Below are 72089 nucleotides of genomic sequence, written 5' to 3'. Positions count from 1 at the left end.
ATGCGAAAAATTTGATATTTTGAGGTGCTCCAGAATGTTTGGGCGAAACTGAATGAGAGCGCCACCTATTTTAGGTGCCCCGCCACTGCATGTCATTAATCTTTATGAAAATTCATACACATGATCTACATGCTAGGGCGAACAAAAAATCCTCTTAATGTCATGGTAAAATGTTGACAGGAAGGCGGCCATTTTAGGTCAAAGTAAATATTTTGCCGTTTTAGCACCTCGCATTTTAACGAACTCGTCCTAGAGCTTTTATCCCACTGAGCCACAAATTGCTGAGGATGTTCAGGAGGCATGTGTGATTAAATGTTGTGTTATTTCTTCTAATAGGAGACTTAGTTTACGAGGGGCGGGGCCTCAAAGTTTGATGTCTCGCCATGAAAAATTAAACGGATATAACTCCCACATAAAGCAACATTTCTGCACCAAATTTGCTAGATATGATGGCAGTCCCCTCCTACAGAGTTCTATATGTCAATATTTTGATTATGAAATAGCCACGCCCCCTGGAGGTCAAAAGTGTTGTTTTTTGCTCACACACCCATAACTCTGGCTTGGTGGACACCACATGGCCCAAATTCACTCTGGCATCACAAAACATGTTGGTGAAGAGATCTTATAAAGGACGTTGCTCTACGCTGCACGGCGTGCCCGTGACGCCATGGCGAAGTTCCATGCGGCGGCGTGACATCATAAATCACTATAAAATTGTCAATTTTGATCTGATCACCCTAAAACTTATAGGGATTAATAAGGGATCAGTCCTGAACAGATTACTGTGACCATTGCTGGTGTAGACCTAAACTCCGCCCACTTACAACAGGAAGTGTTTTTTTGCACGTTTGAGGGTCATGCTTCTAAGCAAATGGTCCAAAACACTTGAGCCTCCTCCAAAACATGTCAAACCCTTTCATGATGCCACAATAAAAACCTCAAGTTGCTACGCTAAACGGGACATGGCGAATGGCGGTCCAACGCCATGAAACAGGAAGTACCTGTGACCAAGCCATGGAACCTTGGACCGCAACCATACTTGCCATGACTGATGACAGTAAGGCCCTGAACTAAGCCCCATTGAAACATAATGGAATACATGGAGCATGTCTCCATAGCGCCCCCTACAAAATTTCAATCAATCAGCCCCGCCCACTACATGGACCGACATGGATAAAATTCAGCACAGTTGGAGAACCTTCCAGTACCTTCAAAAAAGTCTCTTGGACATATGGGCTAAATTCAACAGGAAGTCGGCCATTTTGAAAAAGGTGCCATTTTTGGGGTCATTTCTTTGCCATGCATTTTAAACAACTCCTCCTAGGGATATTGTCCAACTGACACCCAACTTGCACAGGATGCTCAGGAGGCATGTGTGATTTAAAGTTGTGTTATTTCTTCTAATAGAAGATTTAGTTTAGGAGGGGCGGGCCCTCAAAGTTTGATGTCTTATTAACAAAGACTTATTGCTAAACCTCCCACATAAAACAACATATCAGCACAGGAATCGCCACATTTGATGCCAGTCCCATGATGAACAAAATCTACAATGCAATAATGGGACTATGAATTAGCCCCACCCCTTGGCAACAACAAGTGTCTGATATCGTGAACCAGGAAGTACCTGTAACAAAGCCATGAAACCTTTGATCTTCACCATACTTGCCATGCCTTATGACAGTAAAGTCCTTAATAGAGTAAAATTACAATATAGTGGAGAAGATAGTAAATGGCTCCATAGCGCCCCCTACAATATTTTAATTAATTAGCCCCGCCCACTACATTGACTGACATGGTTATGATTCGGGAAACTTGTAGACACTCCCAGTACCTTCAAAAAAGTCTCTTGGACATATGGGCTAAATCAAACAGGGAGTCGGCCATTTTGAAAAAGGTGCCATTTTTGGGGTCAGTTCTGTCATTTTCTTTGCCATGCATTTTGAGGAACTTCTCGTAAGAATTTTGTCCAACTTTAACCCAAATGAGTCAGGATGCTCAAGAGGCATGTGTGATTAGAAGTTGTGCTATTTCTTTTAATAGGGGATATCGTTTAGGAGAGGCGGGGCAGCAAAGCAGATGTGATGCAACAAAAAGAAAAACTGACATAAATCCCCCAAAAAACAACCAACCTGCACCAAATTTGCTACAGATGATGCCAGTCATATCCTTCACATTTGTGCATGTCAATAATTAGATGATAAGTTAGCCCCGCCCCTTGGTGACAGGAAGTGACCCTTCATAAAACCTAAATGGTCTGAAGTGCAGTCTGGCTGCACTTTAGGTTGAGAGAGGCATGGGAAGGATGTTGCCAGGGGAGGCGGTGGCATGATGCCGAGCGGCGCCATGGTGCGAGGGCCTATATCACCGCCTGCGGTTTTAATTATTAGGCCCGAGCACCTTGGCGGTGCGAAGGCCTATTGTAATTGCAGCGTTTATTATTATTATTATTATTATTATTATTATTATTATTATTATTATTATTCTCCTAATAAATGAATTGCTTTTTTGGAGGCCTGAACATGCTCAAAAACTCACCAAATTTTGCGTACCCCCCCAAGGGAATGCGAAAAATTTGATATTTTGAGGTGCTCCAGAATGTTTGGGCGAAACTGAAGGAGAGCGCCACCTATTTTAGGTGCCCCGCCACTGCATGTCATTAATCTTTATGAAAATTCATACACATGATCTACATGCTAGGGCGAACAAAAAATCCTCTTAATGTCATGGTGAAATGTCGACAGGAAGGCGGCCATTTTAGGTCAAAGTCAATATTTTGGCGTTTTAGCACCTCGCATTTTAACGAACTCGTCCTAGAGCTTTTATCCCACTGAGCCACAAATTGCTCAGGATGTTCAGGAGGCATGTGTGATTAAATGTTGTGTTATTTCTTCTAATAGGAGACTTAGTTTACGAGGGGCGGGGCCTCAAAGTTTGATGTCTCGCCAGGAAAAATTTAACGGATATAACTCCCACATAAAGCAACATTTCTGCACCAAATTTGCTAGATATGATGGCAGTCCCCTCCTACAGAGTTCTATATGTCAATATTTTGATTATGAAATAGCCACGCCCCCTGGAGGTCAAAAGTGTTGTGTTTTGCTCACACACCCATAACTCTGGCTTGGTGGACACCACATGGCCCAAAATCACTCAGGCATCACAAAACATGTTGGTGAAGAGATCTTATAAAGGACGTTGCTCTACGCTGCACGGCGTGCCCGTGACGCCATGGCGAAATTCCATGCGGCGGCGTGACATCATAAATCACTATAAAATTGTCAATTTTCATCTGATCACCCTAAAACTTATAGGGATTAATAAGGGATCAGTCCTGAACAGATTACTGTGACCATTGCTGGTGTAGACCTAAACTCCGCCCACTTACAACAGGAAGTGTTTTTTTGCACGTTTGAGGGTCATGCTTCTAAGCAAATGGTCCAAAACACTTGAGCCTCCTCCAAAACATGTCAAACCCTTTCATGATGCCACAATAAAAACCTCAAGTCGCTACGCTAAACGGGACATGGCGAATGGCGGTCCAACGCCATGAAACAGGAAGTACCTGTGACCAAGCCATGGAACCTTGGACCGCAACCATACTTGCCATGACTGATGACAGTAAGGCCCTGAACTAAGCCCCATTGAAACATAATGGAATACATGGAGCATGTCTCTATAGCGCCCCCTACAAAATTTCAATCAATCAGCCCCGCCCACTACATGGACCGACATGGATAAAATTCAGCACAGTTGGAGAACCTTCCAGTACCTTCAAAAACGTCTCTTGGACATATGGGCTAAATTCAACAGGAAGTCGGCCATTTTGAAAAAGGCGCCATTTTTGGGGTCATTTCTTTGCCATGCATTTTAAACAACTCCTCCTAGGGATATTGTCCAACTGACACCCAACTTGCACAGGATGCTCAGGAGGCATGTGTGATTTAAAGTTGTGTTATTTCTTCTAATAGAAGATTTAGTTTAGGAGGGGCGGGCCCTCAAAGTTTGATGTCTTATTAACAAAGACTTATTGCTAAACCTCCCACATAAAACAACATATCAGCACAGGAATCGCCACATTTGATGCCAGTCCCATGATGAACAAAATCTACAATGCAATAATGGGACTATGAATTAGCCCCACCCCTTGGCAACAACAAGTGTCTGATATTGTGAACCAGGAAGTACCTGTAACAAAGCCATGAAACCTTTGATCTTCACCATACTTGCCATGACTTATGACAGTAAAGTCCTTAATAGAGTAAAATTACAATATAGTGGAGAAGATAGTAAATGGCTCCATAGCGCCCCCTACAATATTTTAATTAATTAGCCCCGCCCACTACATTGACTGACATGGTTATGATTCGGGAAACTTGTAGACGCTCCCAGTACCTTCAAAAAAGTCTCTTGGACATATGGGCTAAATCAAACAGGGAGTTGGCCATTTTGAAAAAGGTGCCATTTTTGGGGTCATTTCTGTCATTTTCTTTGCCATGCATTTTGAGGAACTTCTCCTAAGAATTTTGTCCAACTTTAACCCAAATGAGTCAGGATGCTCAAGAGGCATGTGTGATTAGAAGTTGTGCTATTTCTTTTAATAGGGGATATCGTTTAGGAGAGGCGGGGCAGCAAAGCAGATGTGATGCAACAAAAAGAAAAACTGACATAAATCCCCCAAAAAACAACCAACCTGCACCAAATTTGCTACAGATGATGCCAGTCATATCCTTCACATTTGTGCATGTCAATAATTAGATGATAAGTTAGCCCCGCCCCTTGGTGACAGGAAGTGACCCTTCATAAAACCTAAATGGTCTGAAGTGCAGTCTGGCTGCACTTTAGGTTGAGAGAGGCATGGGAAGGATGTTGCCAGGGGAGGCGGTGGCATGATGCCGAGCGGCGCCATGGTGCGAGGGCCTATATCACCGCTTGCGGTTTTAATTATTATTATTATTATTATTTTTATTCGGACACTTCGCGTGCTTTTTTGGAGGCCTGAACGTGCTCGAAAACTCACCAAATTTTGCGTACCCCCCTAAGGGAATGCGAAAAATTTGATATTTTGAGGTGCTCCAGAATGTTTGGGCGAAACTGAATGAGAGCGCCACCTATTTTAGGTGCCCCGCCACTGCATGTCGTTAATCTTTATGAAAATTCATACACATGATCTACATGCTAGGGCGAACAAAAAATCCTCTTAATGTCATGGTGAAATGTCGACAGGAAGGCGGCCATTTTAGGTCAAAGTCAATATTTTGGCGTTTTAGCACCTCGCATTTTAACGAACTCGTCCTAGAGCTTTTATCCCACTGAGCCACATATTGCTCAGGATGTTCAGGAGGCATGTGTGATTAAATGTTGTGTTATTTCTTCTAATAGGAGACTTAGTTTACGAGGGGCGGGGCCTCAAAGTTTGATGTCTCGCCATGAAAAATTAAACGGATATAACTCCCACATAAAGCAACATTTCTGCACCAAATTTGCTAGATATGGTGGCAGTCCCCTCCTACAGAGTTCTATATGTCAATATTTTGATTATGAAATAGCCACGCCCCCTGGAGGTCAAAAGTGTTGTTTTTTGCTCACACACCCATAACTCTGGCTTGGTGGACACCACATGGCCCAAATTCACTCAGGCATCACAAAACATGTTGGTGAAGAGATCTGATAAAGGACGTTGCTCTACGCTGCACGGCGTGCCCATGACGCCATGGCGAAGTTCCATGCGGCGGCGTGACATCATAAATCACTATAAAATTGTCAATTTTGATCTGATCACCCTAAAACTTATAGGGATTAATAAGGGATCAGTCCTGAACAGATTAATGTGACCATTGCTGGTGTAGACCTAAGCCCCGCCCACTTACAACAGGAAGTGGTTTTTTCCACGTTTGAGGGTCATGCTTCTAAGCAAATGGTCCAAAACACTTGAGCCTCCTCCAAAACATGTCAAACCCTTTCATGATCCCACAATAAAAACCTCAAGTCGCTACGCTAAACGGGACATGGCGAATGGCGGTCCAACGCCATGAAACAGGAAGTACCTGTGACCAAGCCATGGAACCTTGGACCGCCATCAAACTTGCCATGACTGATGACAGTAAGGCCCTGAACTAAGCCCCATTGAAACATTATGGAATAAATGGAGCATGTCTCCATAGCGCCCCCTACAAAATTTCAATCAATCAGCCCCGCCCACTACATGGACCGACATGAATAAAATTCAGCACAGTTGGAGAACCTTCCAGTACCTTCAAAAAAGTCTCTTGGACATATGGGCTAAATTAAACAGGAAGTCGGCCATGTTGAAAAATGTGCCATTTTTGGGGTCATTTCTTTGCCATGCATTTTAAACAACTCCTCCTAGGGATATTGTCCAACTGACACCCAACTTGCACAGGATGCTCAGGAGGCATGTGTGATGTAAAGTTGTGTTATTTCTTCTAATAGAAGATTTAGTTTAGGAGGGGCGGGCCCTCAAAGTTTGATGTCTCATTAACAAAGACTTATTACTAAAACTCCCACATAAAACAACATATCAGCACAGGAATCGACACATTTGATGCCAGTCCCATGATGAACAAAATCTACAATGCAATAATATGACTATGAATTAGCCCCACCCCTTGGCAACAACAAGTGTCTGATATCGTGAACCAGGAAGTACCTGTAACAAAGCCATGAAAACTTTGATCTTCACCATACTTGCCATGACTTATGACAGTAAAGTCCTTAATAGAGTAAAATTAAAATATAGTGGAGAAGATAGTAAATGGCTCTATAGCGCCCCCTCCAATATTTCAATCAATCAGCCCCGCCCACTATATTGACTGACATGGATCAAATTCAGCAGACTTGTAGACCCTCCCAGTACCTTCAAAAAAGTCTCTTGGACATATGGGCTAAATCCAACAGGAAGTCGGCCATTTTGAAAAGGGTGCCATTTTTGGGGTCATTTCTGTCATTTTCTTTGCCATGCATTTTGAGGAACTTCTCCTAAGAATTTTGTCCAACTTTAACCCAAATGAGTCAGGATGCTCAAGAGACATGTGTGATTAAAAGTTGTGCTATTTCTTTTAATAGGGGATATCGTTTAGGAGAGGCGGGGCAGCAAAGCAGATGTGATGCAATGAAAAGGAAAACTGACATAACTCCCACAAAAAACAACCAACCTGCACCAAATTTGCTACAGATGATGCCAGTAATATCCTTCACATTTGTGCATGTCAATAATTAGATGATAAGTTAGCCCCGCCCCTTGGTGACAGGAAGTGACCCATCATAAGGCCTTAATGGCCTGAAGTGCAGTCTGGCTGCACTTTAGATTGAGAGAGGCATGGGAAGGATGTTGCCAGGGGAGGCGGTGGCATTATGCCGAGCGGCGCCATGGTGCGAGGGCCTATATCACCGCTTGCGGTTTTAATTATTATTATTATTATTATTATTATTCTCCTAATAAATGAATTGCTTTTTTGGAGGCCTGAACATGCTCAAAAACTCACCAAATTTTGCGTACCCCCCCAAGGGAATGCGAAAAATTTGATATTTTGAGGTGCTCCAGAATGTTTGGGTGAAACTGAATGAGAGCGCCACCTATTTTAGGTGCCCCGCCACTGCATGTCGTTAATCTTTATGAAAATTCATACACATGATCTACATGCTAGGGCGAACAAAAAATCCTCTTAATGTCATGGTGAAATGTCGACAGGAAGGCGGCCATTTTAGGTCAAAGTCAATATTTTGGCGTTTTAGCACCTCGCATTTTAACGAACTCGTCCTAGGGCTTTTATCCCACTGAGCCACAAATTGCTCAGGATGTTCAGGAGGCATGTGTGATTAAATGTTGTGTTATTTCTTCTAATAGGAGACTTAGTTTACGAGGGGCGGGGCCTCAAAGTTTGATGTCTCGCCATGAAAAATTAAACGGATATAACTCCCACATAAAGCAACATTTCTGCACCAAATTTGCTAGATATGATGGCAGTCCCCTCCTACAGAGTTCTATATGTCAATATTTTGATTATGAAATAGCCACGCCCCCTGGAGGTCAAAAGTGTTGTTTTTTGCTCACACACCCATAACTCTGGCTTGGTGGACACCACATGGCCCAAATTCACTCAGGCATCACAAAACATGTTGGTGAAGAGATCTGGTAAAGGACATTGCTCTACGCTGCACGGCGTGCCCGTGACACCATGGCAAAGTTCCATGCGGCGGCGTGACATCATAAATCACTATAAAATTGTCAATTTTGATCTGATCACCCTAAAACTTATAGGGATTAATAAGGGATCAGTCCTGAACAGATTAATGTGACCATTGCTGGTGTAGACCTAAGCCCCGCCCACTTACAACAGGAAGTGGTTTTTTCCACGTTTGAGGGTCATGCTTCTAAGCAAATGATCCCAAACACTTGAGACTCCTCCAAAACATGTCAAACCCTTTCATGATGCCACAATAAAAACCTCAAGTCGCTACGCTAAACGGGACATGGCGAATGGCGGTCCAACGCCATGAAACAGGAAGTACCTGTGACCAAGCCATGGAACCTTGGACCGCCACCATACTTGCCATGACCGATGACAGTAAGGCCCTGAACTAAGCCCCATTGAAACATTATGGAATAAATGGAGCATGTCTCCATAGCGCCCCCTACAAAATTTCAATCAATCAGCCCCGCCCACTACATGGACCGACATGGATAAAATTCAGCACAGTTGGAGAACCTGCCAGTACCTTCAAAAAAGTCTCTTGGACATATGGGCTAAATCCAACAGGAAGTCGGCCATTTTGAAAAAGGCGCCATTTTTGGGGTCATTTCTTTGCCATGCATTTTAAACAACTCCTCCTAGGGATATTGTCCAACTGACACCCAACTTGCACAGGATGCTCAGGAGGCATGTGTGATTTAAAGTTGTGTTATTTCTTCTAATAGAAGATTTAGTTTAGGAGGGGCGGGCCCTCAAAGTTTTATGTCTCATTAACAAAGACTTATTGCCAAAACTCCCATATAAAACAACATATCAGCACAGGAATCGACACATTTGATGCCAGTCCCATGATAAACAAAATCTACAATGCAATGATATGACTCTGAACTAGCTCCACCCCTTGGCAACAACAAGTGTCTGATACCGTGAACAAGGAAGTACCTGTAACAAAGCCATGAAACCTTTGATCTTCACCATACTTGCCATGAGTCATGACAGTTATGTCCTTAATAGAGTAAAATTACAATATAGTGGAAAAGATAGTAAATGGCTCAATAGCGCCCCCTCCAATATTTCAATCAATCAGCCCCGCCCACTACATTGATCGACATGGATCAAATTCAGCACACTTGTAGCCCCTTCCCGTACCTTCAAAAAAGTCTCTTGGACATATGGGCTAAATCAAACAGGAAGTCGGCCATGTTGAAAAAGGTGCCATTTTTGGGGTCATTTCTGTCATTTTCTTTGCCATGCATTTTGAGAAGGTCCTCCAAAGAATTTTCTCCAACTGTAACCCAAATGAGTCAGGATGCTCAAGCTGCATATCTGATTAAAAGTTGTGTTATTTCTTTTAATAGGGGATATCGTTTAGGAGAGGCGGGGCAGCGAAGCAGATGTGATGCAATGAAAAGGAAAACTGACATAACTCCCACAAAAAACAACCAACCATATTTATAGACATGTATGTACAGATGAACATGCAGGTCCATCTGAAGGAATTATTAATTATGTGAATCATTTTTATATGTGTTTTATTGTTTAGAAGCAGACTGATTGCTCTTTGATTTATAGACATTTGTTCAGATTCTTGGATAGAGTGGTATTGGATCAGCTCTGTTGATGGATTGATTAAAACATCCAGTGCGGCTAATACTTACAACAATAAGTTACTGAAAACTATATTTATGTAAATGATGTTAACAGTTTTTAACAAATGTCACAGGCATGTTAATAAGCATAATGAATTAAAACTAAACTTGAAGCATTTATGTATTATTCCTCCCTGTTGCTCTTTTTCTGTACTGTGGGGGATTACATGAAAAAGAAAAAATCTGAGGCTTTGGTTCTGAGAATGAGCAGCTAATTCTTGTTTTGAATAAAGTAAAAATAATGTAACATCCATTTATGGAAAACTGGTGGGATTTTTTTTTTTCAATTTCATTAAACACTGTGGCATATTTGATCCACTTTTAGATTATTTTTTTCAATGTATTGAAGCCAGAGTATGTAAGATTTCAAAGCGATTCTTTCCAACACTAGGTGGCAAACGCCATGTAGTGAGCAAAACCACACAACTGCTACCTCTACAAACCACCACAGGGCGGAAGTAGTGAGCTAAACATGCTCCTCACCCCTCCCATCCTCTAAATACAGCGGAACCGTCACCGTCCACAAGACTCAAAGTTTATTTCCATCCAGTATTTCAGCTACACATGAACCGGTAAGTAACTGTTAAAACAACAGGCTCTTCGTCATGCTGAAAATGATACTCTCTTATGGTGTTTTTTTTGCAAAGTAGTACGTAAAAATGACAATATCGCGTATGGAATAAATGGTGGTACTAAGAAGAGGCTAAGCTACGTGCTAAGCTAGCTATAGTTGTTAGGCTAATTCTAACTTTATTAATATTTCTGCATATATTCAGCTGATGTTAGACTGAATCAGCCTAACACAGGCAGTCAGACACTGACATAATGCAGAATTTACATGTTTGAATGTTGTTACAGCGATGATCCGTGTACACACTTGTTTTCAGTGATGAATATGACATGTTAAGGTTGCCAGGAAGGCCGAGGCAGGGCTGGTGGACGGTCCGAGGACAAGTGGGTCAGTCTGAGGAAGACGACCTGCAGCTTCCAGAGATGTGACTGGCTAGCTGTAGTACAGGTAAAATGCAGTTTCATGTTCACTGTTTTGTCTCAAGATATTACTGATAAAAAACATTTATTACAGGAATTCCACAGTATTCCAATAACCAACAATGGTAAACGAGGCTGAAGTTAGCTTCCGATTCGCAATATGTGTAAAGGGCAATTCCACTGAATTTTTCGGAAACACCACATTAGACCAGGTCCTGACAAAAAACTACAACACTTGGACTCTTAAAACCTGGGTTAAAATATTCCACATACTATGCAGATTCAATAAAACATAGTGTCTGATTTGTGAAATCTTTATTCTATTTGTGAAAATGCAAATAAGGGTCATTTCATGACTTTTTTGGCATCTGGACCACATTACATCAGGTCCTGACAAAAAACTAAAACACTTAGACTCTTCAAATGTGGGCTAAAATATTCCACATACTATACCAGTTTTTTGTCAGTACCTGGTCTAATGTGGTGGTGTTTCCAAAAAATTCAGTGTAATTGCCCTTTACACATATTGCAGCCATAAGCTGCGGATCGGAAGCTAACTTCAGCCTCGTCAATGGTAACTGTTTTATGTATTATTTGTTGTTGTAACATAAATGTAATTTTATATTTGAGCTTGTTACCTACTGCTCTGTCTTCCATATGTTACTTGTTGCTTTGGCATCCAGACATTAGTTTTAGATATTACAGTAATATATTAACTTAGTCTCTGAACAAAGTTGGTAGACACAGACCTTCACTAAAAAATCTGATCTTTCACTTTTCACTTTGTTTTCCATCAGTTAGTAAAATGTGGCTCTATTTATCTAACCAATCTTTTGTATAATTTTGCAGAGACGTCTTGATGACATAAATGTGAAGGACCTAAGAAGACTCACATCCCAGCTCCTCAGAAGGAAACAAGGCTTGATTCCCAGTTGCTGTGTGGCTACTGAAGAGCAGTTTCCTGATCTGCACAGACACAACATTGGTTTTATTTTTGGTGTTTGATTCTTTTTTTTTTTTCTAGTAAACCACAATTTAATAGCATTTCTGTGGAATCTATTGTTTACATGTTCGTTGATTGTATTGTTTCTTACTTATAACTTTGTGTTACTAATTAAGTAATTTGAGCTACTTTGTACACTTTGAAGCGTTTTTAAAATAAAGAAATTTAAATGCTTTTCCCCATTTATTCAATACATTCAAGTCATCTAAATAACTGCAGTAGGATGTGATCATACAGGAACAAGATAAAAGTTTATTACAATTTATGACTGTAATAAATACAGATCTAACAGTGTATAAACACACCACAAATCCCACAGAGAAAAGTCTATGATCCACAAACAGAAGACACAACTATATACAAAAGATGTGAAGTTTAGATTCCACAATAGAAGGTCAATAATTCCTGTTCATGTTTTATGTGTTGCACCCTCGCTGCTGACTTCATACACATTTGTAAACTTTTTTGTTCATTACACTTATGGAAATAATTATAAGATGCAGTGGCCCAAATTCACCCAGGCATCACAAAACATGTCGGTGAAGAGATCTGGTAAAGGACGTTGCTCTACGCTGCACGGCGTGCCCGTGACGCCATGGCGAAGTTCCATGCGGCGGCGTGACATCATAAATCACTATAAAATTGTCAATTTTGATCTGATCACCCTAAAACTTATAGGGATTAATAAGGGATCAGTCCTGAACAGATTAATGTGACCATTGCTGGTCTAGACCTAAGCCCCGCCCACTTACAACAGGAAGTGGTTTTTTCCACGTTTGAGGGTCATGCTTCTAAGCAAATGGTCCCAAACACTTGAGCCTCCTCCAAAACATGTCAAACCCTTTCATGATGCCACAATAAAAACCTCAAGTCGCTACACTAAACGGGACATGGCGAATAGCGGTCCAACGCCATGAAACAGGAAGTACCTGTGACCAAGCCATGGAACCTTGGACCACCACCAAACTTGTCATGACTGATGACAGTAAGGCCCTGAACTAAGCCCCATTGAAACATTATGGAATAAATGGAGCATGTCTCCATAGCGCCCCCTACAAAATTTCAATCAATCAGCCCCGCCCACTACATTGACTGACATGGATATGATTCGGGAAACTTGTAGACCCTCCCAGTACCTTCAAAAAAGTCTCTTGGACATATGGGCTAAATCCAACAGGAAGTCGGCCATTTTGAAAAAGGTGACATATTTGGGGTAATTTCTGTCATTTTCTTTGCCATGCATTTTGAGCAACTCCTCCCAAGAATTTTATCCAACTTTAACCCAAATGAGTCAGGATGCTCAAGAGACATGTGTGATTAAAAGTTGTGCTATTTCTTATAATAGGGTATATCATTTAGAAGAGGCGGGGCAGCAAAGCAGATGTGATGCAATGAAAAGGAAAACTGACATAACTCCCACAAAAAACAACCAACCTGCACCAAATTTGCTGAAGATGATGCCAGTCATATCCTTCACATTTGTGCATGGCAATAAATAGATTATAAGTTAGCCCCGCCCCTTGGTGACAGGAATTGACTCTTCATAAGGCCTAAATGGCCTGAAGTGCAGTCTGGCTGCACTTCAGGTTGAGAGAGGCATGGGAAGGATGTTGGCAGGGGAGGCGGTGGCATTATGCCGAGCGGCGCCATGGTGCGAGGGCCTATATCACCGCTTGCGGTTTTAATTAGGCCCGAGCACCTTGGCGGTGCGAAGGCCTATTGTAATTGCAGCGTTTATTATTATTAGGCCCGAGCACCTTGGCGGTGCGAAGGCCTATTGTAATTGCAGCGTTTATTATTATTATTATTATTATTATTATTATTATTATTCTCCTAATAAATGAATTGCTTTTTTGGAGGCCTGAACATGCTCAAAAACTCACCAAATTTTGCGTACCCCCCCAAGGGAATGTGAAAAATTTGATATTTTGAGGTGCTCCAGAATGTTTGGGTGAAACTGAATGAGAGCGCCACCTATTTTAGGTGCCCCGCCAGTGCATGTCGTTAATCTTTATGAAAATTCATACACATGATCTACATGCTAGGGCAAACAAAAAATCCTCTTAATGTCATGGTGAAATGTCGACAGGAAGGCGGCCATTTTAGGTCAAAGTCAATATTTTGGCGTTTTAGCACCTCGCATTTTAACGAACTCGTCCTAGAGCTTTTATCCCACTGAGCCACAAATTGCTCAGGATGTTCAGGAGGCATGTGTGATTAAATGTTGTGTTATTTCTTCTAATAGGAGACTTAGTTTACGAGGGGCGGGGCCTCAAAGTTTGATGTCTCGCCAGGAAAAATTAAACGGATAAAACTCCCACATAAAGCAACATTTCTGCACCAAATTTGCTAGATATGATGGCAGTCCCCTCCTACAGAGTTCTATATGTCAATATTTTGATTATGAAATAGCCACGCCCCCTGGAGGTCAAAAGTGTTGTTTTTTGCTCACACACCCATAACTCTGGCTTGGTAGACACCACATGGCCCAAATTCACTCAGGCATCACAAAACATGTTGGTGAAGAGATCTGATAAAGGACGTTGCTCTACGCTGCACGGCGTGCCCGTGACACCATGGTGAAGTTCCATGCGGCGGCGTGACATCATAAATCACTATAAAATTGTCAATTTTGATCTGAGCACCCTAAAACTTATAGGGATTAATAAGGGATCAGTCCTGAACAGATTACTGTGACCATTGCTGGTGTAGACCTAAGCCCCGCCCACTTACAACAGGAAGTGGTTTTTTCCACGTTTGAGGGTCATGCTTCTAAGCAAATGGTCCCAAACACTTGAGACTCCTCCAAAACATGTCAAACCCTTTCATGAGGCCACAATAAAAACCTCAAGTTGCTACGCTAAACGGGACATGGCGAATGGCGGTCCAACGCCATGAAACAGGAAGTACCTGTGACCAAGCCATGGAACCTTGGACCGCCACCAAACGTGCCATGACTGATGACAGTAAGGCCCTGAACTAAGCCCCATTGAAACATTATGGAATAAATGGAGCATGTCTCCATAGCGCCCCCTACAAAATTTCAATCAATCAGCCCCGCCCACTACATGGACCGACATGGATAAAATTCAGCACAGTTGTAGAACCTTCCAGTACCTTCAAAAAAGTCTCTTGGACATATGGGCTAAATTCAACAGGAAGTCGGCCATTTTGAAAAAGGTGCCATTTTTGGGGTCATTTCTTTGCCATGCATTTTAAACAACTCCTCCTAGGGATATTGTCCAACTGACACCCAACTTGCACAGGATGCTCAGGAGGCATGTGTGATTTAAAGTTGTGTTATTTCTTCTAATAGAAGATTTAGTTTAGGAGGGGCGGGCCCTCAAAGTTTGATGTCTCATTAAGAAAGACTTATTGCTAAATCTCCCACATAAAACAACATATCAGCACAGGAATCGACACATTTGATGCCAGTCCCATGATGAACAAAATATACAATGCAATAATGGGACTATGAATTAGCCCCACCCCTTGGCAACAACAAGTGTCTGATATCATGAACCAGGAGGTACTTGTAACAAAGCCATGAAATTGTTGATCTTCACCATACTTGCCATGAGTCATGAAAGTTATGCCCTTAATAGAGTAAAATTAAAATATAGTGGATAAGATAGTAAATGGCTCCATAGCGCCCCCTACAATATTTTAATTAATCAGCCCCGCCCACTACATTGACTGACATGGATATGATTCGGGAAACTTGTAGACCCTTCCAGTACCTTCAAAAAAGTCTTTTGGACATATGGGCTAAATCAAACAGGAAGTCGGCCATTTTGAAAAAGGTGCCATTTTTGGGGTCATTTCTGTCATTTTCTTTGTCATGCATTTTGAGGAACTTCTCCTAAGAATTTTGTCCAACTTTAACCCAAATGAGTTAGGATGCTCCAGAGGCATGTGTGATTAAAAGTTGTGCTATTTCTTTTAATAGGGGATATCATTTAGGAGAGGCGGGGCAGCAAAGCAGATGTGATGCAATGAAAAGGAAAACTGACATAACTCCCACAAAAAACAACCAACCTGCACCAAATTTGCTACAGATGATGCCAGTCATATCCTTCACATTTCTGTATGCCAACAATTAGATGATAATTTAGCCCCACCCCTTGGTGACAGGAAGTGACCGTTCATAAGGCCTAAATTGTCACGGTGGCTGGAGGGAGGTGGACCCAAATGCAGGAGTCGGGGCGCCAGTCTACAGAACTCAGGTTTATTCGCAGGGCAGAGCAACAAAATGACAATTAACAGAATGACAATGAACCAACAAACACAACTGAAACCGAGGGGTATAAATACACAGAAAAACCAAACAAGAAACAGGTGAAGCAAATTAACTAAGTGAACGCAGGTGAACTCAATGACCAGGAAATCAATAAAGCTAAACAAACAAACAAGGGAACCAAACAGGAAATACTACCAAAATAAAACAGGAACCCAGAACCAAGGAAAAAGCAAACCACCACATCATAACAGTACCACATCATAACAGTACCCCCCCCTCAAGGGCCAGCCACCGGATGGCCCCAAAAACGTCCAGAGTCCCGAGACGGGCGGGAGGAGGGGGCCCGGAGGAGGGACCAGGGGAAAAAACAAAGTCCAGGGGCACAGGGCCGGGGAAAGAGTCCAAAGGGCCTAGCTCTGGAGGACGGCCGGGAGGCCGAGACGACGAAGGCAGGCCAGGCTCTGGAGGACGGCCGGGAGGCCGAGACGACGAAGGCAGGCCAGGCTCTGGAGGGCGGCCGGGAGGCCGAGACGACGAAGGCAGGCCTGGCTCTGGATCCCCCACGTTGGACACCGGAGGCAGAGGAGAAGGAGCTACCTCCTCCCCGGACACTGGAGACGGAGGAGAAGGAGCGACCTCCTCCCCGCACACTGGAGACGGGGGAGAAGGAGCGACCTCCTCGCCGCACACTGGAGACGGGGGAGAAGGAGCGACCTCCTCGCCGCACACTGGAGACGGGGGAGAAGGAGCGACCTCCTCGCCGCACACTGGAGACGGGGGAGAAGGAGCGACCTCCTCGCCGCACACTGGAGACGGGGGAGAAGGAGCGACCTCCTCGCCGCACACTGGAGACGGGGGAGAAGGAGCGACCTCCTCGCCGCACACTGGAGACGGGGGAGAAGGAGCGACCTCCTCGCCGCACACTGGAGACGGGGGAGAAGGAGCGACCTCCTCGCCGCACACTGGAGACGGGGGAGAAGGAGCGACCTCCTCGCCGCACACTGGAGACGGGGGAGAAGGAGCGACCTCCTCGCCGCACACTGGAGACGGGGGAGAAGGAGCGACCTCCTCGCCGCACACTGGAGACGGGGGAGAAAGAGCGACCTCCTCGCCGCACACTGGAGACGGGGGAGAAAGAGCGACCTCCTCGCCGCACACTGGAGACGGGGGAGAAGGAGCGACCTCCTCGCCGCACACTGGAGACGGGGGAGAAGGAGCGACCTCCTCGCCGCACACTGGAGACGGGGGAGAAGGAGCGACCTCCTCGCCGCACACTGGAGACGGGGGAGAAGGAGCGACCTCCTCGCCGCACACTGGAGACGGGGGAGAAGGAGCGACCTCCTCGCCGCACACTGGAGACGGGGGAGAAGGAGCGACCTCCTCGCCGGACACTGGAGACGGGGGAGAAGGAGCGACCTCCTCGCCGGACACTGGAGACGGAGGAGAAGGAGCGACCTCCTCGCCGGACACTGGAGACGGAGGAGAAGGAGCGACCTCCTCGCCGGACACTGGAGACGGAGGAGAAGGAGCGACCTCCTCGCCGGACACTGGAGACGGGGGAGAAGCGTCCCGACCTGGGACCCCCCCGCACACTGGAGACAGAGGAGGAGCGTCCCGACCCGGGACCCCCTCGGGAACATGGAGCAAGGGAGGAGCGTCCCGTCCTGGGACCCCCTCGGGAACATGGAGCAAGGGAGGAGCGTCCCGTCCTGGGACCCCCTCGGGAACATGGAGCAGGGGAGGAGCGTCCCGTCCTGGGACCCCCTCGGGAACATGGAGCAAGGAAGGTGGACGAGCTCTGGGCGCTGGCGTGGGAGCCTGCAGCGCCGGAGACGTGGATCCGGGCGCTGGCGTGGGAGCCTGCAGCGCCGGAGACGTGGATCCGGGCGCTGGCGTGGGAGCCTGCAGCGCCGGAGACGTGGATCCGGGCGCTGGCGTGGGAGCCTGCAGCGCCGGAGACGTGGACCCGGGCGCTGGCGTGGGAGCCTGCAGCGCCGGAGACGTGGACCCGGGCGCTGGCGTGGGAGCCTGCAGCGCCGGAGACGTGGACCCGGGCGCTGGCGTGGGAGCCTGCAGCGCCGGAGACGTGGACCCGGGCGCTGGCGTGGGAGCCAGCAGCGCCGGAGACGTGGACCTGGGCGCTGGCGTGGGCGGCGTAGACCGTGGACCAGGCGGGGACACTGGATACGTGGACCGTGGAGCTGGTGGCTTGATAGCCAGTCTGGTTCCCCAGAACCGCGACTGGACCTCAGTGTCGACTGGTTCCGGTTCTTCGTCCAGCCCCAGTAGCATTCCCACCAGTTCGTCACTCGTCATGCTCACTGGGGGTTTTTGCTTACGGCGCCTGGAGTGTCTCTTTCGTCGCGAGGTCCAGAGAGGGTCTGGGTCCAGAGGCTCGTAGGTCGGGAGGTGTTTGGCTGCCTCCCGACGAAGAAATTCAAAGAGAGTGATCATCTCCGCTGGGTCCTCGTTTGGTTGGTTCATTCTGTCACGGTGGCTGGAGGGAGGTGGACCCAAATGCAGGAGTCGGGGCGCCAGTCTACAGAACTCAGGTTTATTCTCAGGGCAGAGCAACAAAATGACAATTAACAGAATGACAATGAACCAACAAACACAACTGAAACCGAGGGGTATAAATACACAGAAAAACCAAACAAGAAACAGGTGAAGCAAATTAACTAAGTGAACGCAGGTGAACTCAATGACCAGGAAATCAATAAAGCTAAACAAACAAACAAGGGAACCAAACAGGAAATACTACCAAAATAAAACAGGAACCCAGAACCAAGGTAAAAGCAAACCACCACATCATAACAGTACCACATCATAACATAAATGGCCTGAAGTGCAGTCTGGCTGCACTTTAGGTTGAGAGAGGCATGGGAAGGATGTTGCCAGGGGAGGCGGTGGCATGATGCCGAGCGGCGCCATGGTGCGAGGGCCTATATCACCGCTTGCGGTTTTAATTATTATTATTATTTTTATTCGGACACTTCGCGTGCTTTTTTGGAGGCCTGAACGTGCTCGAAAACTCACCAAATTTTGCGTACCCCCCCAAGGGAATACGAAAAATTTGATATTTTGAGGTGCTCCAGAATGTTTGGGCGAAACTGAACGAGAGCGCCACCTATTTTAGGTGCCCCGCCACTGCATGTCATTAATCTTTATGAAAATTCATACACATGATCTACATGCTAGGGCGAACAAAAAATCCTCTTAATGTCATGGTGAAATGTCGACAGGAAGGTGGCCATTTTAGGTCAAAGTCAATATTTTGGCGTTTTAGCACCTCGCATTTTAACGAACTCGTCCTAGGGCTTTTATCCCACTGAGCCACAAATTGCTCAGGATGTTCAGGAGGCATGTGTGATTCAATGTTGTGTTATTTCTTCTAATAGGAGACTTAGTTTACGAGGGGCGGGGCCTCAAAGTTTGATGTCTCGCCATGAAAAATTAAACGGATATAACTCCCACATAAAGCAACATTTCTGCACCAAATTTGCTAGATATGATGGCAGTCCTCTCCTACAGAGTTCTATATGTCAATATTTTGATTATGAAATAGCCACGCCCCCTGGAGGTCAAAAGTGTTGTTTTTTGCTCACACACCCATAACTCTGGCTTGGTGGACACCACATGGCCCAAATTCACTCAGGCATCACAAAACATGTTGGTGAAGAGATCTGATAAAGGACGTTACTCTACGCTGCACGGCGTGCCCATGACGCCATGGCGAAGTTCCATGCGGCGGCGTGACATCATAAATCACTATAAAATTGTCAATTTTGATCTGATCACCCTAAAACTTATAGGGATTAATAAGGGATCAGTCCTGAACAGATTAATGTGACCATTGCTGGTGTAGACCTAAGCCCCGCCCACTTACAACAGGAAGTGGTTTTTTCCACGTTTGAGGGTCATGCTTCTAAGCAAATGGTCCAAAACACTTGAGCCTCCTCCAAAACATGTCAAACCCATTCATGATGCCACAATAAAAACCTCAAGTCGCTACACTAAACGGGACATGGCGAATGGCGGTCCAACGCCATGAAACAGGAAGTACCTGTGACCAAGCCGTGGAACCTTGGACCGCCATCAAACTTGCCATGACTGATGACAGTAAGGCCCTGAACTAAGCCCCATTGAAACATTATGGAATAAATGGAGCATGTCTCCATAGTGCCCCCTACAATATTTCAATCAATCAGCCCCGCCCACTACATTGATCGACATGGATAAAATTCAGCACAGTTGGAGAACCTGCCAGTACCTTCAAAAAAGTCTCTTGGACATATGGGCTAAATTCAACAGGAAGTCGGGCATTTTGAAAAAGGTGCCATTTTTGGGGTCATTTCTTTGCCATGCATTTTAAACAACTCCTCCTAGGGATATTGTCCAACTGACACCCAACTTGCACAGGATGCTCAGGAGGCATGTGTGATGTAAAGTTGTGTTATTTCTTCTAATAGAAGATTTAGTTTAGGAGGGGCGGGCCCTCAAAGTTTTATGTCTCATTAACAATGACTTATTGCTAAAACTCCCACATAAAACAACATATCAGCACAGGAATCGACACATTTGATGCCAGTCCCATGATGAACAAAATATACAATGCAATAATATGACTATGAATTAGCCCCACCCCTTGGCAACAACATGTGTCTGATATCATGAACCAGGAAGTACCTGTAACAAAGCCATGAAACCTTTGATCTTCACCATACTTGCCATGAGTCATGAAAGTTATGCCCTTAATAGAGTAAAATTAAAATATAGTGGAGAAGATAGTAAATGGCTCCATAGCGCCCCCTACAATATTTTAATTAATCAGCCCCGCCCACTACATTGACTGACATGGATATGATTCGGGAAACTTGTAGACCCTCCCAGTACCTTCAAAAAAGTCTCTTGGACATATGGGCTAAATCCAACAGGAAGTCGGCCATTTTGAAAAGGGTGCCATTTTTGGGGTCATTTCTGTCATTTTCTTTGCCATGCATTTGGAGGAACTTGTCCTAAGAATTTTGTCCAACTTTAACCCAAATGAGTCAGGATGCTCAAGAGGCATGTGTGATTAAAAGTTGTGCTATTTCTTTTAATAGGGGATATCATTTAGGAGAGGCGGGGCAGCAAAGCAGATGTGATGCAATGAAAAGGAAAACTGACATAACTCCCACAAAAAACAACCAACCTGCACCAAATTTGGTACAGATGATGCCAGTCACATCCTTCACATTTCTGTATGCCAATAATTAGATGATAAGTTAGCCCCGCCCTTTGGTGACAGGAAGTGACCGTTCATAAGGCCTAAATGGCCTGAAGTGCAGTCTGGCTGCACTTTAGGTTGAGAGAGGCATGGGAAGGATGTTGCCAGGGGAGGCGGTGGCATTATGCCGAGCGGCGCCATGGTGCGAGGGCCTATATCACCGCTTGCGGTTTTAATTTTGTGTTACTTTTTAAGGATCCACCTGCTTTGAAGCGAAGACATTCATGCTGAGCATTGACCAGAAGATTGTCAATGACCACATTACAACCTTCACCTCTGCCATCTGCTTGATGTTTGGCAGTTACTACTGCTTTAACATACACTGCCCAGTGGATTTGAGATCAACACTGGAGTTCCTCCAATGGTAAATGTTTGTTCTATTATACCAGTTGTTAAAAGAATTTCACCTTCTGCGCAATGTTTCATATTCGTTTCCTTCTGTTTTGTTCTCTTTTTTTCTAAAAAGGTGCTTCTTTTCCATAAACCCTGAGAGAGGCACTAAGGTTGAGAGCAAGAAGAAAAAGGTATTTTCCGTCAATCCCAGAGTCCTAACTCTTATTACAGACATTGCAGACCACGAATGGATTTAGATCTATCGAGGATGTTGGGGTATGATGTCATAAAGGTATACTACATGAAGCATACACCATGGCTACCTCTCACTCAGAGTTACATTTCCTTAAGGTCAAATTAAAGTTTTACCTCATAAGATACCTGGCCAGTTTTTAAAGATCTTTGTCACTGTTTTTGTGCTTGAAAATGTTAAACCTGACAGTTTCCAGGAATTTTCAGTGATTGTTCTTATGATCCTAAATCTCAAGGGCGGGTCTTGAGATTTATCGTGCAACATGTCAAAATTCTGCATTCTGCTTCATACTAGTCTTATTGATTGATGCGAACAAGATACTTGGGTGTAGTGCCAACATTTTGTTCTTGGAATTAATCCAAGTTTTTATATGATGTTCTAAAACTGGAAAGTTCTTCAGAAGGTGTTCTCTTGTTTTGGAGCAAAAGTATCATTGAGATGTGCTCTGTTACTTTTCTCAAGAGTTTTTCATTAGGTAGTCTCATATTCAACATTGCTGCACTATTCTGGCACTCCAAATAAGTTAATGTAAAAATCTTTTAGATATTTTTCAGATTTGTATAGAGTTCTTTCACTCTACTTTTAGATATGTCACAAAAATGTGTGTATACAGACATAATGTAAAATTCTACCAAATGTATACTAAAAGTTCTCTAAGAAAATTTCAGAAAAGGTAAGATTGTAAGTCTGCTTTGGTAATAGTCTAAAAGATATAAAGAAAAATGTCTTAAAATTTCTGCTGTGCTTGATGTATTTTTATCCAATTGGATGAAAATTTAGTGCAGTGGGTCATTGGGAGAGTTTTCTCTTTTTTTGTTACCTTGCAGTATTTTTTTGCTCTCCCTTGCAGTAGTTTTGGTTCACTTGACAATCTGACTGGCAATACACAGCCTGCCACCTTGTTTACTTCATGTTTTTGGTCAAAATGAAAGTTAAGTTCTCTGAGGTGAATTTTTCTCTATACCTTTTTATTGAGGCATTTCATGTTATTGTCTAGTAAAAAATGGGACATTTTATGTTTACTGTCTAAAACGTGAAATAAACAGTGTTCTATATGTGACAATCTCCGGCTGATCTATGGTACATTCAGAAATTAAAAAATTCATGCTTTGCTTGTTAAGCCCACAGAACTCCAAGACCATTTTGTGTGAGGTTTAATGTAAGAAAAACAGTAAGAAAAATGTTTTGGTACCTTAGATTTTTCTCCCAATTACAGCCAGAAAAATTATATTTTAAAGGAAAAAGAAGTTATGATTATTACAGGGCTATTCTGGCAACCACAGCTGCCACCATTTTATTGTTAAAGAAGGAAAACAAACTTGGTGCCATGTTTTTATACCCCCATTGGTTATTCAGCAATTGTAGCTGCCGGCATTTTGTTGAAAAACAAAAAAAATGCCACGTGGCATTCTTCATTTTTACAGTGGTTTTTTTTTTTGGCAACCACAGCTGCCTGCATTTTTCCGTAAAAGAAGAAAATGTTGCATGCCATGTTTTATTTTTACGGTGGTTTTTTGGCAACCACAGCTGCCGGCATTTTACCGTTAAAACAACATTTTTTTTACAGTGCAGTACTTGTATGGGTAATCTGTAGTGTTAACTGTTTTTTCAGAAAAATAAGTCTGTAGTTGGACAGTTGAGCTTGCACTGCTTGGTGCTTCAGGATCTTCATTCTCTTCCAGAATTTGTTCAAACTCCATTAAGAAGCTGCTCTTACTTTGAACTGCTGCTGACACTGCAGAAATATCTGGTTATGCAGCTGTGTATGCAACACGAGTCATCTTTTCAGGTGGCTGTCACTCTGACCCCTCTTCACACATGACACGTCTCTCTTTTTCTGGTTCTGTTGTCAGTGCATCCTTCGCCTTGTTAACAGAATCTGCCTTTGTGAAATATCTGAAACACAAGTTATGAACAAAATTATACATGAATCACATTTTTCACGAGTGGTAAATATTTTCTATAACATGTTGTTTGTGCCTAAGTAAAATAGTGCTTTTATATTTGTACCTGGGATCCAACAAAGTTGCAAGGGCATACAGTGGTTCATCCTCCACAGAACTGAAGCGGCTGGTCACTGCTTGCAGTAAAGTGGTTTTCATGGTTTTGATCCCAGCGTCTGTATCATAGCCAATAGACGTTTGAGGACAGTAATAGCTGGGATGACATCAGCTACTGATGCAGCAGAGGAGCTGATCTTTGTGTTAGCTCTTCAAATGAACAGTCACTGTTTTTTCCAGCAAGGCCCACTGGACAGCAGTCAGGGTTGCAGGCAGGTCATGGTCAGCAACACAGGCACTGAGAACGTGTTTTTGCTCCAAAAGGCTCTGTATCATGTAATAGGTGCTGTTCCACCTTGTTTTTACATCCTGTATTAGGCATTTTGGCTGTGTTTGCATTTGCTGCTGAATGTCATGCAGGCGTGAGTAAGACAACGGAGAATGTTTGAAATGTCCAACAATCTGCCTACATTTTGCCAGAGCATCATTAATACTGCGCTGTGACAATAATCCTTCGTTCACAACAAGTTGCATAGAGTGTGCAAAACAGCCCAAGCTACGCACTCCCAAGGTTTCCATTGCTTTTTTCATGTTAGCAGCATTATCCCGCACCACAATGTGCACATTTTCAAGTGGGATTTTCCACTGATGTAAAACGTCCAACAGCGCATTTGCAATGGAGTCCCCCGTGTGGGAACCACTGAAGTTTTTAGCACCTAGCATTGCACTATGATGGTTACAGCTGCTGTCGTTCCAGTGCAGTTAGGCTCAGCAGTGACATTGGCAACACATCCGATGACCAGATGTCTGTCGTAAAGCTCACAACTTTAGCATCCTTTAACTGATCTGATATCCCTTTGCAGATCTTATCATAATATTCAGGCAAAGCAGTTTCAGTAATGTATTTTCGTGACGGCATGCTGTACCTGGGTTCCAAATGGTCAAATAGGCGGCAAAAGCCGATGTTTTCAACGACGGAAAGCGTTTGCAAATCCAAGATAATAAATTCCACCAACTTTGCTGTTATCTTTATTGCTTTTTGGCTGTTAGCTGGTAACTTTTCATGTCATTGCAAGGTGTCCATTTGAGTCATCTGTTTAACCAAACTTTCTCCTTTCGCTCTGTCCAGCTGAATAAACTCTGCATGCTCTTTCACATGGTGCTTTTGCAAATGCTTTATTAAGTTGGTGGTGTTATATTTTGCCAGCCTTTTAAAACCTTGCCTTTACATATATTACATGAAGCTGTCTGACTTGTTGCCGAAGAAAGAGTATAAAATCTCCACACAACTGATCCCTTTGCTCACTCCATGTTTTCGTTGCATGACTGAGCAGCATACATGAGGTAGTGACGTATAACGCGTGCGACGTGGCTGCACCTGAATGACGCTATGGATCGGGTACATGGATCAGCTCTTCTAGACAGAACCCAATCCAGTATTTTCCACTGGATCGGGTCCGATATCCGATACCAGTATCGGATCGGTGCATCCTTTCTATAGAACCATCTAGTATTCAAGGTGCTTCAGTTTATAAACTTATAGTTAACAGCTCCAGATGCAACATTAAATGTGCAGTAGATATTAAGGCTTATAATCCAATAATAATATTGACGTCATGTGTCAGTTCTTATTAGTACTTTAAATACATTTTTATGCCAGAACTGCTGTAGTTTTGTCTCAGTAACATTTTGAAGGCAGGACATTTACATCACAACAGCATAATTTTACAGTGTCATTGATACTTTTATTAAAGCCCATGACTCTTACCTTACCTTAACTTTAGTGAAGGTAATATCCACTCCACATCTGATATGACTGCTCGATGTCCTCACCAAGAAGCAAAAAGATTCTCGCTGCACTGAAGGAACACTTATACAGAATATGCTCTGTGACCTGGGATCTCACTAACTCCAAACATGAGCCCCAGCCCTGGTCTCTCCACTGCCCCTTGGTGGGGAGAACTGCAACTGCTCTGCTTTGCTGTGGATCTCTGCTATTTTCTGTCAAAGTTTAGCATATTTCCACAGCCTGCATGCACTGCAAGGTAAGTACTGTAGTAAAGTACGCTCTGGCCATTATTCTCACATTTTTGTGCCTTTTCGTGAATGGTTTAGGACCAAAATGCATTTCTAACCTTCTGGTCTGCTATGAACCATCCAGAGTCCTCAGGCCTGCCAAATATTTTGTGCATCTGATGTCTTCTTCTATTTCAGCCTTTTCCCTCTCTACCTGTTTTATTATGATGTGCTTTTTTTTTAGCCCTTTGCTGGGAATGCTTGTAATGTTTCATGTGAAGCAGTTCCTATGACATGTGAAAAATGCTTTGGAAATAAACCTGAATTGGCTTGCCTAAGACAAAGCGTAATCCTTTTCTGACAGTGTGGTATTTCTTAATTTGCCATTCATAATTTCCGAAACCCCTAATTTAAACCAAAGTGGGTATGAGAAGAACACACACATGGTAAATGTATTCATATTTTATTCGATATGATTCAACATTTGGATGCAGTAAATCAAAAGCAAACCTTTTTCTAACCATAAACATGATCAATACTAAAATTATAATATAAAAATATGAATATAAAAATTAAAAAAGCAAAATGTAAAGATTCTCTCAGTAAAAATTCTTTCACATTAACATATACAGGTTTTCTCTTCTTAGAAATTATGACAGCCACACAAGGTCGTGTCAGAACTGTCACAGTTCTGACAAATCCTCAGTTCTAATAAGTCAGAGGTGAGGATTATTACATTGTTGTCACAGTTCTGTGGAGTTCCGTGGTCCCTAATTTTGCTTCTTGTTTACAGCCAAAGCCACGCTCTCCTCAGTCCAGCCATGCTTGCCCTCCTACCTCATGGTTGCTGCCTGAAAAATGTTATATTTTCATATTCTCATGTCTCCAGCCTTTTCTGCATGTGAGGTTCACAGCATTCCCTCCACCAGTACACCTGATGCTTCTGAATGTGAAAAAAATAATCACATTAAAATCAGCTTCAACACAACAAAAATATACTTACTGCTTAAATGATGAATAACATACAAATCTATTAATAATGACTAAGCCAAACTGTTTTTAGGACTTGATCTAGTGAGGCCCGGTTACTTGCTCTTCACTTAACTGTCTTTATTTTCTGCCATCAGATGCACTTTTTTTTCCTTTTTAAAACTGCACACACCATTTTTCTTGTCAGCATTACACAATGCTTCAAATGTTTTATGTAAAGGTCTGTATTTGATGTAACTCTTTATATCAGTATGTAGTAACTTCACTCATACTTTTCAGCTCCCATGCACTGCATGCGTGTCAGAATAAGCTGCACACAACGTTGATTTCACCAGCCTGGCCCCACAAAGAAACCCAAGCCACCTACTGCCACCGCCTGGTCAATCCTAGCCTCTGAAGCCAGTAGGGGGTACTGAAATGAGTTTTTATCAACCAACCTAACCCTAACCTAACCCTAACCCAAACTGGCCAATAGAATGTTTCAGATGTGGGTTACATCAGGCTGTTACAGGTTTAAGTTTCAGCAGCTAAACTCACACAGAGTCAAATCTGTATTAATACCAAATATGAACAAAACCAAAACAGCAGATGTCGACATATTGACTCTGCTTCCACAAATGACAATGAAATGAGACATTTTTATATAAACTGACTGACATTAAAATAGTCCTGCATCACAGGAAAACATTTAAACTAGCTTCCACCACAGCATTTAAGATCTTGAAATGTCTTGCTGCACAGAAATCCAAATTCATTCATTGATCTTTATTTTGAATGTCATGACATATCAAGTAATGTTTGCATAACATGCAAGTAGCAACATCCAAGTACACTGCACATATTGCTTGTGCATCTTAACACAGGCTGCTTAAAAACAAAATGTCGTGGTACGCATCATCCTTTGAAGCATGTGGTGGTTTACAATCAACACCATTAAGCACATGGTTGTCAAACAGCATGCCATTGTTCGCTAGTTGCATGTTTCACTTTTCTTGTGCGACATTTTCATATTCACTGGAACTAGTTTGTTTTTTAAATGTATTTATTTATTTATTAAAATGTGCGAACCCCTTGGTTTCATTTAACTAAAACTAGCCAAGTACTAACATCTGGTGTGGCCATAGTTAGTAGTTGCCTTAAAGGAGCACTTCTCTCACAAGTTGCAGTGCCAGAGATGACCACTAGATGTCAAACACTGAATTTCATTTAGTCTCAGGCTAGCCTCCACAATGGTTTTTTTTTTTTTTTTGGTTTTTTTTTTTTTTGTTTTGTTTATAGAAGTAAGTCTTCTGAAGAAAACCATTGTTAATGTTTCAGATTGTCAAGCATCCAAGTCACAGTGCTTTTTTAGGCCAGTTTGATTTGATTCAGATGAATTCTCCAGGCTGCCTTTTATTGAGTATCAAATTTCAAAGGGTTACAGTCTAAATGAATACAATCACTTTACTGGTGCTCTCTATGGACAAAACCTTCATCTTGTATTATGATGCTCAGAATTTTGTCTGACTTCTTGTGATGCAGGTAGCTTCACAAAGTGTTAATGCAGCACTTACCAGACTTTACAAACAAAGAAGCCCTGAGATCATTGTACTCACTACAGTCAGCTGCTAAGGTTGATCAGCGTGCAATTTTGTTCACATTTCAATGTGCATTATAGGACATTCTAATGAGCAAACAGGAAGCAACATCATCACAAATGCTAAGTGAATGTATCTCCTGTGTGTTAAAGAATGGATTAACAACAGATTATGGGCATGTTTGAACCTTGATTTTGAATTTGATTATTTGAGCCTCATGAAAATCACGTATGTACAAATGATTTTTTACTTTCTTATGCCTTCACATCAAACTATGAACTGTTAAGCTTTCTTCATAAACAGTTAACACTTCATTTTCTTGTCCGATTGACTTAATAAATTTACAGAGCCCATCTGGTGACACTGGCCCTGTATATGCGGAGAAGTTCACCCTGTTCAGTTGGAAATCATCCTACTTTAAGATTTCAGGGCAGCTGTTTACATGTGAACATGTGGTGTGTACATGCTCTAACTTTTAAGCAAAATGTTCCTGTCTGACATGCACAGAAAGATGACCTTATATCCTTAGGCTCAATAACACCATCACATCGAGAATCATGTGAACATATACACAGCCTATTACTTAGAACAGCCGATGGTTACATGTACCTGATAAGGAAAAATTGGTTAATGTCTGCAAAGCAATTAGTGATCTGTTTCTCATCACAATCACATTCCCAGAAAACTTCTCATTTTGTATATTCCTCTCAATGAATAGTTAATGAGTTAAGGGGATGATTAGTTTGATGTTGGCAGCAGAAAATCGACCCGAACTACAACTGCTGTTACCTACTTGTTGGCTTGGCCCTGTGGTTGGTGTTTGCTAAATCAACAGGACCTAGCCACTGTGAATGATTGTTCACAGCTATTGGTTCAATCCCAGAGGTAGACCCCTGATGAAAACTTAATGATACAAGGAAATCCAAAACTATGAAGTGAAAGTGACATCATGGGCATAAAAGTCTCACAAGCAAGAATTTGTGATTTCTGGATAAAGTTCCTTCTGCATAAAAATATGAAAGCACTTGATTTTGTTTTGTTGTTTGGACTTTGGTGATGTTTAAGGTGATAATTAGGCACCGAAGGCGGTGCGAAGGCCTATTGAAATGCAAGCATTTATTATTATTATTCTTATTATTCTCCGAAATGAATTGCAAATTTGGGGGACTGAGCATGCCCCAAAACTCACCAAATGTGAAAATTTACGTATTCTAGTGTGCTCGGGACAATTCGGGCAAAATTGAACGAGAGCACCACCTATTTTTAGAGCCCCACCACTGCATGTCATCAATCTTTATGAAAATTGACACACATGTTCTACATGACAGGGCGACCAAAAAGTCCTCTTAAAGTCATCATGAAATGTGGACAGGAAGGCGGCCATTTTAGGTCAAAGTTGCCATTTTGGCGTTTTACTCACCTCTTGTTTGAACAAATTCGTCATCGGGCTTTCATCCAATTGACACCAAATTTGGTGAGGATGCTCAGGAGGCATGTGGGATTAAAAGTTGTGCTAATTGTCTGAATAAATCTTAGGGCATAGGAGGGGCGGGGCCTCAAACTTTGATGTCTTGCTGTGAAAAACGAAATTGATATAGCTCCCACATAAAACAACATTTCTGCACCAAATTTGCTCCATATGATGCCAGTCCCATTCTGAAGCCATGGTGCCATGGTGAACTTCGATATGCCGCCATGACATCATAAACCACTGTAAATCCCTCAATTTTTATCTGATCACCTTAAAACTCATAGGGATTAATCAGGGCCCGGTCTTGAACAGATTGATATGACCATATCCGGTCTAGGCCTAAGCCCCGCCCACTTCCAACAGGAAGTGCTTTTTTCACAATGAGTAGTACAACTCCTAAGTAATCAAGTCGAAACACTTGAAACTTGTTCACAGTATGTCAAACCCATTCACGATGCAACAATAAAAAGCTCAAATTGCTACACCAAAGGTAACCATGGCAAATGATGCTCCAACGCCATGAAACAGGAAGTAGGTGTAACCAAGCCATAAAACCTTTGATCTCTACCAAACTTATCAAGTTCCATGACAGTGATAGTGTCAACTAAGTCATGTAGCAAAATGCTGAAAAAGTCCCAATAAGGTTGAATAGCGCCACCTAGAATATTTCAATCGATTAGCCCCGCCCACTCAAGTGACTGACATACATGAAATTTAATACACAAGTACCGCACATGAAGACCTACAAAAAACCCTCTTGGACCGATTAGCAAAATTAATCAGGAAGTCGGCCATTTTGAAAAAGGTGCAATTTTTGGGGTAATTTTGGCCTTATTCTTTGCCACGCATGTTAATGAACTCGTCCTAGGGCTTTTGTCCAACTGACACCAAAATTGCTCAGGATACTCAGTAAGCATGTGTGATTAAAAGTTGTGCTAATTGTTTATATAACTTAAAGCGTGTGGGAGGCGCGGGACCTCAAAGTTTGATGTCTCGCCATCAACAACAAACTGTTATAACTCCCACAAAAATAAACTTATTTTCACCTAAAATGATGCCTGTCCCGTCCTAAACACAACTGCACGTCAACGCTTGGTTTAAAAATAAGCCCCGCCCATCAGCAACAGGAAGTGTCCCATTTTAATGGCATGGTCGCATCTTATCTCTGATGTACAACACCAGATCAGACCCAAACAGACCTTGGGTCAGTAAACTGCAATGCTGACCACAAACCGTGTCTATATGACATCACCACCATGGCCACGCCCCCTGGAGACAGAATGACCCTTCTTTTAACGACTATATAAGGTGATGTGCAGTCTGGCTGCAGGTGAGGGTGAGAAAAGCACAGGGGGGAGTTCCCCAGGGGAGGCGGTGGCAATAGGCCGAGCGGCGCCGTAGGTGCGAGGGCCTATATCACCGCTTGAGGTTTTAATTCATTGTTTAAAACTATGGTGAGAAGACTGGAAAGCAATACTAAAAAGGACATAAGCCCTTTAAAATAAATACATTTAAAATTAGAACATTTAAGCTTTTTAAATTGAAATTAAGCAGCTAGTGCAGCTTTCAAAGCAGCTTTGAAATGGAACAAGGGTAAACTGCCAGGGTTTTTAAGGGTAATGATCACCAAAGCCATAAAAGATATTTAGAGAGAAGGGCCTCTTTTTAAGGGAACAAGAACTGAGTTAAAGCCTTCTCACAGCAATGGAGATTGAGGAAGCTGTGAAATATGGTGGTACCAGTTCCTCAAGGTGCCCAATTTACTAAAAACTTTTAACCCCTCTGTCTGCATAAAGCAGTGTTGAACACAGTGGTACCACAGCCTCATTAGTTTTATTAGACTAGTATTGCGGAAAGTTTAGTGTTATAAAAATGGCCAGAAAAAAACAAAGAACAATGTATCAAGATAACATCACCAAACTAAAAATCATCTACAGTTTCTCTGTCCTACAGACAGAGAAACTGTAGAGAAAGTCTAGGTCATCTATCAAGTCTGAGTCTATCAAGAGACTCAGACAGGAGACTGGGGGAAACCCAGACCCAAAGAGGTCTGGGAGGCCTAAAGAGGTCTTAAAGACCCACAGAGATATACTATACCTTAGTTGGTCTTATAAACCCAAAGAAGTCTGGCAGATACACATAGAGCTCTGGTTGACCCACAAAGGTCCGCTTTGTGGGTCAAAGCGGACCTTTGAGGTTTGGTACATCCAGATAGATCTGGGAGACCTTAAGAGGTCTTGTAAACCCAAAGCCAAATTAGGAGCAGAAGACAGTGTGAGCTACTATCTGCCAATGTAGAATAGACTGATTTGTCAAAAGTTTAGACAACATCCTGGTTTATAAATGAATTTCTTTCATAACTTTTGTGAATTTATTCTGAGAAATTGTTTCAAAAGGAAACTGTGGTCTGTTTGAATTTTGATGTAGTTTTTTTAAAAAATGAAAAACTGGGAAGTTCTGAAACTTTTTACCAGCAGTTTAGTAATTGCAGACTTTTATGTTCATGATATGTTGCTGCCTGGCAGAAAACAGGTGCCAAATTACTTATGGACAAGCATTAATACTGTCAACTTTGTCTCTGGAGTTAAGTGTTGTTCAGTGATCCAAACAATATAGCCTAATCAAAGTAATAAATTGGATGTTCATATATCACACTAAAAATTATATTTGATGTGTTCTACATGGAGGTTGTATCAGTGTTTGTCATTATTTTTAGCAACCGAGTTTCCATTTGAGTTACACATGGACACTCAGTCTGTATCCGTCACCACTAAAGTGCAGAAAAATCACACTGTTCCTCATGGAGAAGCACCAAAGTCTTTTAACCATTGGGTAAATTACAGCCACATCGTATCTGGGACAAACAATGAAATGAAAAAGTACATCATAAAGTTTAAAAAAAAAAGATTGAGTTGCAAACGTTTAACGTGCTGTTTTGTGACCTTTTGTTATAACACAAGTGCACCAACAGGTCGCCATATTTGACCATGTCTGTAAGGTTCATAGGGCACAGTTAACATGTGAACACTAAGGTATATTGTACAAATGGACAAAAGTTCTCCTGCTTGTGCACATTGAGTCCCAAATCCAGAGGCACTCATGGTGTTTTTTGTTTTTTTAAGAGCATACATATTCTGCAGACCCGACTAAATGTGCAGGTCTTTTGTGTTATGTTTTCAGACTTTCATTCTCTTTGGTCTGCTCTGGAGTTAAACCGTTCAGTCCCTTGCTTGGTTCAGCAAGAAGTGGAAAAACTAGACAAGCTGGTATTACACTCCTTGTCTTCATTTTCAGCTTCATCTTTTAGTTTTCCTTCTTCAACAGTAGATGTGCTGCAGTCAAAAGAGTGTACACTGCCACAGAAAGCCTCACTGTGAGGCCGTCGAGCCTCATTTGGGATGTTCTTTTTCAAATCCCTATTCCTGCTGCGCTTAGTTAGCTTGGTGACGGAGCCCAGGCGGTTAAAAATGTTATCCTCAGATGTGGTCTGGTGATCAGGATTCCGGTTGCATTGTTCAGACCCTTGCAGCCGAAGGTTATTTAACTTACTGTCAATGCTTTCCTGGGAAGACGCCTTATAGTGGTTAGTGTCCAAGCTGTTGAAGATTGCCCGGCGCTCTGGGGAAAGCATGTCCAGGGACACTGCTCGCTGGTCAAGGCCCAGCTGACGTCTCTCCATACTCCTAATGGTAGCAGCACGCTGCAGTTTTTCATGAACCTCAATGCTCATACGCCGACGTGTCTCCCGGAACTCTGCTCGAACATTAGCTTTCCACTCTGCTGCATGAGCTTTGATCTCTCCAACCTGAACAGAAACAATTATTAACCCTTCAGTATAAGTGTATTTGACATTGCTGCTGCTTATAAATGATTTCATAGACAATGCCTATTTTACTGAATAATATCAAACATGTCTGCTAAGATTCAAGATTTGTTACAAAGGAAGGTGTTAAGACTAAATAAACATGTTTGAAACAGTGGAAAAGCTTTTTTTCTGATGTGTAAATCGTTATGTAGCTATACCTTCAAAGCCCTTAACAAATGTTTGAAAATCTATCCAAGATGAAGAAAGTCTCAGTTTATAGAACTGTACTTTATGTATTTTAGGTGATCAATATGTGGGAAAATAGGGGACTGACACAAGCTACCCCCCCCCTCCCCCTTGGTTAATGGTTATGGGGTTATTCATTTTATTTCGTTCTCATAGACTTTAAACAGTGTGTAATTGCTCCAATTGGCCACAAGAGGGAGTGTCTCATAATATGAGCACTCTGAGCGCGCGCCACAGTATTCAGTGCTGTGTCGGCTGTTGAAAATGGTGGATCATCTGTCCCCTCATTTCTGTTTCTAACAGGTAAATATTCACAATGAATGTATTCATGTATTTGTATAGGATAGGAAATAAGTCCAAAGAGTGGGAAAGATGGCCGATTATTCCCTGGATGTGTAGAGTGAACAGAGTCCGACTTCGTGTTGGCTTAGCTGATATCTTCAAGCTAACTCAGTCAGTGTTATCGGGACTTAAGTTTAGATGTGAGTACTTGTAATGTGTATGCAGTTCCCTGTAACAAAATAGAATCTGTAAATAACATGAGGTATATCATTTGTTGTTAGAAAGGAGTTAGTAGTGTTTTGTGTAAACTTAAAAAGACAGTATTCAGTGCTGTGTCAGCTGTTGAAAATGGTGGATCATTATACTTACTGTCCCTTCATTTCTGTTTCTAACAGCCGATCATAATAAAACCCGCAAAGACCACACACTGACTCATTATTCAAGTGTGCAACAAATAGACCCTTTTCTTGTGCGTCAGTACTTTTCCAACAACATTTTACATTTAACATTTAGGGTTGAATCTGCTATAGGTTTGCATGTATACAAACATGTGCAAAGTCATTACACACAAAAAATGTATAAAATGATTTACTAATGGTGCACACTGAAGGTTGTGTCTTTCAAAGGTGCAAATAGCATGTCTTTATCCAGTTACTACGTCTGCCACAATTAATATGTAATATTCATTAAGTTCAGGGCTCATAGCGGGCCACTTTAGAATAATACAATGTTTTCCTCTTAGCCATTCTTGGGTGTTTTTAGCTGCGTGTTTTGGGACATTGTCCTGTTGTAAGACCTATGACCTGCAACAAAAGACTGTATATAAAAAGATGGACGGAGCCTCTGTGCTGTCACCCACAGGTTTCTGAAGACCTGAATTGAAGCTCGGTGGATGGTTCCTACCATCGCCATCTTGGCAGGGGCATGTGTGTCGTTTCGCCCGTAAAATACAAATATGCGCAAAGAGGTGGAGCTGAGAGGGGAGCTGTGAGCATCATGGTGGATGATTGACATCAACGGAACTCTGAGCTGCATGTAGCTAAGAGCTAACCGAGTTAACCCGGAGACAACAGGAACTAACCTGCTAACGGAGGTAAGGGTTAAAGATAAGTCATGCTGTTTACCCCTTCTATGTTCTTCTTACTTGAAGCGGGAAATTGGGTACCCGTCAATCAAAAGGACACAACCCGAAATGTGCCAAATTTTCAAATTAAATTACTATTAAATGGGTGAGTAAAAAAGAATTCACTCCCCCACTGCAGTTTCATACACTTCCGCATAGGCTTCACTTTTTCTTTGGGTGTGTCTTGTCCAGCATTTAAGCAAGCAGAATGACAGTCTGGATGCTGTGTTCTGCTGAGCAAATTTACTTTGCTAAGGGGAACATAACTGGTATGATGATCCCCTTGATTTTCTGGATTCTTATTTTATTTCTCTATTTGTTTTGTATAATTGTAATACAGAGTTTCTACTGCTGGACCAGACCAGAGAAGATAGAAGAGAGACAGAAAGACAAAGTGAAAAAACAAGAAAACGCCTCATAGAGGAAGAGGAAAAGATACGGAGAAAGAGAGAAAAAACAGACATATACATACGCATATACACCCATACACATTCGCCTATATAAACACATTTACATACACACACAGATACACAAACAGGCCAACTTTAGATTCATATTCCCTATGCAGAGGACTAAGCTATCAACTGTCAGGATCACCAAAAACTTCAGGTTAAATATAAATGAGAGGCAAAGACAACTAGCTGCTGTTAGTGGATAAACCTGCAGGACAATTCAGTGACTGTGTCACATGCAGAACATACAGAGTGGAACATATTCAGAGAAGAGTCATCATGCCAATGTGGCCCCGCCAACAAAAGGCAAGAGGCAGCCCAGGAGATCACTGAGACCTAGGTAGCCGGCAGTCACCCCCAAGCACAGGCTCCAACTGCCCCACTCTGGAGCGAGCCATGGACCCACTCAGTGGGTGGTGGAGGGGAACCCCAGCTGGAGTCCCCTGCAGTCAGGGGGAACAGGCCCCAGCGGGCCTGGACCGGCAAGAACCAGCCCCGCATGGGCACCAGGACCCCAAGAGCCCGAAGGCAACCCCCCAACCCCTGCAGGCAAAGGGGCTCTGCCTACACCGACAGAGGGCCAGGATCCACAAACTGCTGCCGAGTGGCTGTCAGGTCACACCCCAGTGCACCAGCCCTGCTCCCCCCACATATTCCCTCACACACACATACACACCCCATAACACAGCTCATCTCACGAGCTCCCTCTCTGTACACCTCATCACGCACCCCCTACTCACCCCCAATTCACACACTCTTCTTTATCCGCACACACACCCCATCCCACCTTCAATCACCTACTTCTCCCTCCACACACCTACCGCAGGGGTGTGTGGAGGGAGAAGTAGGTGATCTCCATCTCCATTCATACACTACCCCATATACGTGCCCACACCTTCCACCCCGTCCCACCACCTCTACACCCCACTTGCATACTCACACTTTATTCACACACACGCCCCCATTGCACAATCCCCCACCTCCACTCTACTTTACATCCGCCCTCATCTTTCCTTCCCAACATGTGCCATGTGAGACACCCCTGGGGGAGCAGATAACAACAAGGCACCCACAACTGCCACCACTCCCAGCATCTCCCCGCCATTCCTCTGACACAGCTGATCCAGCAACCCCCAGAGCCAGCGGAGTTATCCCTTCAGTCAGGCCAGCATAGACCCAGGTCTACTGGACAGCCCTCTTACCCCGCCTGAACCCCCCTGGCAAAGCCCCGGAAATAGCAGCGTGAGAGAACCCCATCTCTCTTCCTCTCTCCCCACTAATGATTGTGAAGTGTGTGTTATTTGTAATTAAAATTAAGGGGCAGTAACCCCACCATGTTGGGAGAGGGACCGCCTAATCAGCCCTACCCACCGTACACTGCATGACCTGCCCCCGAAAACGTGTCCATGAGTTGTCGGCTTGTTTTCTTGTGATATTGTTGTGGAATATTTAATACTACTTGATGCTACAGAGAGGACACAGCAGCCGATGGCAAAAGGGACTACATTTATTGCAGACTAACACAGCTTCCATGTGGGAAAAGGAAGGTCTATCTTTAGTTCAGCCCTCTGCTAATATTGGCTCATCTCTGCAGCAATACATGGGAAGTTGCTAATTATACACTGCCCAAGCTGACTGCTGTTGTTGATAGAGTTGCCATGTTACGGCAACAGTTATCATTGTTTACCTGGTCCAGAAGTTGACCTTGGATCAAATCTTCCACATATGATGACTAAGTGTAATTAAAACTGGGAGGTGAGTCAGTACTGAGTGAAGTGATCAAGACCACTTTCATGGCCTCTCTCACCACCCATCACAACTTGCACACATCCCAACACCCTGCCTAAGTGTGGTGGAGAGCGGGGAAGTTGAAGGGTCCAGGGATTTGGGACCAGAGGATAGTAAGCTTCCCTCCAGAAGGTGAGCTGCCATTGGCACCAGGTACACCCCCATTTCCAGGGCCCCCAAAGGCCAGGACAAACATAAAGAGCCCTCAATGACGCTAAACAAGGAGCCACCGCCAGCCCCAGAAGGCACCAACCAACCACATGCAAAGGGTGGCAGGAAGACAAGGAAGAGAGGAAGGAGACCCCTGGCCAAAGGTCCACCGTCTCCACACCCACAGAGGATGCTCCTACCTGGAGACATGTTGCAGTCCCTCCTGGCCTACACCCCAATAAGTTCACATACACTTCTCACACAAAGCCCTATCTCACTTCTGTCCTAACCCTTTCATAGCGACTACCCCTCCACCCCTCTATACACACATACCACTATACCCCCCCACACATGCACCATTCCACTCTCCCATACTATATCCCATACTATATCGTGTCACTATACCCCATACCCATGTACCCCCACACTCTTCTATATATGCACCCCTAACCCCCCACACACACCTACCCACTCACCCATACACATGTGCCACTATATACATGGAGCTACCCTCCATAAAATTGTATCATTACCCCCCCCCCCCCCCCCCCCCCTCATCCACAAGCACCACCACACTCCCCCCAGCAGCCAGCACCCACTAACCCAGCCTTCGCCAGCGGCCTTTGCAAGCGGCCTTGCCCCGCTGCGTAGGCTTCAATTTTAACCACTGGAGGTTGTCCCTTGCCTGCGACTGAGACCAAGCTGTCTAACACTGGCAGCACATTTCTTGCTAGAATCCCTTGAAAGTCTTGAGATTTAATTGTACCAGCACAGATTTAAGACACCCTGTGTCCCATATTGGGTGTTTCTCAAGTCAGGTTTTGCACATCTCCAAGTGCGCAGACTGGGTTAGAGTTAGGGTTAACGAAGTGTTCTACATCGTCTGCACACTAAGTGTGCTTACTGTCAGTAAAATGACATGGCCTATCTAGTGGACGAGAATTACATGAAAATATTTTCAAATGACAGAAAATGGTGCCAGTAATTTTCATTTTATTTATTTTCATTTTCCTTTGTGATTAAATTACAAATGTCGAGGAGGTGGTTTAGACAAGCTCTCTTCTGGCTGACAGCTCATCCTGTTAAGATGGATTAGCCAAGTCTTGTTTTTGTAAATCTCTAAAGTTTAGTGTAATTTGAGTACGCTCGGTTTTGCTAGCTTTCTAAATGAGGCCCCCGATCAATGACACTCGCTGTTAAATATGGTAGAATATGTGTGATGATTTATATGATTTACCATTAATTATCTATATGGTAGCTATATGTCATGTTTTCCTGTTTGCTGTCATAACTGGCTGTCACCTTTTCAAATTACAAAAAATTCCTAAACAATAAAAACACAGCTAAAGTTAGGACTTTGTGTTTGAGCATACCTCTTCTTTTGTTTTTTTGGACAACACCCTCAGCCAGTCACCGATCATGTTCAGCACTGCAGCAAAGTAGGCCAGGCCACCCAGGATCCAGAACCACACAAGTGGTCTGTACCACTTGCGGTACTCAATTCTCCGGTCTCCTCCTGATGAGAAATTTTGTGAAATTGTGTGAATAACGCATTAAATATTGATTTCTCTTACTGAGATCATGTGACCCTATTTAAAGACAGATGTGACATCTGGCATTAACAGATTCAGAGAAAATGGAGATGAATGCATAGATGGGCACACCACTTGTTTTATGAAATACTATTTTCCCCTTATCTAATCCCCAGCATTTTAGGTAGGTCCAATAAAATCCCTTCAAATAATGTTAGAAAGCAGGAAAAAGGTCGTATAAACCGGAATTTATATGGATATTTGGTGCTGCTTATTTTCCTCAGGTTTAAAAAAGAAGCCACACATACCTGCCACATAGTCACCTATTCCGACTGTTGTCAGAGTAATGACAACAAAATATGTAGACTCCAGACCCGTCCAACCCTCGATGTGCTTAAAGATCACAGCTGGGATGGTGACAAACAATATGCAGCCAGCCAGGATGAAGAGGAGGGTGGAGGCTACACGGATTTTTGTCTGGCTGATCTGGTTGTGTTTATTCTGTGAGGGACAAACACAGACATTATATTTGAAACTAAAACCCAAGACAAGCATGTAACATTGTGCAAGTCACCATAGATTACACCTGATTGTTTATTGTTTCTGTAATCAAAGTGCAAAGCAGAAACAGAAAAAATCAACTGGTTACCTTTCTGTAAATTGCAATCAAATTTCTTGTGAAGGCCACTGCATATGAAAGTACTTTAATTCACTCTAATTTACTGTCCCAATTTCATAATTTACCATGTAGATACATGAGGCATATGCTATGCTGTGCAGACGGTGTTGCAGGAAAACATATGTCTCACCGTAAAATCCACAAACAGGATAAAAGAAGCTGGTGGTGTTATGCTGGGATGATACGCAAATAGAACTCTTTTTTTGTTTTTTTTTGTTTTTTTATAAATTAGCTTAATCAACGCTTTCCTGGAAGAACCACAACTCTCCAGCCTGGGTCTCTGTTGCAGGATTTTGATGAGTTGATGCACAAAAGGGAATTATATTTTTATGAAATATGATCTTGTACACCTTCAGCTTTTTCAGATGTCTGATAACACTTTTTGATTTTGGTTTAAAAAGAAAAAAACCAACTGCTTGAACATACATGGGTGCCGGTTCCTCTCCATGATTCAACAGGCTGTAGAAACTCGTCCAGCATCAGAAGGCTGCAGTAATGCTTTTCTGGATGATCTTATCAGTCTCTCTCACCATTGCAGAGGAATTTCTGCCACTCTTTTTTCCAACATTGCTTCACTGAGACTTAGACATAGGTTTGACTTTATTTAATCTCACAGTGGAGAAATTTACTTATTACAGCAGCTCTTTGTATGCAATATAGTGGACAAAGCAGTGAGAAAGAAATAAACATGCATCACAGCAAAGTATAAAAATAACACACAAATATACACATACATATCAATAAAAGTGTAAATAAAAACTAACTTATGAGTTTTAGACATATTTACATTGTGGAATATAAAAAAGTACCATGACTGTACAGATGAGTCGTACAGTCTGACAGTGGTGGGAATGAAGGACCCACGATAGCGCTCCGTCCTACACTGAGGATGTCTCACCTTTGCAGCTAAAGGAGCTGCTCAACCCCTCCACAGTCTTGGTGCAGCAGGTGGGAGGTGGTTTCCATGATCAAAGAGAATCTTAACAACATCTTCCTCTCACACACCTCCTCTACAGAGTCCAGAGGGTAGGACAGAGCTGGCCTTTCTGACCAGCTTCTTCAGTCTCCTCTTTTCCCGGTCAGCGCCGCTTATCCCCAGCAGACAACAACATAGAGGACAACAGAGGTACCACAGAGTCATAAAATGCCCTTAACATGGGCCTCCAAAGGATCTAAGCCTCCTCAGAAGGTGGAGACGACTCTGGTCCTCCTTGTACACAGCCTCTGTGTGGTGTGACCACTCCAGTTTACTGTTGAGGTGAACACCCAGATACTTAAAACTGTCCAGCATGTCAATGTCCTCCCCCTGGATGTTCCCTGGGTGTGTGTGAGGTGGTGTTCTTCTCTGGAAGTTAATCACCATCTCCTTGGTCTTACTGGTGTTTAAGCACAAGTGGTTGTACTCACATCTGTGCACAAAACCCATGATGACTGATCTAAACTCCACCAGTCCACAACGTCCATGATAACTGACCGATACTCCAGCTTGTCCCCCTCAGATACACATCCCACAATTGCTGAGTCATCAGAGAACTTTCTGAGATGACAACTGTTGTAGGGGAAGTCCAAGGTGTAGGGGGTGAGGAGTAACGGTGAGAGCACCATTCCCTGAGGAGTCCCAGTGCTGCAGACCACCTATTCAGACACACAGTTCTGCAGATGCACGTACTGTGACCGATTGGTGAGGTAGTCGATGGTCCAGGCGATCTCCCAGTGGTCTCCTGGTGAGCCAGCACCCTGTGAAGTAGTTAGATGACAGGATCATCTACCCCAACATTTTGTCATGTGGGGGCGGGGGGGGGGGGGGGGGGGGGGGGGGGGGGGGGGGGAATCCCAAGCTGTTCTCTGGCCAGCCAAGAGGTATAATCTCTCCAGCATGTCCTGGATTCACCCTGGGGGACTCCTCCCACAGGGAGGTACCTGAAACACCTCAGCAGGGAGGTGTCCTCAACAAATGCCTGAGCCACCTCAACTGGTTCCTCTGTGGAGGAGTAGTGGCTCTACTCTGAGCCCCTCCTGGAATGACCAAGGAAGAGCCCGCCACAGCTCATGACCATAACCTCTAGCCAGGTCATCATTGTAAATGAGAAGTTTTTCTCAACTGATTTTACCTGGTTAAATAAAGGTTAAATAAAAAAAAGTCACACCTGGTACTCAATACTTTAAAAAATGAAAGAAAAGCATAACTAAAAGCAATAGAAAAGACTCAAAGAAAGGAAAAGAGGGGCAGATTTACCATGATGCGCAGCTGCTAGCACTGCACCATATTGTGTATTGGTCTGTAGCATTGGTTTCGACAATTTTCTGAAGGTCCCACAAAAATCTTTCACTCTGGGGGAGATTTTGTCTTTGACTGGGCAAGTTACGATTCCTCTTCCCCGCTTCAGCCTGTCTGTCTCCTGCAGTCAAGTAAAGCAACTGGAGAGACTAAACCAAAACGAGGCTGCAGGCCCTGATGGTGTCAAATTGAATCATGTCAACAGTGATTATGTTGTAGATCTGCTGCTGTTTTTCGATCAGTTGATCTCATTCACCAGCGTAGAGTCAAATAGATGTGTTCTTCAATACTACTCCTAAACATTTAAAAAATTGCCATGGGCTGAGAACTCTTATGAACATCGTAGTTCTGATGCATTCTAACAGAATAAGCACTTGTGTTATTTGCCCTTCTGTTTGAACAGTGGCATTTGTGTGGAGTTTGCATGTTCTCCCTGTGTATGTATGGGTTCTCTCTGTTCTCTGCTTCTTCTCACGATCTTTGGATGGTGAGAGAATTCATCACTCTACTCCCAAGGAATGAATGTGAGCATGAATGGTTGTTTGTGTCGGCCCTGCGATGGACTGGCGACCTGTCCAAGTGTACCTGCCTTTCGATGATTGGACAAAGTGGTATAGCAAATGAAAAATGAAAATTTATTTCAATATATACCACTTTCCCCTTTAGGCATGACACCAATAGAAGATTCACCTCAACACACTCATGGGACCAGAATGCAGGCTGCTCTTCAAGTTCAGGAGTTATTCATTTGTTTTTACAGATAGCCATTTCTATGGCATTTAAAGCTCACCATGTGGTTATCTAACATCAATACAATACCAAGTCCGTATCATTTACAGCCTGGATGACCTGGCAGAGAATCATGTGGGAGGAGTTTTCACTCCATGTCCAATGTACAATCAGCTGGAGCATCACCCAGCTGGAGCATCAGTCAGCTGATGCACTCAGATCGGGCAGCTTGTAAAGCCAGAACACCACTTTTAAACACATGAGTGGAAGAAATTAATCAGTTGGTTTCAAAGATACTTCAAGGTTCAAGCTGGTCCAAGGTTTGACATACAGGCATGTAACATTAATGACAAAAAAAATTACAGAACCAAACTGAAGCTTAGGCCCCGCAGCCAGTTTTACCGGCACTGCCTTATAACAGATAAAAACAGAGATACATTAGGATCATCGGGGGAGTCGAGGGAAAATATCATGTAACTCCGGACCACGCCACTAGATGATGCAGTCTGAAGAGACAGGGAAAAAACCTCATGCACTTAAACTCAAACAAGATATACAAAATCCAGGGAGGCAGTGAGTCATGTGGGAGGAGCTGGTGGTGGTTGAGGAGGGGGACAGAGCGTCTTTGAACATCTCTTCTTCCATTCTCAGGGGGAGTTGCACCGGCCCAAGGCCACTGGGAAGCCAAATCCAGATATGATTGTTGTTTGGGTTCCAGGTGAGGAGAAAATTTGTCCTCGGCCTTGAGTACATAGCAGGTCTCAAACTGGCAGCTCCAAACAGTCAAATGGGGGGGGTCAATTCCCACCGATTAAAGCAGACTTTCTCTCCATCTTGTTATCAATTCTACATACCAGCTCCAGGACCAATGCAAGATTGGGTGTATTAAATGTTCCAACCTAATACTGTAAATGTTTGAGTGGCCTTTAGATTCCTAAAACAACTACTGCTGGTTTTATCATTTATTCAGCTGCACTATGTCACATAGTTGTGTTCAGTCAAACTAGGGGGAGGGAGTAACCGGAGCTGGCCAGAGCGCAGCAAGCCCCAGATAGCCGCAACAGTCAATCATGCACATGACATCCATGCAGAACCTTCTACCTATGACCCCTAGAGACACCCCCAGCTGATGAAGGGACCATAAGTCTCAAATCACCACACCCACCTAATGCAGCAGAATGGACATTCCCAGGGCCAGGCACCCCCATCTGCACAGCCAGCCCAGACCCCACATACCCAATATATGGTTGTATGTACAGGTGCCCAGTAAACAGGGAGCCAGAGGACCCCAGTATTTACCCCCACACATGGATACACAAACACGCACGTGCGCGCGTGTATACACACACACACACACACACACACACTTATTAATGGTTGGGAAATGTTGTTTGGAATTAAGAAAAGTAAGAGCACACATTCACTGTGACTCACCCGGAACATTTTCTCCACCTTTGCAATACTTTTGACAAATATTGTACCGAGCTGGTCCCCAACACCTGCTAAGAGAAATCCAAACAGCGGGATTCCAAAAATAGCATATAGGATGCAGAAAGTCTTTCCTCCCTCTGTGCTCGGAGCAATGTTTCCATAACCTGAAGGGTGAAAAGGAGAAAGGGGGACTTTGACAGGACGAAACAAAGGAATTTAGGCACACTATACAAGTAATATTTCACACATGACAGTCATTTAGTTTTTAATTTCTGAAAACTGACCTGAAATTATTTTGGTGGAAATAAACATAAACAGTGTAGAGTGGTCTTTATTGAGCTTCTAGCTGAGATTCTGGATGGTACATGACATTACAGACCTTATGTTTGACCTGTGAAACCAGATGTTAACTTCTCCAGTACCTGAGGGAGCAATTGCAGGGCCCAGTTATTGTTTCCTTTGTATTAAGGAAGCTTCACACAGCTAATATTCATCCTGCTGACTTGTTTAGTGACTCCTGAACATTTCAAGAGGATGAAGCTGGTGAACTGTCTGTGTTCCAGAGGCTGTAGTGTGCATAGTCACTATTCACTTTATTACTCCCGTAAAGTCTGGTGGTGGAGGGTCCTGCATGCTACCACTGAGGCATGCTTTTATCTGGGTGGTTGCTATGGCAACAGTCTCTGTTGATATGGGTGTCTGACTTCTGGTGTGTATGGATCAGAAATATATGGTTCATCCCATTCACGTCAAGCTAGATATTTATTACTTTTATTTTATTTTTTATTTATTACTTTTTATTTGTTTTTATTTGTTAGATTTTTTAAACTTCTTTCAGTCCAGCACATCTCATGTCATGCGCAGCACCAGCAGGTAGATGTTGTCTGATAGACTAACACAGGAACACAGTTGTTATCAAGGACTTTCCACCCTCACATCAGAAGTACAGGTTTGTTGTTCGATTCATTTTACATCCAGAAAATGATAATTAATCAAACACATATACATTCTGGAATGGAAGCTAAGAGGCACTATTGCTTGTTTTGATGTCATTATATGGTTCTGTGCAGAAAAGGAACCCGGTCGATAGCAGTGAAGATGATGTAGGAATCTTCACATCTCTTGATATTGTGGTTCCAGCCTTTCCCTGGTCCTAACAGCCATCCCTGAAGAAGCCTTAACTCAACTTTGGAGGCTTACTCGGTGGTTTAATAACCACAAGACACTACATTTAACCACATTTAACCCAGAAAACTCAGCTACTGTGTTCACAGAATCAATAGCGAAGAGTGAAAATGATCATTTTCGTTTTATTACATAAAACATGAGCATTGATTTTATTTCTGTACACTAATAATGACTTTGTGTTTTAATGAGCTGTTTTTTTTTTACTTCAGTTTTACATTTTATATTCATAAGTCAGACGCAGAAATGTGTATATGGTAAAGTTCTGTATTTACTTTAAGTGACTGCAGCAAAGTTACTATGTGTTATATGTAATATAAAATGGCAAGTACTTACATAATCACTTTTTACAGTTAGTTGCCATTTGATTAGCTTCATTTCTAAATTTCTTTGGTATAGAAGAGAAACTTTCCTCTCATTTCCTCCAATAGGTAAATGCATACAATCCTGCTTATTAATGTTTCTTGCATTTTGTAATGAAAAGGCATTTAGACAGACAGGTTCCACGCTAGCATGTTGCATCAGACACGGGGGGCCTTCATCCTTTCTTTTGAGCACCTGAGAAATGAAAAAGAGACATTTTATTTTCTAAGCACAGTAATAAGTAATATCATGCTGCATCCCTGTTCTCTTTCTATTAGCATAATTTCCACACGTGCAGCTTAACAGAAATGATAATTAGAATATGAAAAATAGTAGGTGATCATCAGGATGTTGTAGCCAAACCGTGACACTTGATTTATACAGGATATTTAACTTCATGTTATTTATTTGTACAGTAACACGGCTGCACGGTGGCTAAATCAACCAGAGATCTGTCATGTGTCAAGTCCAGATCCTGGCTAAAACATCTAAATAGGCTAATTAATTAAGATAAACCCTGACGGTAAATAAAACCTAAAGTAAACGTGCTGCTTTGTGCACTTGCGTGTCGTTAAAATGTGTGTGTGCTTATCTGGCTGCCGGTAAGTTAGGTGTGGTGTGTATGTGTGAGTTTGGCAGGGAAATATGATGCAGCGTCAACATTACTTCATTTTTTACATCTCTAACTCCGGATTTAAAAAAAAAAAAAAAAAAGTACATTCATAGTTTAAAATTGTCAACATGCTATCTGACTTTACAGCAAGGTTAGCAGACATTAAAATGACGACTTTACCATTCAGAGACAGTTTGTTGTAAACGTGCTCCTTCCACCATCTTGGTATCTTCTTTCTCGTGTTCAGAGCCAGGTTCAAACATAAATGGTTGAATTCAGAAAGCTGCTGCTGACAGTTAGCTGCTATCACTAGCTGCTGTTTTTAGCATCAGATGTACTGGCCCCGCCCCCTCCTTCCGGCGCTGGACTTCCAGTGATCAATCAGCGCGCATCTCATATTTAAACAAACATCTGTGTTTATCAAAATTGCACATGAAATCTCATGAGAAAAGTTTTGTTTTGAATAAAGGGTCAGAAAAAGCACTTTTTTTTCTTTCTTTTATTTTTTTAAAACAATTTTTTTGGTTTATTAAGTTTTTAAACACTTACAGTACAGTGGAGACATGAAAAGACCAGGTTATGACGCCTTTCAGGCTTTTCCAGAGGAAAGAGCGAGAGTACCCTCTTGTGACCAGAGTGTGAAACAGCACATTAGTAGCTGCAGCAGTATTTGGTTTACAAATATCTATTTTTTCATTTTTCTTAAAGCATTCTGTGTTAGACAGAATGACATAAACAACAGATTTGCAAGGCAGATTTTTTTTCCAATACAAGGAAGGTACTGAACCAAAACATCTAAATTGTAGAAAATCCTAATTTATTTGTCCTCTTAAAAATGAAAAGCTTCTGTATGCTTGTTTAAGTGGCCTTTAATTCCAGTCCTTAGGCCCCCCTGCCCTGTATGTATTAGACATGTTCCTCCTCCAAAGCACCTTCCTTTATTTCATTCAGGTGTGTTAAGGTAGGGTTTCCTATAAAACATGCAGGGCAGGGAGTCCTGAGGACTGGAATTGAGAAACACTGCCTCAGCTGGATTATGTGAGTTTTTGTGTAAAACAGTCATATTACCTATTGTTGTGATGACAGTTCCAGCAAAGAAAAATGCACTACCCAGGTCCCAGTGGCTGAAGTTGTAGGAAGTGTCACCAACAGGATTCACTCCAGCATTCACTGCTTCCACGGAGCGCTGGGAAGATGAGCACAAGAAAAGTATACACAACTGAGATGTTTAACCAGGTCATTTTGTTAACGCCTTCAGAGGGTTCAATCAATGAGCTTGTCACTAGATTCAATGCTAAAATGTCAGATTTTATGGCTGCTATTGCTCCCACAAAGGGGAAGGTTGTCTCTGGAAGGGAAAAGTCTCCATGGACAAATTCCACACTGGTAAAAAAGGAAAGCTTAACGCAGATGGAGAAAAACAAGTCTACAGGTTACTTAGGAAATGGATAAAGAGAAACCACTCTTATAATTTACAACTGAAGAATGGAACAGAGTCTTATTTCTCTGACATAATTACCAGAAGCTCTTATAATGCTTGGACCTTATTCACTGCAGTCGACAGGCTGACAAACCCTCCTGTGTTGGTAGTGCCTGAACTTTGTTCCACCAAGGCCTGCAATGACTTAGCCAAATTCTCCACCAACAAAATCTAGAATAATAGACAAGCAGTTGGTTTATCATCACCAGGTTCAGGAAATATACTGTTGTCCACTGAAAACCAGTTTAAACATCATGACACAGTTTTATCCCATTAATAGCAAAGATCTGGAGGACGTCTTGTGTCAGCTGATATCCTCTAGCTGTTTGGAAATCCTGGCCACAGGTTTTTTCAAAAGTGTCTCAAAGATCATGGCGCCAGATCTGTAACAGATTGTAAACTTGTCGCTAAGTTCTGGCGTCTTCCCAGAGTCACTGAAAGTAGCTGTCATCAAGCCTCTGCTAAAAAGGGACAATCTAGACAAGATGCAAATGAACAACTACAGGCTAACCCTCAAATCTTCCATTTTTGAGTAAGATTGTTAAAAAAAAAAGCCATTTTTCATCAGCCAAATGACTTTTTTTTTTTTTTTAAACAAAACAGCTATAATCAATCAATCAATCAATAAAAAAAGCTTTATTTCTTGAGCACTTTTCATGCCATGGGCAACACAAAGTATGTGTATATATTATATATATATATATATATATATATATATATATATATATATATATATATATATATATATATATATATATATATATATATATATATATATATATATATATATATATATATATATATATATATATATATATATATATATATATATATATATATATACACACAACCGGATTCCAAAAAAGTTGGGACACTTTAGAAATTGTGAATAAAAACTGAATGCAATGATGTGGAGGTGCCAACTTCTAATATTTTATTCAGAATACAACATAAATCACAGGTCAATAGTTTAAACTGAGAAATTGTATGATATTAAGGAAAAATATGCTCATTCAAAATTTCATGGTGTCAACAAATCCCAAAAAAGTTGGGACAAGGCCATTTTCACCACTGTGTGACACCCCCCCTTCTTCTTACAACACTCAACAGACGTCTGGGCATTGAGGAGACCAGCTTCTCAAGTGTAGACATAGGAATGTTCTCCCATTCTTGTCTAATACAGGCCTCTTAAGTGTTCAATCGTCTTGGGTCTTCTTTGTCTGACCTTCCTCTTAATGATGCGCCAAATGTTTTCTATAGATGAAAGATCTGGACTGTTGGCTGGCCAGGTCAGTACCCGAATCCTTCTCCCACGCAGCCATGATGTTGTGATTGATGCAGAATGTGGTCTGGCATTATCTTGTTGAAAAATGCAGGGTCTTCCATGAAAGAGACGACGTTTGGATGGGAGCATATGTTGCTCTAGAACCTGAATATATTTTTCTGCATTGATGGTGCCTTTCCAGATGTGCAAGCTGCCCATGCCACACGCATTCATGCAACCCCATACCATCAGAGATGCAGGCTTCTGAACAGAGCATTGATAGCAACTTGGGTTGTCACTGTCCTCTTTGGTCCTGATGACCTGGCGCCCCAGATTTCCAAAAAGAACCTCAAAACGTGATTCGTCTGACCACAGAACAGTCTTCCATTTTGCCACACTCCATTTTAAATGACTCCTGGCCCAGTGTAAACGTCTTCGCTTGTGGATCTTTGTTAGAAATGGCTTCTTCTTTGCAGAATAGAGTTTCAGCTGGCAACGGCGGATGGCACGGTGGATTGTGTTCACTGACAATGGTTTCTGGAAGTACTCCTGAGCCCATGCTGTGATTTCCTTCACAGTAGCACTCCTGTTTTTGATGCAGTGTCGTTTAAGGGCCCGGAGATCACGGGCATTCAGTATGGTTCTCCGGCCTTGACCTTTACGCACAGAGATTTTTCCAGATTCTCTGAATCTTCTGATGATATTATTCACAGTTGATGATGACAACTGCAAACTCTTTGCAATTTTTCGCTGGGTAACACCTCTCTGATACTGTTCCACTATCTTTTTACGCAACATTGTGGGAGTTGGTGATCCTCTACCCATCTTGGCTTCTGAGGGACACTGCCAATCTGAGAAGCACTTTTTATACCCAATCATATTGCCAATTGACCTGATTAGTGCTGATTGGTCTTCCAGGTGTTTGCTGTATGCTCAAATGACTTTTTTGGGATTTGTTGACACCATGAAATTTTGAATGAGCATATTTTTCCTTAATATCATACAATTTCTCAGTTTAAACTATTGACCTGTGATTTATGTTGTATTCTGAATAAAATATTAGAAGTTGGCACCTCCACATCATTGCACTCAGTTTTTATTCACAATTTCTAAAGTGTCCCAACTTTTTTGGAATCCGGTTTGTATATATATATATATATATATATATATATATATATATATATATATATATATATATATATATCAACTGTCACTGTAAACATGGCACTTTTAAATATACATTCCCTTTTTAACAAGTCTTTTATGATCAATAACCTGCTTTTAGATAATAAGGCTGATTGTTTATTTTTAACTGAAACATGGCTGGGTACAGATGCACCAGTTGTTCTTACTGAGGCCTCACCACCAAATTCGAATTTTTTTATTCTCTTTTAGAAGTAACAAGAAAGGTGGTGGTATTGCATCAATAACAAATAGTGTCCTAAATAATAGACAAATACTTTTAGATCAATACACCACCTTTAAGCATCATGCTTTTGTTTTTAACAGTCCCGCAATTCTCTGCATCCCTGTTTACGGACCACCCAAACATGATGCTGCTTTTATCAGTGAATTTTCCCAGGTTGTATCAGTAATACATGCCATTTATAATTGTATCATCATATCTGGTGATTTTAACATACACATGGACAATCCCTCTGATTCAATGACAAAACAGTTTTTAAGTTTATTAGATTGTTTTAACTTTACACAACATAGTAAACAGCCAACTCACAACCGAGGACATACATTGGATTTAATTATTAGTTACGGCTTGTCAGTTAGTGTGTCCTCTATTGTGGATTTAGCCATATCGGACCACTACTGTGTGTTTTTTAATGTCACCAGTTTTAACCAGCAGGGGGCCCCAGTGAGAACTGTGAGGAAACGATATATTACTTCTGAAGTGGCTGAGAATTTTATTGAAATTTTAAACCAAACACCTTCTGAGATCTTACCTGCTTCCTGCGATTCAGTTGTTAATCAGTTTAATAATAGATTCAAAACAGCAATTGATACAGCAGCTCCACTTGTATTAAAAACCGTAAAAACCTAATTGAAGCCACCGTGGAGAAATGAAGAAACAAAAGAGCTGAAACAAAACTGCAGGAGAGCAGAAAGACGATGGAGAAAAACTAAACTTGTGTGTTCACCTAAGAATCTATAATAACACAATAAAACAGGCAAGAACTGATCACGTTTCAAAATTCAGAACTATCAACAAAAGTAATCCAAAGTTCCTTTTTAAAACCATTGATATTTTAATAAACACTGGTTTTAATAAGTCCTCCATGCAACCAACACAAACAGCATGTGAGGACTTTGCAGACCACTTCAGAAGTAAGATCAATGCTATCAGATTTGGTCTTTTATCTTAATGCAGTGTTGATTTTAACAGATCTGAAGCATTGTTTGTACCCGAGGAGAAGCTGGAGAGTTTTGTCCTGGTTGAAACGAAGTTGCTTGGTCGAGTTTTCTCCCAGCTGAACCCAACAACTTGCCTTTTAGACCCCATTCCCACATCACTGTTCAAGACATTTTATGGCTTCTTTGAGTCCGAGTTTTTACTTATAATAAATTCCTCTCTTCAGACGGGTGTCTTCCCCACCGCCTTTAAAACAGCGGTGGTGAAGCCCCTTCTGAAGAAGAGTAATCTGGATCCCAACATTCTTGATAACTACAGACCTGTATCCAACTTGCCGTTTCTTAGTAAAATGATAGAAAAAGTTGTTTTTATTCAGCTAAATTAGTTTTTAAACAGAAATAATATCTTAGAAAATTGTCAGTCTGGTTTTAACACAAACCACAGTACTGAGACGGCCCTTTTAAAAATTGTGAACGATCTTAGATGCAATCTGGATGCACAATAACTTTCTGTCCTGGTGCTGCTGGATCTCAGTGCCACTTTCAATACAGTAGATCCACCAGATTTTATTAAACAGACTCAGATGTATGGTGGGCCTCTCAGGTACTGTTTTAAAATGGTTTTACTCCTATCTCACAGATCGACAGTTTTTTGTAAGTACGTATACATGCTCATCAAGAACCTCCATCCATCCATCCATCTTCTGCCGCTTATCCGGAGTCGGGTCGCGGGGGCAGCAGCCTAAGCAGGGAAGCCCAGACTTCCCTCTCCCCAGCCACATTTGCCAACTCTGCGGGGGGGATCCCGAGGCGTTCCCAGGCCAGCCGAGAGATATAATCCCTCCAGGACTTCCCCGGGGTCTCCTCCCAGAGGGACGTGCCTGGAACACCTCACCAGGGAGGTCCAGGAAGCATCCTGACCAGATGCCCGAGCCACCTCAACTGGTTCCTCTCGATGCGGAGGAGCAGCGGCTCTACTCTGAGCCCCTCCCGGATGACCGAGCTCCTCACCCTATCTCTAAGGGAGAGCCCGGCCACCCTGCGGACGAAACTCATTTCAGCCGCCTGTATACGAGATCTCCTTCTTTTGGTCACGACCCACAGCTCATGACCATAGGTGAGGATAGGAACGTAGATCGACTGGTAAATGGAGAGCTTCGCCTTCTGGCTCAGCTCCTTCTTTACCATGACAGACCGGTGCAGAGTCCGCATTACTGCAGACGCCGCACCGATCCGTCTGTCCATCTCGCGCTCCATCCTTCCCTCACTCGTGAACAAGACCCCGAGATATTTAAACTCCTCCACTTGAGGCAGGACCTGACTCCCGACCCGGAGAGGGAAATACACCCTATTCCGGCTGAGGACCATGGTCTCAGATTTGGAGGTGCTGATTCTCATCCCAGCCGCTTCACACTCGGCCGCGAATCGCTCAAGCGAGAGCTGGAGATCATGACCAGAGGAAGCCAACAGGACTGTCAGGCGGACCCTCCTCTCCAGGACCCCTGAATAGACCTTACCAGGGAGGCTGAGGAGTGTGATTCCCCTGTAATTGGAACACACCCTCCGGTCCCCCTTCTTAAAAAGGGGGACCACCATCCCAGTCTGCCAATCCAGCGGTACTGCCCCTGATGTCCATGCAATGCTGCAGAGGCGTGTCAGCCAGGACAGCCCCACAGCATCCAGAGCCTTAAGGAACTCCGGGCGGATCTCATCCACCCCCGGGGCCTTGCCGCCAAGGAGCTTTTTGACCACCTCAGCGACTTCAGCCCCAGAGATAGGAGAGTCCACCCCTGAGTCCACCAGCTCTGCTTCCTCATCGGAAGACGTGTTGGTAGGATTGAGGAGGTCTTCGAAGTATTCCTTCCACCGACCCACAACGTCCCGAGTTGAGGTCAGCAGCTCCCCACCTCCCCTGTACACAGTATTGATGGAGCACTGCTTCCCCCTCCTGAGCCGCCGGATGGTGGACCAGAATCGCCTCGAAGCCGTCCGGAAGTCTTTCTCCATGGCCTCGCCAAACTCCTCCCATGTCCGAGTTTTTGCCTCGGCAACAGCCGAAGCCGCATGCCGCTTAGTCCGCCGGTACCCATCAGCTGCCTCCAGAGTCCCACAGGCCAAGATGGCCCGATAGGACTCCTTCTTCAGCTTGACGGCATCCGTCACTGCTGGTGTCCACCAACGAGTCCTGGGATTACCGCCACGACAGGCACCAACGACCTTACAGCCACAGCTCCGGCTGGCCGCCTCAGCAATAGAGGCACAGAACACAGCCCATTCGGACTCAATGTCCCCCGCCTCACTCGGGACATGGTTGAAGCTCTGCTGAAGGTGGGAGTTGAAGCTCGCTCTGACGGGGGACTCAGCCAGACGTTCCCAGCAGACCCTCACAACACGTTTGGGCCTGCCAGATCTGACCGGCTTCCTCCCCCACCATCTGAGCCAACTCACCACCAGGTGGTGATCAGTTGAAGCTCCGCCCCCCTCTTCACCCGAGTGTCCAAGGCATGTGGCCGCAGGTCCGACGATACGACTACAAAATCGATCATGGAACTGCAGCCCAGGGAATCCTGATGCCAGGTGTACATATGGACACTCTTATGTTGGAACATGGTGTTCGTTATAGACAATCCATGACGAGCACAGAAGTCCAATAACAAAACACCATTTGGGTTCGGGGGGGGGGGGGGGGGGGGGGGACCATGCCTCCCAATCACTCCCCTCCAGGTCTCACTGTCATTGCCCACGTGAGCATTGAAGTCCCCCAGCAGAACAATGGAGTCCCCAGAAGGAGCACCCTCCAGCACTCCCTCCAAGGACTCCAGAAAGGGTGGGTACTCTGAACTGCTGTTCGGTGCATAAGCACAGACAACAGTCAGGACCCGTCCCCCCACCCGGAGGCGGAGGGAAACTACCCTTTCATCCACCGGGGTAAACTCCAACGTGCAGGCACCAAGCTGGGGGCTGATGAGAATGCCCACACCTGCTCGGCGCCTCTCACCATGAGCAACTCCAGAGTGGAAGAAGGTCCAGCCCCTCTCGAGGGTTCTGGTTCCAGAGCCCAAGCCATGCGTCGAGGTGAGTCCAACTATATCTAGCCGGAACCGCTTAACCTCGCGCACAAGCTCAGGCTCCTTCCCCACCAGAGAGGTGACGTTCCACGTCCCTAGAGCCAGCTTCTGCAGCCGGGGATTGGACCGCCAGGGTCCCCGCCCCTTGCTGCCGCCCAGCTCACACTGCACCCCTGGGCTCACACGGGCCCCATGGGCGAAGGCCCGGCCACCAGACGCTCGCTCTCGTACCCCACCTCCAGGCCTGGCTCCAGAGGGGGGTCCCGGTAAGTCGGGCAAGGGAACATTCATGCCCAGGTTGGTCGTCATCGTAGAGGTCGATGAGCCGTGCTTGGTCTGGTCCCTCCCCTAGACACCTGTTTGCTATGGGTGACCCTACCAGGGGCATAAAGCCCCCGACAACATAGCTGCCAGGATCTTCGGGACGCACAAACCCCTCCACCACGATAAGGTGACGGCTCAGGGAGCCTATGAAATAAAATGTGGGGTTCCCCAAGGATCAATTTTAGGCCTAATACTTTTTAACCTGTACATGTTGCCACTTGGGGACATCACCAGGAGACACGGCATTGATTTCCACAGCTATGCTGATGATACACAGCTTTACATCGCCGTGTCTCCTGATGACTTAGAGCCACTTAATGTTCTTTTAAACTATTATTCAGATACAAAGTCATGGATGGCAGCAAACTTTTTACAGCTCAACCAGGACAAAACAGAAGTTTTAATTATCGGTCCTGAAGGCAAGAGAGAGATCATTTTATCAAAATTACAACATTTTAATCCTTCCCAGTGTGTGAGAAATTTGGGTGTTCTTCTTGACTCTGAGCTGGATTTTATTCCACACATAAAAAATGTAACAAAACCAGGTTTTTTATCATCTAAAAAATATTGCCAGAGTCCGCCCATTTCTCTCTCTTGCCAGCACAGAGGTGCTGATGCTTTTATTTCCAGTAGATTAGATTACTGTAATGCCCTGCTCTCTGGTCTTCCTAAAAAGTCTCTTTCCAGCCTACAACATGTTGCACCAGTTTTAGAATCGCTGCATCGGCTTCCTGTGTGCTTCAGGATTGATTTTAAGATTCTTTTACTTGTTTATAAATGTCTTAATGGTCTTGGGTCTTCTTTTTAATTATGAGCCTTCACGGACCGTGAGGTCCTCTTGTACTGGCCTTTTAGTGGTTGTTTTGCAGACATTGTATTCACAACATGGGAATTGAACGTGTAACTTCTTTATGTAATTATAACTTAATAAAGGCTTTTTAACAGAAATTAGTCCAAGAACAGTAATGTAAACTATAAACTCCTCTTTTTCTACTCTGTAGCGGGTAAGTGCCCTCGTGTGTTCTGGTGTCCCTGGTTGAAACAATTTAGCACTGTGCAGAAAAGTAAAAGAAATGCTCCAACATATAGAAGATTGTCACTGAAAGAAAACAGCCACAGTGGTTTTATGCATTCATATATCAAACCAGCAGTTCAGCAAATGCTAGCCTCTTGTGCTAACTGTAGCAAACTTTCACAGAGCAGAACATACCATCGTAAAATAAAACGCCGTAATTTCAGTCTTGTTATTAAACCGTATTTTAATGCTGAAAATACTTAAATGTGTAAACCTCTTTTTCAGCATTGGTAGACATGTTTCTGGTGAACGCGCTGTACAGGAACTGGTAATTAGCAGCCGTACGCTTCTACCCCTTCTTCATGAAGTGTGGTCCTGGAAAATCTTCACTTTAAGGGGTGTGTAGCCCTCCCCCTCCCCCCTTAGCCTTGTCCAAAGGAGAATTGGGATAGCCCTTCCCCCCACATGATTGCACAATACAGAGGGATAGGGCTAAGCGGAAGGGGGAGAATTAAGAATCACCCTTAGCCTTAACACCAAAATAGTTTGGTAACTCATCCTATCAAAGTAATAATAATATTATTAATAATAATAATAATAATAATAATAATAATAATAATAATAATAATAAATAGTATTTATTTTGCACTTTTCCACTGACGACACTTAGTTTACAAAAGACCGATAAGCAGGATGCCTGCAGTTTTTCACCTTTTGCTCTACTTTGCTTCTTTTATTTCAACTTCTGGGAATTAGAAACTGAAAACAAAACCTTTATCCACATTATGACATTAAACTTTTCTGAGCAGACAGCAGACAATGATGAGAGCTGCTTAGTTTTCAGTGCTAACAGAATAATAACCTGCAAGACTTTGTTGGGTAGATTTGTTGTTGTTCTTTTGCTGCACTATGTTCTTCTTACTTTCTGCATGGGAAAAGCTAAATCGCTTAAAAGCTTAAATAAATTCTACAAATAGAATAACTTTTTAAGCCAGCGCTCATTTTCTAGTCCAGGGGTCGGCAACCTGCGGCTCTGGAGCCACATGCGGCTCTTTAGCGCCACCCAAGTGGCTCCCTGGAGCTTTTTCAAAAATGTTTAAAAAATTGGAAAAGATGGGGGAGGGAAATATATTTTTGTTTTGATATGGTTCTGTAGGAGAACAAACATGACACACACATTCTTAACATTTTCCAGCGCTGTAAAAATGTGTAGAATAAATATCAAATTTTAACATTTCTGTCAAGGAAGATTTGCGTCATAGCCTGCGACACACGTAGCCTATCTGTCAGCAGGGCGGGATGCCAGGCAGGTGGCGTTGTAAACAATCCGAGGCTGTGTGATGGGACATGGATCCCAAAGGGAAAAAGAGAAAAATAACGAGAGGATTCAACGTTTCTGGGACCGAATCATTTGCATTCATTGCCAATGCGGAAGGATTGCCTGAATGTTTGCTCTGTAGCGAGAGGTTGTCAAATAACAAAAAGAGTCATGTGGAAAGACATTTCCAGGGAAAGCATGTGCGATTGCATTACTTCTGGAGAAATTCGAGAAGGGCAAAAATAGATTTAGGTGGATTGCATCTCCAAACTCCACTACTGCTGTAGTTTAGTTGCAACCCGGGAGATAATAAAACGTAGAAAACTGTTCACAGATGGTGACTACATGAAGGAGTCAGTCATCAACATATCAGAACACCTATTCCCAGACTTCAAAAACAAAACCGAGATCATACAGAAAATCAAAGACATGCCCCTCTCCGCTAAGACAGTGAAGGAAAGGACCATTAAAATGGCGGCAACATCACCGATCAGCAAATCAAGGACATTAATTCAGCACAAGTTACATCTTACATGTTGAGAAGCCGACCAGTGATGTCCGACAACAGAAGTCACATTAAACGGGTAAGAACATCATCCTTCATAGACACAGACTGAGTAACAAAGTGGATGTTTTTATAAAATGATTTCTGATTATTGTCAGTATATATGTGGAATGACACTTGGTAATGGTGCTCAGGTCGGAGGATAGCTGCGTTGGTTGCGTGTCTAAAGACAAGAGGATGCTGCTGCGTTTAACCCTTGCTTGGCATTTGCACAGAAATCAAACTATTAATTTGATTTGATATACTTTACATTTTTTTAAAAGTCTGCTGGTTTATTTTTTTATAAATGCAGGCTGAGTTTTATTGCGCTCTGTTTGCCCAGATAAGGGGCGCGTTATGCACATTCAATTTGTTATTTTTTAATCCTCAAAATAAAAATGACATTAAAAATCAGATTTCTTTATTGCATTTTTTCAATTTAATCAAAGCAACAAAACACAATTCATTAATATTGTAATGAAGTTAAACATGAGTACAACAGAGTCGTCACGTGGTGCGACATTCTCTACCGGATGCGCTGCAGGGAAAATAAATATTTTATCATTAAGGCTCATTATGTATTTGTAGCCAACTTAGTCATTTTGATAGTCGGCTGATATAGCTAATATACATACATAAAGCATGTGTTGCCTTCATGATAAGGCTTATGTAAGACTTTTCATTTTTTGAGGCTCCAGACATATTTGTTTTTTGTGGTTTTTTTGGTCCAGTATGACTCTTTCAACATTTTGGATTGTTGACCCCTGGTCTAGTCATTCTGGAGCTACCAAGTTTCCATGGATACCAGATTTAAATCCAGATCAGAACAAAACTGCATGTAAACATTCCTACTGGAAGGTTCTGGTCCAATGAGACGGTGCTGAATAATGTCACACAGTGATGTTTATTAACATTATAAAGCGCTTTGTTCTGCTGCTACAGTCAGACATCCTGCAGGATAAGAACATCATTTTTAGGTTTAATCAGGTCTCTGATATCAGCAGGAAAAGTGCCAGAAAACAGTTTTAATGTTTTGATTATTTTATAATGTTGTTTAATTATTCAGAAAGAGAGTAAGATTCATATCCTGAGGTTTTGGGATGCAAAAACAGCAGAAGTGTCGAGGTTTAGCCTCAACTGAGCTCATAAATGAGAAAAACTGATGAAACAACCTGTTGAAGTAACTGAGTAAAGTAATCTACTTTTTATGTACATTTTTCCAACCGACATTTTTATCTGACATATATGACTATTTCTGCACATTAGCATCATGACTCAGATTAAAGTACAAATGTGTATGAATAAAAGCTTTAAGGACTGTAAAGTGAAAAAGAACAATTAGCAGCTCTGCGGGAGCTGCATGTAGCATCCACACCTTGCTTCATGGTGCCTGACAGACTGAATAAATGTTGGATTTGAGTGACATCAGATCAATGTGAAGATTTAAGAAAAGCATGAAGATGACCTCCTACCTTAATGATGGCCTCCAGCTCATCCCGAGACACACACTGATGTTTTTGCAGAAAAGCTGCTTTCTCTGCTGTAATGGTGATCTTCTGGTTATTTTCAAACGGTTGCTCCAGAGCCTGAAACATCAGTCCACCTCCAATCAGGTAGGCCACCACGACCACAAACACAGCCAAAACGGTCTTCAGCTTCATCATGGTGAATGGGGTTGAGCCATCAGCCACCACCTCCATACTGGCCACCATGCTGGTGGGGCGAGAGGAGACTGAGAGCCGCGGCAAAGCGCAGCCCATTGGGTTCTGCATGGTGGCCACGCTGGCGTGCACCAGGCTGGACTGAAGCATGCCTGGCTGGACCTTTTTTGGAGGAACCAGGTTGGTCTGAACTGCCACTGAAACCAGAAACAGAAGAAGAGCTGAAATATCTACTTCTCATCTAAACTGTAACAGGTCAGTTGACTGCTAACATATTAGTTTATTGAAATGCAGCTTTATTTCCATTTTTTTCCCCTTCATATTCAGGTCACGTTTCCGCAGGAAGATCTCCCACAGTTCCCAATAATCATACACAAATAATGTAATTTCTCAAAAAAATATATTCTTTGAAGTTTTGTGCAGCATTTAATCAAAAATTGGAATGGTGGATGACAGTTGATTGACAGAGAGTTGATGCTCCGTACACCTCGGGTGACTGACAGGTACCTGGAAGAGGAAGACACTGTTCTGGACCTGGATCATCAGTATCACTACACCATTTTAAAGTCAATTTTAACTATTCATCTTGAAAGATTTGGCAGCACATTTCTGGCAGAGTTTGTCCTTGTGCATGTACAACTGCTAATGTTGTGTTAGCATAACGCTACGTAGCAGTGCTAATCTAGTTACAGATTTAAAGCGGGGAAACCATGTCGTATTTAATTCTTCATAAGTGGATTTAGGCACTACACATTATCTCAGTTAATCAAGATTTTTTACAATGGAGCACATCCAAACCCAGTTCTGAGCTGTTAAAACAAAAATGTTCAGGGTGAAGATATTCAGAAAATCCATTTATGTGAAAATGATATACATTATCTGTGGCTTGTGTTACAGTATGTGCTGTTAACCCTGTAAGCGCCAAAGTTACAACAAGCACCAGTGAAAACCTGTTTCCACTGCTAAATGAGGGACGTGAACTGACCAGCAACAGTGGGCCGCTGTGAGGACTGCAGTCCTCAAGCTGAAACTCTGTTTCACATTTAGGAAGTTTTAGCATTCTTAGCATATTTTTGGAGTGTTTACAATAGTTGAACCTTTTGTTTTGGTGGGTTTTCCAGATGTCTGCAGAAAGAGCATGCATCTCTGCATAACCCTGCAGCTTTTCTGCAGAATTTCAAAAATGTCTGCTTCAGAAATCATCAGATTAACTGGGCAACACTGATGTCATATTAATAAAGACAGTATAAATCACCTGAACATGAAAGCAACAGGACATGAGACTGAAGGAATCCATGTGACATGCAGGATTTGAAGATGAGGTCATGTTTAAGCAGATATTTTCATATGGATTCGTTAAATGAGTGAATTTTCCCTGTAAATCATCTGTCTGTCTGGAGGAGTTGATGGCGAGGCTGAAGAGTGAACTTCCACATGCAGCATCTTCCTCAACCTCCTGATTCCTCCTCGCGCTGCAGGTCTCATCATCATCAGCCTGCAGCAGCGATGAGGAAGAACAGCAGCATGACAGAAAAACGAGCTGTTGTTGCTCTAACCTGGTGGAGGGTTCATGTTCTCCGGTTTTCTCGGGTTCTCGGTCGGAAATCTCATCTTGACTTTTGGCTCTTAAGAAATAATTAATGTCCGTAGTGTCAGAACCGCGCGAGGAAAAAGCGCATCATCCGCAGACTCTGCCGTGTTTTCGCTCCTTCCTCACGAGCGCACGCACGCACGCTGCATCACCCTCTGCATCAACGGAGGAGCCCAATAATCTAAAGAGCACGGCGCATGTTCTGTTCCAACACCTAACGTTGGGATGGGGCTTTGTGCGCGTGCATGTTAGTAAGACACAGGGTTTTTCATATGGAAACCTGTCCTTGCTACAGTGAGAAAAAAAAAATCTTAAACAATAACCTGATTAATATATTTATGAATCAGGAATTTGTTTTTATTATTCATCACACCATTGTCATGAGGTTGCATGATGCAGTATGCACATAGCTTTATCCCCTGTCTGTTTTTCTTCCTGTTCCTGTCATGATGTGGTTTCATTCAGTGCCTTAGTTTCTGGTTTCCTGTTTTATTTTGTAGTTTTTCCTGTTTAGTTCTCTTGGTTCTTGTTTAGCTTCATGGATTTTCTGTTGTTGTTCACCTGGGTTCATTTACTAGATTTGTTTCACCTGTTTCTTGTTTGGTTTTCCAGTGTATTTATATCCCTCTGTTTCAGTTTGTTGTTGGTTCATTTTGTTATTTCTGCCCTCATCTTCTTCTGGAATAAATCTATCTTCAACCTGCATCCTGTTTTCCCTCATCTCTGCATTTGGGTCCACACCTTCACCATCCCTCACCGTCATCCCGTAACAGTTCCTGGCTTCTGCTCATTCATTGCCACACCTGTTTGACTTGTAATCAGCTCCTTAGTTTGCTCCAAGTTTTCCTTTCTTCATTGCCTCTTTAGTGGGCGTGTGTTTGTCAGCTAGTCCAATCAGTTCTTTCACTTTTCTTTGCTTACCTCTGTTGCCCATTTTGCAGTTCATCCATTCATTTTCCAAACCGCTTACTCCAATTGGGGGCCAACTCATGTCTCAAGATGGCGGCTGACACTATTTTAGACCCCAGTACAGAAAATTTATTGCTCACTAAAGCTAACAAAATGATCACATACCTGCTTGAAGAAAATCATTGATTAATTGGTGATGGGAAAATGAGGCGTCATGAATCAGTGAGGCATCGCTGCCAAGTGTATCACACATTGGTTGGCGCTTCATCAAGGTGCTTCATTTGCTCTATGTCTCCATTGTGTGGACAAAAAAATGAACTACACACTGGTTGAGTTAAAGGGGTTCTGACACAGAGCTGTGAAATGTGCTTGTGTTACTTGTTGTTTGTGCTTTTGTGACTTTATATTTGTGCTTGTGTTACTTGATGTTTGTGCTTATGCAAAACTGAATAAAGATGTAATTTAAAAGTATCCATTTTTATTTAGAAATATTAATTTATCCAGTGTTTTGGGAGAAAGACGATTTCTTTTTTTTGTACAATAGTTCTCCAGCTTTAGAAAATACCCTTTCACAGGGCACAGACGAGGCAGGAGTGCACAGAAATGCCACAGCTAGTTTGTACAGATTTGGATATACAGCCTTCTGTTGCTCCCAATACGTCAGTGGGTCTGATTTCCTCAAGATGTTAGGTTCTGACAGGTAGGCTTGGACCTCCATTGTGGCACCTGCAGTCACATTCGTCGTTCTAGTCTGCTGACTAGTTGCATCAAAGCGATGCCACAATTTGCTTCCTACAAAAAAATGAATAAATAAACATTACTTATTAGCACAGTTGTACTGTATTAATTACCTTGCTCCACAGATTGAGTAGCTGATGTTGATGGAGTGGATGGAGATGGAGATGATGACTGATGATGCCTTATAATAGCAGCACACTCTGATATCAGTCTTGTCTCTGCATCCACTGCTTTATTTGGGCTAAAGAAACCAATTTTTTTAAACCTTGGGTCCAGAAGTGTTGACCAGTACATGATGCTCATTGACTGGATGTTATTTAGTTTGTCCCTCAGCTGTCTTCGAAGAAACTGGGCCATTTCTCTGCTCTCTGCTGTCTGGATCATCCCAATCTCCTCCTCTTCCAGGGAACAGTGGAGCATTGAAAGGAGTGGAATAACTTTTGACCCCGACACTCTCTTCTCCTCAGACAACTCAGTCGTTGCCTGATTGAAAGGCTCCAAAACTTTGAGGCAGTCTTTGATAATTGTAAAAGTATCTGCCGACAGCGGTTGAATGTCAGTTCGCAGTCCGGCCAAAGCTGCACCAACAGGTTCACGGAGATCATATAGCCGCTGGAACATTAAATAGGTGCTGTTCCAGCGAGTTTCCACCTCTTGAACAAGCTTCAACACAGGAAGGTTCATCTGAACTTGCATTTGTGACAGTCTTTCTTATAAAAAACAACAAACTTGTCAACACACACACACAAATAAAACAATTCACATGGTGCATGTAAAGGGCTTACTTTTGCAGTAGTGCTACTCTTGAAATATCCCACTATCCTTCTGCAGTTACTGCGGATAGCAGAAATCTCAAGAGAATTCTCCATTGCCTTTCTCACCATCAAATTTAGGGAATGTGCAACACATGTTGTGTGGCGCAAATGCAGCTCCCTTGCACAGGCACCCATGTTGGGTGCACCATCAGTCACAAGGCATGTGACCTTGTCCCCTATGCCCCATTCTGTCATAAGTGCCGTTTTGGTGCTTGCCAGGTTTACTGCAGAATGTGCTTCAGTAAAATGCTGCACTCCAAGAACCACAGACTGCAGACTGGTGCTTTCATCAATGAAATGGCATGTCACCGCCAAAAAAGATTCTGTGTTGATGGATGTCCACAAATCTGATGTAATGCTGACAGCCTGGGCTTTAGAAACCACAGCCTTGGCTTTCTCCTTGGTTTCTTGGTATCGTTTATCCACCATGGCTTTCAGAGTCTACAATGAAAGTATAATATGTTAAAAAGAAAATGAGAAAAATAAAAAAAATGCTTTGTGTACTTACCTTCCTTGTGGGTAGAACATAATTAGGGGCCAATGCTTCAAAAAGCTTTTTGAAGCCAGTGCCCTCCACAAAGGAAAAGGGTTGGGAATCTTCAATGACCATATTCACCAACAACTCCGCGATATCAGCATTCTTGTCTAAATGCATTACAATAATGTGTTATTATACAGTGAGATCACATTATTGTGTTTCCAAAAGGCATACCTGGGCCTGGATTTTCTTGAGTGGCCTCCACACTGACATGCAAAGACCGATAATGCCTTAGCATTGATGAGGTGTTGTTGTTATACACCAGCTCCCTGAGGCACAACAGACACTTCACCTGAAAAGAAAAAAAAAAGAGGGCTATAGATTTAGTAAAATGCAAACAGAATACAGCTGTTTTTAAACTTACATTTGTAGAATTTGTACATAACAAGGTAGTTACCTTATTCGGAGAAATCAAATCAAAATGTTCCCAGACAGGTGAAGTTTTTCTTTTTCTGGCTGCTGGTTCCATAGCAACAATTACACAGTTCAAAAACGTGATAATTGTATTGAAACAGCAACAAAGTGGACCCAATAACTCAAGATGAACGAGATGACACGGGCAATCCATTGCGTTTCAACCCCCCTTTTATTTCGAATGCCGCTCCAAAAGCGCGAGACACTTCCTGAACCTGTCACGTGACGCCGCATGCTCGGCGAGGCTTCACGATGCTTCACACGTCACTGCATACGTCAGCGACACACACGTCGACAAGCGCTTCGGCAAAGCGCTTCCGGAATTACTCGATACAAGCTTCGGAGCCCTGCTTCGTATTGACCATCACTACTGATTATACAAAGAGCCTAAATCCAAGGAGTCATTGTTGTCACAGTTTATAGACTTAGACTATAGATAATCAATCACAGAAGCTCTCTATGCTCACCGCACCGCTCCATGATACTGTCCTGCAGGAACCTTCTAGCTGTCCCCAACCATCCAGCTGCTCAACGCCACGAGCTGGTGTTAATCCAAAGATTCTGGTAATCCTTTGGTCAGCCCGAAGCCAGCTAGTAACTCAGCCACAATGTCCAGGGTGTAACAAAATGTCCAGCAGCCCCGGGATTTGGCCTGGAACTCTTGAATCGGTACGGCCTTCTATCCACTGAGGCCACTGCATCTCTGTGGCCACCAGGCCCATCGGCTTCGCGAACAGGTCCGAGAAGGTCTACTACTCATCCTGCCGCCACTGCCACATCTCATTCAACTGACACTGGTCCAAGAAGAATGACTGTTCAGCAGGCCACCACTTCTGCATCTCCTCCGCCTGATGATGATCTGAGACAGATGTCTGTGCACGGTGCAAATTAAAAACAAAAATTCAGATAACGGACCGAATTCGTGTATCATTCGTTCTTTCCATTTTAAAATTCCAGTCAAAAACAAAATCATTAAAACTTCACGAATTGTTTTGTTTTTGTTTTATTTTCATTCTAACACAAAAAAAGACCAAAACAATGCTTGGTAATTGATATATTAATTTAGACTCAGATTTAAAAGATACTAAATGAAAACGGTCCACAGAACTTAATTGGAATTTGATATTTATTTGTTGGGTTGACGTGCCCCAGAAATGGCTTGGTGTGCGGCAGTTTGGTTTATTCTACAGTGTAAGGTGGTAGGTTACTATGGCAGCTCTGGAACCACATACTGCTTTGATCCAGGAATTGTCCAACAGTGGTTTGACACATGCTGAAATTTCCCAGAAGTTGCAGAAGATGGGAATTCTGCAATGCTCTGAAATGAGTGTCAGAAGATTCTGTGTTCACCATGATCTCTAGAAAAAAAGACACGTCAGATACAAAGCTGGAGAACGCGTTGATTCAATCCATATATGAGGTGAGTTCTCAATCAGATTTCCAAAGAACATAGCATGTTGCTTTTTATAAAATTTAACACATAAGCAATAACAGTGTAATCTCGTTTTAGACGGGACCATCTAATGGCTGGAAGTTCATGACCAGCTATCTGTCGGCACAGGGGATACATACGGGAGAAAAGCCCTGGGTTTTGGGTTGGAGAAGCCCTCAGAGAGTTCCATCAGCCGTACCATGAATTCCAGCACAGGTAATGCTTTTGCTTTTAAAAGAGCAAATTAGGTCGAATATAAAGTGCATGTAGACATTTCTTACAAACGTGGGACTAAAGGAAAAAATTACAAATGGAGCAACAACATAAAATATGCTCTGCAATGGACTGGTGAGCTGTCCAGGGTGTACCCTGCCTGTCGCCCAAAGCCAGCTGGGATAGGCTCCAGCTTCCCCGCGACCCTGAATTGGATTAAGCGGTTCAGAAAATGAATGAATGAATGAATGAATGAATGAATGTACTGTTCAATTTCAACACTTTTCTGTCGTGCATAATACTTCAACTGCATATTTTCATTGAATCAGTCACATTCATTGGAGTTATGTAATTATCTTATTGCAGATCTGCTGTCATGACCCATGGCATGTGGGACCAACTTAGGGTTCATCACGACAAGGATGTCTGTCTTTTCATGCAGGAGAGGCTGTCAAGACACAGACACAACCTCAGCAGGCCACCTTATCTCCAAACCAAATCATCAAGGGTGAGGCCTGTGAGTGAAGAAATGCAGAGTTGCTGCTTCATGGGCTCTCACCTTCAGTGTCTGGCCCATAAAAATATCTAGAATAAAATCCTTCACCTATGTCAATAACCACCTGAAAAAGTCAAAACTGAACCACTGGTGCTTAAATTAGAGGCCTCTCCTATTTTGTCTTTAGCATGATTGCAAACGAAAGTTTCTTTTTTTTAAAGGAGCCATCACCCGGAAATTGCACTTTTTCGAGTTAAAACATGCGTATTACTTTTGGGCGGAAGTGTTAACATCCCCGGAAACCTTTCTTCTGAAGACGGCCGGGTTTTTCCGTCTGGGCGCTTTGTTGGCAGCAAAACTGTCCACAAGGCTGAAATCTCACAACCACGGTTTTTTTTTAAATTTTTTTAAATTTTCTCCCCGGGATTACAACATCCCGGGAGCTATTTGCATTAACCAGCCCCTTTTCCACGCCTAAATACACCTGCTGGGCCTGCCTCAGTTGCTATTAGCAACAAGCTGTGTGAAGATGTGCGAGCAGCGATCATGTCCACTGCTCGGTTGTCTGTTACCAAAACCAACATCGGCAGGTTTTTTACTCTCCCTTCATCAGCGGACCAAACTACCAGGGACAGATGGATTACATTATTTTTTGCTGATAATGCACCTGCATCTCTGCAGACTGCAGCCTCTTCTTGTGCCAAACATTTTGCTCACATTTGGGAAAATACCAGGACAAGATGACATCAACCTGGTTGGAAAGAGGGACAATTGCAACTGTAAGCGGCTCACCATCAATGTAGTCGGTAAGTGTCACTACTGCTATAAAGTTCTGCTTTGTCGTGACTGAGACGAAGCTGATTCAATTCAATTCAACTTTATTTGTATAGCGCCACTTCACAAAAATGTTGTCACAGGACACTTTACATACACATCATTTAGAGCCAATTCATACATAGCCTATAATAGAAACCAACTGATTGCCTTCGATCCAATCCTCCATCCTGAGCTGCACGAGGCGACAGTGGGAAGGAAAAAACTCCCCTTTAACAGGAAGAAAACCTCCGGCAGAACCCGGCTCAGGGAGGGCAGCCATCTGCCTCGACTGGTTGGGGTGGAGAGGACAGGAAAGACAGATCAACATGTACAACTGCACTTATTCAGGAAGACCTGCGGAAAAAAGGAGAAATAAGTTAGAGACGGCAATATTGTCATATATTTATACATTAATATATTAGAGAAATAGAGCGAGGTACTTCTCAGTGCATCAGGTAACATCCCCATTGCTACATAAGTAATGGATGGCTAGACTACCCATAACTATAAGAGCAATGAGCAGAACCTGGACAGTTGGGTCCCGTACATGCAGACTCCAACTCAGGAGATGCTCATATCCTAACTATAAGAATCATGGAAAAGGAAGGTTTTCAGCTCCATCTTAAAGGTGTGGAGGGAGTCTGCCTCCTGAACCCACGGTGGGAGCTGGTTCCATAAGAGAGGAGCCTGATAGCTAAAGGCCCTTCCTCCCTTAGTACTCTTTGAGACTCTGGAACCACCAGTAAACCTGCAGTCTGAGAGCCAAGTACTCTATTTGGAATATATGGAACTATAAGATCTTTTATGTACAATGGAGCTTGGTCATGGAGAGCTTTATATGTGAGGAGAAGAATTTTAAACTTTCTCCTGGATTTAACAGGGAGCCAGTGTAGAGAGGCTAAAACTGGTGAAATATGATCTCTCCTGCTAGTCCTCATCAGAACCCTCGCTGCAGCATTTTGGATCAGATGGAGACTTTTCAGGGCATATTTGGGACAACCCATAAATAAGGAATTGCAGTAATCCAGCCTGGAAGTAATAAAGGCATGGACTCATTTTTCTGCATCTTTCTGAGACAAGATGCTCCTAATTTTTGCAATATTACGCCGGTGGAAGAAGGCGGTTCTAGAAACCTGTTTTACATGTGAGCTAAAAGACAAGTCCTGGTCAATAATGACTCCAAGATTCCTCACAGTGGTACTGGAGGCCAGATTAATGCCATCCAGATTAATTACATAACTGGATCATTTTGTTCTAAGTTTTTCAGGCCGAAGATAACGACCTCTGTCTTGTCTGAGTTTAAAAGGAGAAAATTCAGTCATCCAGGTCTTGATGTCTGTAAGACATCTTTGTAATCTAAGAAACTGATTGGTTTCATCTGGCTTCATGGAGAGGTAGATCTGAGTGTCATCCGCATAGCAATGAAAATTTATACCATGCTGCCTGGTGATATTTCCTAAGGGAAGCATGTATAATGTGAAAAGTATTGGTCCAAGTACAGAACCCTGAGGAACTCCATGACTTTCCCTGGTGTGTGAGGAAGACTCATCATTTACATTTACAAACTGAAATCTATCAGATAAGTATGACTGGAACCAGTTTAATGCGGTCCCTTTAATCCCAATAACATGTTCCAGCCTCTGTAGCAGAATATTGTGATCAATAGTGTCGAATGCAGAACTGAGATCTAAAAGAATGAGTCCAGACAGAAGTCCTTTATCTGAGGCCATGAGAAGATCATTAGACTTTCACCAGTGCTGTCTCTGTGCTATGATGAGCTTTAAATCCTGACTGAAACTCTTCAGACTGTTTCTGCTCAGATAGGAACATAGTTGGGTTGAAACTGTTTTCTCCAGAATTTTAGACCAGAAGGGGAGATTAGATATTTGTCTATAATTAGCTAAAACTCCTGGATCAGAGTTGGTTTTTAAGCAACGGTTTAATTACAGCTGTCTTAAAATATTGAGGTACATATCCTGTTAATAGAGATGAATTGATCAGGTCCAGTACAGATGTATTGATTAGGAAACATATTTCCTTGAATAATCTGGTTGGGATGGGGTCTAAAACACAGGTTGAAGGTTTAGATGAAGCTATTATGTTGGTTAACATATAACACATAATAGATGAAGCTATTATGTTGGACAGCTGTACAGGCAAGAAACGGTCCAAATGACAATCAGCTTCTAAAGACGTCTCTAAGGCTGCTGCAGATGAATAGTAAGTAAGTAAAAGTAAGTCAAGTAAGGTAAACTCAAAAGTCATTAAAAAATGATCAAACAGAACAGGGTTATGAGGAAAAACTGTCAGTTGATCACTATTAATGCCACATGTCAGAAGAAGATCCAGAGTGTGACGATGAGAATGATATATATATATATATATATGTATATGTATATATATATATATATATATATATATATATATATATATATATATATACATCCAGACATCGATTCCAGGCCTCCCCTGACTATGTGCCGAAGTGTCCCTGGGCAAGACACTGAACCCTAAGTTGCCCCCTGATGTGCCTATCGTGGTATGATCATGTATGTAAGTCGCTTTGGATAAAAGCGTCTGCTAAATGACTGTAGAAAGAAAGAAAGATACATGTATGTATATATATATATATGTATATATATATATATATATATATATATATATATATATATACATATATATATATATATATATATATATATATATATATATATACATATATATATATATATATATATATATATATATGTACATATATATATATATATATATATACGTATATATATATATATATATATATATATATATATATATATATATATATATATATACGTATATATATATATATATATATATGTACATATATATATATATATATATATATATATATGTATATATATATATATATATATATATATATATATATATATATATGTATATATATATATATATATATATGTATATATATATATATATATATATATATATATATATATATATATATATATATATATATATATACACATATACATCCAGACATAAAAGCCACAATGTCAAGACGACAGGTGTACTCTACACAAGTGTTCACATCTGGAAGTGCCTTGCTGACAGTGTATGCAAGCAAAAGGAGAAGTGTTTGTCTGCTGAGCACCATGCATCACAAAGTGGAGATTGAGGACACCCAAAAGAAACCAAAACAAACACTGTTGTTGATTAGAACCACTTGAAATGCAGTGTGGATATTATGGACCAGAAACTACATGCTTACTCTGTGTGTGTTGGCACACGGAGATGGTCTGTGGCTGTCTTTTACAACCTGCTTGACATGGCAGCCACAAATGCACATGTGCTGTACAAGGCATGCACAGGGTCCACAAAAAAGTCGGCAACTGTTTATGCTGCGACTTGCAACTGAACTTAAAAACAGGTTTATGTAGGAGAAGGCACAGCAGGAAGAAAACTTGGGGAAGCATCATGTGGCAACAAGACTTTTTCAAGGAAAAACAATGCAATGCCAGGTGTGCAAGCTCTGCAACAGAAACCATAGCACTGAGCGCTGTGTGCATTGCAGAAAGCTTACCTGTCGTAAATGTAGGAAGGACTCATCTTGGATTTGTGGAAACTGATAAACAGGATAATTGTGGGCTAATAGTTTGCTGTTCATACTGTAGACTATATGTATGAGCACACATAATGCAGATATGTGTGTTTTATGTAACATCTTTGGGCTTCACATTTTTTGCTTTTTGCTTTTCAGTGTGGAATAGATGTTATTCCTTTACTAAAGTCATACCGTTTGTCATTTTGTAAGCTGAAACGCCGTGGAGTTTGCCATCAGGTTGTTGGTTCTTTCCAATTGTGAGCTGTACACATAAGTCTTACTAACAAACTGATCATTTGTGTGGTCTGATAGCGTGTAAAGACTGAGAGAACTCTGGAAAAATGGGCAATGCTCAGATCTCTTTGGCATGCAGGATGATAGCAGTGTTGTGCGTCTGGAGACTGTTATTTGTGGTACGAGAGCGCAGTAATAGCGTGATAATGAACTAGAGTTTCAATAACGTACCGTATTTTCACGACCATAAGGCGCACATAAAAGTCTTAGATTTTCTTCAAAATGTGCGGCGCGCCCTATAGTGCAGTGCGCCCTTTGTGTGCGTGTTGTTGTTGTCGTTGTAATCGGATGTAGTAGAGAACACCGTGAGAACGTTAAAGGGTGAAGCGAGGGCGTTGATCGCATATAAAAGAACAGGTATGTGCGTTGTGCAGAACACCTTTTTCTAACAACTCTGAAAATGGAAAAAAGACACGCTTATGAAGCACAGTTTAAACTGAAGGCCATCAACTACGCCAAGCAACATGGAAATCGAGCAGCCGAGGGAGAATTTAAGATTAATGAATCGATGGTTCGCAAGTGGAGGAAGATGGAAAACGA

General features: G+C 42.6%; 2 protein-coding genes across 2 annotated transcripts in view; one reads left to right on the top strand and one right to left on the bottom strand.

The window, feature by feature from the left end:
* Window positions 1-33233: 33233 nt before the first annotated feature.
* kcnk10a (potassium channel, subfamily K, member 10a) lies at window positions 33234-61303 on the bottom strand (the record flags this gene model as incomplete). Its single annotated transcript, XM_079255992.1, has 7 exons — window positions 33234-33803; window positions 39218-39360; window positions 39685-39877; window positions 44497-44657; window positions 47723-47840; window positions 59504-59889; window positions 61249-61303. 7 exons carry the CDS (start codon window positions 61301-61303, stop codon window positions 33234-33236), a joined length of 1626 nt encoding a protein of 541 aa, XP_079112118.1.
* Window positions 61304-67384: 6081 nt separating this feature from the next.
* Window positions 67385-72089, top strand: part of LOC306767269 (uncharacterized protein) — a gene marked incomplete at both ends in the record, with an annotated part of 16455 nt that continues 11750 nt past the window's right edge. Inside the window, 2 exon segments of the mRNA XM_079255190.1 lie at window positions 67385-67428; window positions 67520-67644. Coding sequence (XP_079111316.1) covers window positions 67385-67428; window positions 67520-67644 — 169 coding nt within the window.

The sequence above is a fragment of the Telmatherina bonti genome (genome assembly GCF_933228915.1).
Source record: "Telmatherina bonti genome assembly, chromosome: 16".
Taxonomy (NCBI): Eukaryota; Metazoa; Chordata; class Actinopteri; order Atheriniformes; family Telmatherinidae; genus Telmatherina; species Telmatherina bonti.
The sequence above is the reverse complement of the archived record's forward strand: the minus strand, read 5'-3'. Positions and strand labels throughout refer to the sequence as shown.